At 33.1% G+C, this 69,849-nt stretch overlaps 11 protein-coding genes across 16 annotated transcripts in view; 4 read left to right on the top strand and 7 right to left on the bottom strand.

Annotated features, from left to right (window-relative positions):
• Nucleotides 1–3,342, top strand: part of LOC124841440 (phosphatidylinositol 3,4,5-trisphosphate 3-phosphatase and protein-tyrosine-phosphatase PTEN2A-like) — a 10,087-nt gene extending 6,745 nt beyond the window's left edge. For all 3 annotated transcript variants that reach the window (XM_088100784.1, XM_047317713.2, XM_047317712.2), the window contains 8 exons: nt 575–751; nt 848–934; nt 1,035–1,099; nt 1,167–1,243; nt 1,927–1,973; nt 2,057–2,187; nt 2,454–2,523; nt 2,658–3,342. In XM_088100784.1, coding sequence (XP_087956910.1) covers nt 575–751; nt 848–934; nt 1,035–1,099; nt 1,167–1,243; nt 1,927–1,973; nt 2,057–2,187; nt 2,454–2,523; nt 2,658–3,167 — 1,164 coding nt within the window. In that variant the 3' untranslated portion in view covers nt 3,168–3,342. The remainder of the gene's footprint in view (nt 1–574; nt 752–847; nt 935–1,034; nt 1,100–1,166; nt 1,244–1,926; nt 1,974–2,056; nt 2,188–2,453; nt 2,524–2,657) is intronic.
• Nucleotides 3,343–4,604: 1,262 nt separating this feature from the next.
• Nucleotides 4,605–6,364, bottom strand: SKIP2 (SKP1/ASK1-interacting protein 2). Its single transcript, XM_047317711.2, has one exon. It carries the CDS (start codon nt 6,347–6,349, stop codon nt 4,793–4,795), a length of 1,557 nt encoding a protein of 518 aa, XP_047173667.2. The 5' UTR covers nt 6,350–6,364; the 3' UTR covers nt 4,605–4,792.
• A 2,851-nt stretch (nt 6,365–9,215) lies between these two features.
• On the top strand, nt 9,216–10,928 carry LOC124841445 (cyclin-D3-3). The gene is made up of 4 exons (XM_047317720.2): nt 9,216–9,761; nt 9,853–10,054; nt 10,167–10,297; nt 10,379–10,928. The coding sequence occupies exons 1-4, from the start codon at nt 9,351–9,353 to the stop codon at nt 10,652–10,654; spliced, it is 1,020 nt and encodes a 339-aa protein (XP_047173676.1). The 5' UTR covers nt 9,216–9,350; the 3' UTR covers nt 10,655–10,928.
• Nucleotides 10,929–13,406: 2,478 nt separating this feature from the next.
• LOC124841443 (ADP-ribosylation factor 2-like) lies at nt 13,407–15,165 on the bottom strand. Of its 2 annotated transcripts, none has more exons than XM_047317716.2 (6): nt 15,043–15,165; nt 14,738–14,927; nt 14,420–14,490; nt 14,120–14,239; nt 13,862–13,980; nt 13,407–13,705 (listed from the first exon to the last, which is right to left on the bottom strand). In XM_047317716.2, the coding sequence occupies exons 2-6, from the start codon at nt 14,883–14,885 to the stop codon at nt 13,615–13,617; spliced, it is 549 nt and encodes a 182-aa protein (XP_047173672.1). In that variant the 5' UTR covers nt 14,886–14,927; nt 15,043–15,165; the 3' UTR covers nt 13,407–13,614. The 2 variants fall into 2 exon arrangements, with proteins under 2 accessions (XP_047173672.1, XP_087956752.1); XM_088100626.1 differs by having other exon boundaries at nt 14,738–14,893; nt 14,986–15,094.
• Nucleotides 15,166–15,477: 312 nt separating this feature from the next.
• On the bottom strand, nt 15,478–16,219 carry LOC124841450 (uncharacterized). The gene is made up of 2 exons (XM_047317729.2): nt 15,962–16,219; nt 15,478–15,872 (listed from the first exon to the last, which is right to left on the bottom strand). Exons 1-2 carry the CDS (start codon nt 15,977–15,979, stop codon nt 15,660–15,662), a joined length of 231 nt encoding a protein of 76 aa, XP_047173685.1. The 5' UTR covers nt 15,980–16,219; the 3' UTR covers nt 15,478–15,659.
• A 137-nt stretch (nt 16,220–16,356) lies between these two features.
• On the bottom strand, nt 16,357–18,311 carry EB1C (end binding protein 1C). The gene is made up of 6 exons (XM_047317728.2): nt 18,089–18,311; nt 17,845–18,000; nt 17,637–17,740; nt 17,168–17,384; nt 16,975–17,088; nt 16,357–16,884 (listed from the first exon to the last, which is right to left on the bottom strand). Exons 1-6 carry the CDS (start codon nt 18,194–18,196, stop codon nt 16,606–16,608), a joined length of 978 nt encoding a protein of 325 aa, XP_047173684.1. The 5' UTR covers nt 18,197–18,311; the 3' UTR covers nt 16,357–16,605.
• A 19,271-nt stretch (nt 18,312–37,582) lies between these two features.
• Nucleotides 37,583–39,098, top strand: LOC124841438 (transcription factor MYB44). Its single transcript, XM_047317710.2, has one exon. It carries the CDS (start codon nt 37,858–37,860, stop codon nt 38,788–38,790), a length of 933 nt encoding a protein of 310 aa, XP_047173666.1. The 5' UTR covers nt 37,583–37,857; the 3' UTR covers nt 38,791–39,098.
• Nucleotides 39,099–48,693: 9,595 nt separating this feature from the next.
• MEE59 (maternal effect embryo arrest 59) lies at nt 48,694–49,833 on the top strand. 2 transcript variants are annotated; one of them, XM_047317709.2, is made up of 4 exons: nt 48,694–49,031; nt 49,119–49,217; nt 49,355–49,519; nt 49,623–49,833. In XM_047317709.2, the coding sequence occupies exons 1-4, from the start codon at nt 48,792–48,794 to the stop codon at nt 49,626–49,628; spliced, it is 510 nt and encodes a 169-aa protein (XP_047173665.1). In that variant the 5' UTR covers nt 48,694–48,791; the 3' UTR covers nt 49,629–49,833. The 2 variants fall into 2 exon arrangements, with proteins under 2 accessions (XP_047173665.1, XP_047173664.1); XM_047317708.2 differs by having other exon boundaries at nt 48,695–49,031; nt 49,632–49,833.
• A 130-nt stretch (nt 49,834–49,963) lies between these two features.
• LOC124841436 (cytochrome P450 81E8) lies at nt 49,964–51,688 on the bottom strand. 2 transcript variants are annotated; one of them, XM_088100566.1, is made up of 2 exons: nt 50,740–51,688; nt 49,964–50,675 (listed from the first exon to the last, which is right to left on the bottom strand). In XM_088100566.1, the coding sequence occupies exons 1-2, from the start codon at nt 51,676–51,678 to the stop codon at nt 50,070–50,072; spliced, it is 1,545 nt and encodes a 514-aa protein (XP_087956692.1). In that variant the 5' UTR covers nt 51,679–51,688; the 3' UTR covers nt 49,964–50,069. The 2 variants fall into 2 exon arrangements, with proteins under 2 accessions (XP_087956692.1, XP_047173663.1); XM_047317707.2 differs by having other exon boundaries at nt 50,734–51,679.
• Nucleotides 51,689–61,567: 9,879 nt separating this feature from the next.
• LOC124819860 (cytochrome P450 81E8-like) lies at nt 61,568–63,443 on the bottom strand. Its single transcript, XM_047291452.2, has 2 exons — nt 62,477–63,443; nt 61,568–62,391 (listed from the first exon to the last, which is right to left on the bottom strand). The coding sequence occupies exons 1-2, from the start codon at nt 63,362–63,364 to the stop codon at nt 61,765–61,767; spliced, it is 1,515 nt and encodes a 504-aa protein (XP_047147408.1). The 5' UTR covers nt 63,365–63,443; the 3' UTR covers nt 61,568–61,764.
• Nucleotides 63,444–63,743: 300 nt separating this feature from the next.
• On the bottom strand, nt 63,744–65,826 carry LOC124819859 (cytochrome P450 81E8-like). Its single transcript, XM_047291451.2, has 2 exons — nt 64,611–65,826; nt 63,744–64,523 (listed from the first exon to the last, which is right to left on the bottom strand). Exons 1-2 carry the CDS (start codon nt 65,487–65,489, stop codon nt 63,918–63,920), a joined length of 1,485 nt encoding a protein of 494 aa, XP_047147407.2. The 5' UTR covers nt 65,490–65,826; the 3' UTR covers nt 63,744–63,917.
• Between the last annotated feature and the right edge of the window lie 4,023 nt (nt 65,827–69,849).

The raw sequence follows: 69,849 nt of genomic DNA, 5'->3' as shown, positions 1-69,849 counted from the left end.
ACTTAACAAATCAGTAAAATACTTTTAAAGGAACTTTATGAAATGATTAAAAAGACAACAAAACCACGAGGGCATGTTAGTCGTCCCTCTTGTTGGACCCCCCCTCCTCTCCTTTACCTCAAACTATATGTTATGACACATTACGAACAGCCACACTTGGAATAATGGATTAATGTAAAACAAAACACGAATGAAAAAGAAAAAAATCTGCTTGTTTCTTTGTTGTCTAACTTTGGTGGTTGATATTGGGTATAGTTTGACAGTACCTTGCATATCCTCGACAGAAATATTTAGAAGATCCTATTGACAAAGCTTTCTTACACTCAAATGCAGCCAATTGGCATGCCATTCCCCGAAGAGCTCTAACAACATTTTGGAGTGTCTGAAAACATCACATAGGAACATTAAAAAATTGGATATAACCATGGAGAAAATAATTATTTGACTTTTTTGTTGCTGTTTGGTTTTGCAGATGTCAGAAAAAGAATTAAAGAATGGACCACAATTTCTTATATCAAATTGAATTGGCGTAATATTTTTGTTTGTCCTGTTAACGTACTGGGATTGTTTTCAGGTTGCAACTTTCCCATTTAGTGATCATAATTGCCCCCCTATTCAACTTATAGCATCATTCTGTCAAAGTGCATATTCATGGTTGAAGGAGGATATTCAAAATGTGGTGGTTGTTCATTGTAAAGCTGGTATGGGGAGGACTGGACTGATGATATGTTGTCTTCTTTTGTCTCTTAAGGCAAGTCATGATAATCAACTCCAAAGACTTTGGAATTTTAGTTGTGCTCTTCTATCTGAATTTTTCAATCTTTTGACTGTCAATATTATTTTGCAGTTCTTCCCAACTGCAGAGGAAGCTATTGATTACTTTAACCATAAAAGATGTGTAGATGGAAAGGCTCTAGTCCTCCCTAGTCAAATAGTCAGTCAATAATTTTGGTTTATTGTTTTATTAAATATGGGATATATTCTGCCATTCTGGACATATTCTTCTAAAATCATTTATTTCTGTAATTTTTTAGAGATATGTAAAATACTTTGAACGGACTTTAACACAATTCAATGGAGAAGTCCAGCCTGGTCGAAGGTAAGATGTAATTTTGTCACATTGTCCCAGAATCGAAGAAGGTTCCTCTTAATTTGGACTTTGACAGGTGCTTACTAAGAGGGTTCCGGCTTCACAAGTGCCCTTATTGGGTTAGACCATCTATTACAATTTCTGATCATAAGGGTAAGTAGCAAAGTTCACTGTTTTCTCTTCATGTCATTCCAATAATACTATAGTGTGAATTTCAACACATTTTTTAGCAAAGCTAAAATCTCATACATACTGTTTGGTTAAGAGGATGGGTGAAGATGGAAGTGATTGGTGGATTGGGTGGGAAAGAGAAGAGAAATAATTAAAAAAATAGTGGAATTCGTTGTACCATTACCTATTTATACTCATCTCTTTATCTCTCCCCTCATCTTATACCTATGCTATTCATCTATTTACATTTTAGCTACTTATTTCCATCTAACCTATTTGTCTCCATCTACCCAGCAAAGTATTAGATTCCAATTTTTGCATGAAGAGAAAAGGGAAAATGTAATGGTACGATTGTAAAAAAGACAAATTGTGTGGAGTCAACTAGTGCTGTACTTGCTTGGTAAAGGAGTAAATGCACGAATGGACATAAATGAGATGACAAATAAAAATAAGTTCTCAATATTATCTCATATTAGTATAGCTCAAGAAATTGAACCATTCATCTCGGGGTCTGGTTCCCAACTGAAAATAAACCAAAGTATTTGATACGCATTTCTACCTCTAGAAGGCTCTAGTTTCTGCGGTATTTTCTCATGCAAATAGTCAAGTTGTTCTTACGACTGACATTTTAATCTACAAAGCCTGATGTTTTAACTTATTCCCAGGAGTTTTGTTTGCCACAAGAAACCATCCCAAAACAAAAGATCTATTGGTACACTATTTTTTATCCCTTCTTTTGAGTTTTGATATTATATGGATTTGGATTTGATTACTGAATTTAATTTCTACACTCAGCCAGAAGATTTCTGGATCAGTCCACCGAAGAAAGGAATTGTGGTTTTTGCTCTACCAGGAGAACCTGGTCTAGCAGAGTTGGTAGGAGACTTCAAACTTCATTTTAATGATAGACAAGGAGATTTCTACTGGTTTGTTCAGAAACCTGTTTCTTTCGGGCCCCTTTTTCAGAACCATTATGATTATATTGTGACATTTAGAGTGATTTTAATACATAATTTTTTTATCAGGATCTTACATTTTTAACATGATGACGTAATATTGTATCATGATAATTATTTTCATTTATACTCCAATTTATATTATAGATTTGTTCTCTTAAAAGATGTATATAATATGAAACAAATTGTTTACACAAATTAACAGTTTTCTTGATGTAACAATTTCTTCCTGGCAGTTGGATGAATACAACAATGACAGAAAATCGAATAATTTTAGATGGTTCAGATTTTGATGGTTTCGACAAGGTAAATATTTACTTCTATTCAATTTTATTTTTTATGCAGGTTTAACCTGACTATCTTGCTGCAGTCCCTACTTAAGTTATTGGTTTATTCTCTGAACCTGACGATAATTTAAACCTTACCGTTGCACCCTTCAGAGGAAGATCCCCGCTCCAGGATTCCGGGTGGAAGTTGTCATGATAGACTATAATGGCACCCTACCTTCAAGGACAAAAGCAAATTCCGCCAGCAAAGGATCTGACCGAAACACAATCAATGCCCTACCTGGTCCAAAGCCTACTACATCTAATTCAACTGAGAGTAAACTCCCGAGAAATGAAGATGATGTATTCTCAGACAGTGATGAAGAGGAGGGCCGAGATACACAAAGCAAGAAAGCTGCAACTGAGTACAAATTTCATCAAGCTTCTGAGGAGACAACAGACCACGTAGGGATGTTGACACACTCAACTGATCGATTGTCACTAAAGCATGAGGCAGGCATGCAGAACAATACTTCTGAACAATCAACTGCAGATGAACATAATAAAATTCATACAGGCAATAGCAGCACAAACGTGGAATCTGTAGGGGCAAGTGACATCAAGGCAATTGCAGCAGATGCTTCAGTTTTTTCCTTTGGGGATGAAGACTTTGAAAGTGATTGAAAGGAGGTGGGATGAACTGCTGATCCATTTCATTCCTATTAAGGAAAGGCATTAGGCATTACAGGAATTCATTGGTTTCTCCCAATTTGTTGTGAAATGAACTTTCCTGTATTTGTTTATTTATACCTTGTATATTTTTAATTTACACATTTATGTGATTCTTTCAAGTTTTCTACGTTATGCGCTTCCCTGTCGTCTGGAGAATTCCACAAAAGGTAACAAATACAAATCATATTAGTGTATTGTGAGTTGAAATAAGAAAAAAGTAACAAAAACATACCAATATTTCTTTCCAAAATTGATAATATTGGGTAACAAATCTTAGTGCCTGCGTTTAATCTTAATTTAAAGGAATCATGGTCTTTTTCTTATTAATTGCCTGAAAATATTTGAAAGAAAAAGTTATTTTTCAACTCTAATCATTCGTCAAACTTGCAGTGTAATATTATTTTTCAGGTTCACATTCAATAATTTATGTAAATATTTTTTTTGTTAAGATCTTAAATGACATGTAATAAATAATATATAGCTTGGGAAAAGAAGTTGCAGTGTGCTAATATAAACGGACGAAATAGCACATTTCAATCTCTGGGTTGATGAAAGGAAGCTCTGTTTAAGTAACTGGTAGTGCATGTTGAAGTAATGACTTAAATATTCCCACGCTATCAGTTTTTCACCATCAAAGAATAGATGTAATTTTAATCAAAATTAGAGTTTCATCAGATCAACCAATGAAGCAAATACACTGACGTAGGACATAAAATACTGATATGGATATAACTGATATATTGCAGCCAATGTCCAAAATATAAGACATGAACACATCGATGATATATATAATCAACAAGACAAACTTTAACCTTAATTAAGAATTAATGTGTATGATTTACACTGTAAAAACAAATTTTCTAATAATTAGTTTTATCTTATAGCAACAAGCTTAAAAATGTTACTGATATTATATTACATTTTATATTTTTGTAATTGTAAGAAGATTGTCTGTGTCTGACGCTTCCCAGTTTCCAATCTTTTAAATCAAGTTAATATTAAGGGAGAGATGAAAGTCTAAACATTAATTAATGAATACCACTCCAAATACAGCACCTAAATTTTGTATCTATCTAAATTGTGGAATGTTAAGGGACTGAATATATATGGCTAGTTAATATGTTCATTCGGTAAAAACTCAAAAAAGTGATTGTCATTTCCAACCAACCATAAAATACGCTTTCTGAGTTCTCATCCTCAACCATATAATACACAGTCAGCAACGTAGCACCTAGCAAGTATATTAAGAGAAATGAGATTTATCATAATTTGTACAATTAATTTATGGTGAAATATGCAGATTTTTATCAAAACTAGACCGAGTTTTCAGTATTTAACTAGACCGAGTTTTCAGTATAGAGACAAACAGGGGAAATAATCTACAACAGATTGAAAAAAGAGACAATCAACGAGGGTAATTGACATATCTAGTTAACAATACAGATGCTGCTATCAGCTGTTCATAAGAAAACAAAAAATCACATAACCAACACCACAAAGACAGGCAATCAACATGAAAACTCATCTCACATATTGGGGGAAAGCCAACATGGGAAGAAGCTACTTTCTTACTAACATCATAAAAAGCTGCTACTGGACACATTATCAATGTTAGACAGCCTTCTGAAGGCACATGATAATATATTTCTACCAGCCAAAAGGCCCAACCTTGTTCGCAACATTGTCAATCGGGTGTTGTTATTAGTTGAAGGAGCCTCAGCCTCCGCCTCAGCGTCTGCCTCAGCCTCTGCCACACCATCCTGAGCTCCTCCAACACCATCACTTCCACTCCCATCCAAAGCTTCAACTTCACTATCATCATAATTAAACGCCAAAGAAACCCTCTTTTCTCGCACCCACTCTACCCCTCTACCAGTAATCTTTCTGCACTTCTTCACCTTAACCTTAACCAAATTGGGACACCCCGAAGCTAGAGCTCCGATCCCAGCATTGGATACAGGACACCCTTTAATGCATAGCTTCTTGAGTGCAACACACTTATCGGCAATACACTCAATCTCTGCATCACCAACCGTTCCAATCCCACAAAGAGCCAACCTCTCCAAATTCCTGCAATTGCAAGCAATCGCCGCCAAGCTCGAAAAAGTAGGGTAAACGCCAATCAACACAAGCTCCTGCAAATCAGGACAGTGTTTCGCAATCGCAGCCAAACCATCATCACCAATCCTATTAGTCCTCCATCCATCTATGTGAACCTTCCTCAACAACCTACACCTCTCAGCAACCATCGCAAGCCCTACATTGGAGCACTCCGCGGTTTTCACAACGTGCAGAGTCTCCAACCTCAAACACCTGGCCACCCCCACAAGTCCCACATCGCTAACTTGAACTTTCTCCAAGTGAATCTCAACCAAACCACCGTTTAAACACCCAATCCTAACCAGACTATCATCCCAATCCCCCGTACACCCAATCACCTTCAAAGTTCGAAGCTTCTTCGAACCAATCACAAGCGGCGCAAAGCTTTGACCGTTCACGAGCTCCTTTATGCATATAGATTTCAACGAAGCCGCGGCACCAACCTCCACCTCGGTGATTTGGGGGACCCCGCGGAGCCGCTTCAGCGTTAGATCTTCTAACGTGACGCATCGATCGAGCAGCGCTGCGATTCCCTTCGTGCCGAACATGCACGACGCGCACGATAGCTTCTTCAAGGCCTTGCAATTATCCCCTACGCCGGCCATTCCAATTTCCGTTACGTCACGGCACCCGCGCAACTTCAGACGCGTGAGGTTCCTGCACCGCTTCGAGATCATAATCAAAGCATCGTCGTTTAAGCTCGCGTACTTACGGTCGATTCGTAAAGTGAGTTTTGTGACCGATTCGAAGCGGTCAAACAGGGGAGAAACGAGCTCTTGCAATTCAGGCCGAGCGACAAGCGAGAGGCGGTGCCGTCTCTCGCCGTCCACGCGGCGCCATCGCCGGCAGACCTCAGAGCACTCTTTCCTGTCGGCGTTGCTGAGAAAATGGAAAATCACGGCCAAGCAATCGTCGGAAAGACGGATTGTGTGGTCGGCATCGAAATCGGGATCGCTGCTTGAATGTAACTGAGAAATTTGTTGGCGATTGATATCCGGCACAGGCGGCGCGGCGGTGGACGGTGACTGTCCCATGGAAATGTGTGCGGGAAGCGGCGGAGAGGTATTGAAGGATTTATTACAAAGAGAAGGCATTGAACTTAAGGGAGGAGGCGCGTGGGGCACTCGCGCAACCACCTGGAAGTGGGCGAGATTTGCGTATGGGTTCATGCATCAGAGTCAGCCCAGGTACGCTATAGTGGGCTTGCGTGTCTCTGTCATCTTGGACCTGGCCTTTCACCTTTCTTTTTCATCTTTAAACTTTTTTTTTTTATTACCTTCTTTTATTTATCTATTTTATACTCTACATTTAAAACTAAAATAGAAAATATATATATATTATATATATAACATAAAAGGAGTTCGTTTGCTAAAAAAGTAAGAGCATACATACCTTCTATTAATTATTTTCTACTACCATTATTTTTCTTATATTTTTAGACATTATTAAAATGATTGTAAACATAGGAAAAGAAAGGAAAATTAAAAAGTAGTATCTAGTACAGGTAAATTTCAGTTAAAGTTCGTTTCAACCCAATTGACTACTAGCAACACCTCTCTCTTTCCAGAAAACGCGCACATTACTTTACCTATTTTCTTTATTTGACTTAACATTTTCTCTAAAACTTTTCTTATTACCAATATTTGAACTTCTAAATATATGGAAAATTTTCAATTTATTAGTTATTTGAATGCTATAATTTAAAGAAATTTGAAAAGGTCATCTGAGCAGTCTTGAATATGAAGAATTTTTAAAGCCAATTACGCTATTAAATTGTGCGAAATTACCTTGAAATGCCGAAATGGTCGTCTTCATCGTCTCGTGTATTAGACCGAATCTAATGGGTTTTTTATTCATAAAAAAGTTTTATTTTCATATAAATTTTATAGATGCAAAATATTTTCAAATTAAAGAAAATTATTTATATAAAAATATCTCTTTAAGAACATTTTCTCCTTCACAAACCCCTAATTCAACACTAGTTGATGGTTGTGACTAGTCTGTATTAAAACTACAAAACCACTCATTTATTACCAGTTTTTTTACATCTTTTCTTTCATCTTTTTTCTTTCCGGTCATCGTCTTCATCTCTGAAATACCCGATTTCCATCGAGGACCCAATCTTCAGTCCACCATCAGAATTTCAGTTTCCAACATCTAATAATTTTACGTAAAAATAAAATATGAAAAGTATGTTTAATTTAAATATGTTATTATAATTCCTTAAAAGTATAATTAAGTTGTACACGTGTCTGTGTCATCCTTGCACTTGTGCGTTTCCCTTGAGTCAAAGTTATAATTGAAGATCAGAATTGATGATTACTTGGTTGGATGGGAAAAGCAAGCATTATTACTGGCAGGGATTGTTTTTCAAGTTCTTTTTACTGTTATATACTGCAACATCATCTTCAAGTAGCTATGGCGCAGTGGAACGAAAATAATGTTCACTTATTATTCTCTCATTTGCATCCAACACAACACGACAACCTTTTAAGCTCTTTTGGTCACTCTTGTCGTATATAGCAAAACCATCCACTTCACACCATCATTTACACTTTCCCAATTCTAATTAACATCGTCTCAAAACCCTAAACGTGTCGTGCTTCAATAATACAGGTTCCTTTTTAAGTGTGGATTATAATATACTATCAAATGATTCTGAGGGAAATCCCTTTAGAACAACCTCTTTTTTCAAAAGAAAAACCAGCAACACTACTTTACTTCGCATGACAAGAGACTCGTGACTGTGTTATTTTCTTCATATCTTATCAGCGAAGAACTTCTATTATCAGTAATATTATAAAAAGTGTTTCTTTTAATTAAGCGATGTAAGATTGAATCTTAGTAACGTGTCTTACTTTAGATATGAAATAAATTATGTCGAAGAGGAAGTACTTGTGCATTCATGATCCCTCATAATACCAACAACATATGTTTACAAGAAAATTGTGATCTGATGATACAAACATATGGTTTTTCCATGAAAACAATTAGATTATTAAAGGTACTGAAGCAACCCAGTTTAATGGTTTGTCATTAATGTAAGCCCATAGTTACTAGTGATTACTTAACATTTATATTACCCTTAGTAAGAAGAACATTACCACTACCACTAAATAACACCAATCACATTGTCATTTCGTCAGTGAATAAATATTGTCACTGTCAATGTTACAGTTTTATTATTATTATTATTATTATTATTATTATTATTATTATTAGTAAGAGAAAAATAGTTACATATATAATTATTATTTATGGTACAGAAGTAATCCGTTTTAGTGGTTTGTCATTGATGTTAGCAAATCCTTTCTATAACTGAGAATTTTATTAATTACCGCAACCGTGATTATTTAACTTTCATATTACCATTATATGTTATATTACCGTTAGTAGAAAAATTATCACTGCCACCAAATAAAACCAATCACGTTTGTTGTTATTGTCAGTAAATATTGTCACTTCCAATATTCACGTCTCTCCTCGTTACCAGAACAATAGTAATCACATATATAATTATAATGGTATTTTCATTTTTTTTTCTTCCATTTCACAAAAATCACTAAATTGTTGGTTATCAACATTTCCATTATTTAAATAATCATTTAAATTCAAACACTTGAACTTTTTTATACAAAAACAAGTTTAAAAATAATTATTTAAATACAGGATGTGCCCATATTATTGTTTTTAAAATGTAAGAGCTAAATTTATTTATTTTCTTGCATCCATTTTTTTTTTGGAAGTATTTTAGGAATGTGGGAACAGTTTGGCAGACAGCAAAAGGAAGAGGCGGGGAATAAAAAAAGACAAAGCTATCATAAAATAAATTTTTATTTATTTTAATTTATTTTATTAGTTTTGTTTTATGCAAACGTAACTGAGCTGAGTCCTAGTTCGAACTCTGACTATTATCTGCGTCAGTAACGTTATGAAATGAAAATATTAAATGGCTTCTTCTTCCTCTTCCTCACACCATAGCCAAACAAATTTCTATCTTCTTATTCGTATTCTTCGTCTTCTTCGTCCAACACCATGGCTCAGCCACCCTCACCCTCCTTCCTCCTCTGTCATGAACAATACTCCTCTTTCCAACAACATTCTCCAACTCTCATAACCACCCCATCTTCACCTTCCATTTTTTCCGACGACCACCTCTTCTCCCAACACGACCACCTTCTCTCTCTACTATCCAAAGAGACCGCAACGCATTTCACTCCCTCCCCTTCCCACCACGTCGTACGCTGGATTTCTACACTTTCCCATTTCCACGGTTTCGCTCCTCTCACCACCGTTCTCGCCGTTAACTACTTCAACAGGTTCGTTAACCGAAGGAGCTTTCAGACCGAAGATAAACCGTGGAAGACTCAACTGGCAGCCGTTGCTTGCGTCTCTCTCGCAGCAAAAGTGGAGGAAACACGGGTGCCGCTTCTTTTGGAGTTGCAAGTACGTTTTCCAACATCGCTGTTTGTTCGCTAAAGTTCCGAGTTTCCTTGTTTTTCCAATGTTAAACGTGGAAAGTTTTCGATTTGTTTAGGTGGAGGAATCGGAATTTGTGTTTGAAGCGAAGACCATACATACGATGGAGCTCCTCGTGTTGTCCACTCTCGAATGGAAAATGAACCCCGTCACTCCAATCTGTTTCTTTCAACACTTTCTCACAAGGCTTGATTTAAAGCGTCACTTGCACTGGGAATTTATGTGTGGGTGCCAACATGTTCTTCTTTCAGTCATTGCCGGTAAGATGTAATAACGTTGATAAATATGTAATAATGTCATTGCCGGTACATTCATATTAATCTGTGACTAACTCGGTGTTTATTGTAAAATTTATAATTATTTGTTTTTCAGATTCAAGGGTTATGAGTTATCTTCCTTCTACATTGTCTGCTGCTATAATGATACACGTTATTGAAGAGATTGAACCATTGAATGCTGCGGAGTACCGAAGTCAACTTCTTGGTTTACTCAAAAGTAACGAGGTGTGTCACTTTATCTTTAATTGCTAAAATCTGCTACATTTTTGAGTGATTGATTGTAAAATTTTGGTGGGTATGTTGCAGGAGCAAGTGAATGAGTGCTACAAACTGATGCTGGGACTATTGGTTTGCTGTAAAGGGATTCACAATCCTGGTCAGAGGCGCAAACGTGTCTCTGAGCCAAGTAGCCCTGATGGGGTCATTGATGCATCTTTCTGCTGTGAAAGCTCAAATGATTCGTGGTCAGTGGCATCACTTTCTGTGGAGCCAGAGTTAAAGAGGAGAAAAGATGAGGACCAGCAGATTCGTTTGCCCCCAGTGAATCGAGTGTCTATTGATGTTCTAAATATTCCTCGTTAATAACTTAGAATCATGGTAGTTTTATTAGAAAACGCAAGAAAATATCTGGCAGTTATGTTATGGAGGAGTACTTTTGCTGTCAGTTTCTACATTGATGGCTGAACACTTGACAATGAACGAGGCAGAGAGAAACTCTATTCCTTCACTGTTATACAAGAGGATCTGATACTGAGTAGCAACGTTACATGAAATGTAGTATTACATGTGCATGTTCAATTACGCGTGATGTTTCCCAATGAGCAACATTCAAGGGGTTTCCTTTGTTTCTTTGTTATCTTCCCATCTCTCCCTGTTAGTACAGAACAGGAACTCCACATTAAGGTTAACATGTAAACAAAGATGGCTAGAATGTCTTCTGCAATGCATTAGATGAACTAATGAAATTATAATACGAGGTCAAACAAGACCCGGAAACAAGTCAGTTAACAAAGACATACCAACTCTACATTTATGCTTTCACTTATCTCAATATGTTAATATTATGTTTATATGGAACCAATATGTTAATAAATGGATATGTATAATTTGGTTCCATTTGAGTCATCCTCATTTGTGGACATTTGGTCTCAAAGTTGTTGGTTACCAAACCCAGCTTTCAGTTCTAACTCCATTTCATGAATATATAATAACTCCTTTCTTGTCAGGTTTTGGAAGAAAATATAGCAATTAAAAGTGCATGATGTATTTTTCAATTCAATGGTCGTATAGTCTGATCAAACTTTTTTTTCCTGTTTGACAATAAGTATGAACATGGGACTTTAAGCAATTCAGTGTCTGTGGTTGCAAATTTAATGCAGCATTTGCTGTCACTAACTACCATATTATAATTGAAAATGCAAGTTCATATTATGAACACTATGGCTAATAATTGAAGATGCAACTCCATATGGGTTTTGAGCACTTGGAACATCTCTGACAGAAGCAACTTATTGAAGTTGCTTCATATATTAAAAGTGTAGTTTGTAATTTCTATTATGTCATACTGCTGTTAAGAAAGTTGTTCCTAATGTTGTTCTGACGGAAGAACTTTTAAGAAGCTTTAAGCAATTTACAATTTTAGATAATAATATTTATTATTTTAATTGGCAAAGTAATTTTTTTTTTTTACTTTTAAGGTTGAGATGCTTAGGGAAATAATAAAAACACCTTTTAAGCATATTGTGAGTGTTTGCATAACACTTTTTCAATAGACAAGTTCCTTGAAGCAACCTAAGGCAACTTCTGAACATTTCTAATTGAAGCTACTCTTGTCATTATAAAGTAAAGATGCGAAAATAGAAAATGCATTTTGCACGATAGCTAAATAATGATAAAGATGGGCTCTAGCTGCTATGAACTTGAATTGGATGTAGGTGATGGGTGATCGACAAGTTTTTTGGAATGATGAATTCTCTCTGAACTTTTAGGAGTTTTGTCAGACTTTTATGTTTGGAAAGTGATAGAGCCATGCTCATAATATAGCTATTAATTACACAGAAGAAGAGAAAATAGGCACGCAAAAGAGGCAAAATGATCAAAGGGAAGACCAGTCATCATAGGACGAAATATTTGAAAAAGACAAACTTTTTGAAATTGGGTGCCTCTGTTACCTCTCTGTCCTGTTCCTTTCCCATTTTGAACTGAGTTATGGTCAGCTATGTGTTGCTGTTTTATCATGGCATAGTTATGATGAAAGATTTTCAATGTGCCCAACAATAATTCTGTGTGATATAATGATTCTCCTTCATATTGAACTTTTGCATGCTTTGTTTAGACTTAGGAGAAGCATTAGGCAAACCAAAAACTTAGGTTGTGTTGACCAATAGGTTACAACTTAAATTGTTTGGCAAAAACAAGTCTGCTTCAGATTTTCTATCATACCAGAAAGAAGAAGATTGTGATATGATTGAAGTCTATTTGGGAGGAGTAGGATAGTGTTATAATTTCGATAGCAAAGGGACCACGAGTATGACCGAGGGGTGTGTGCCAAATGAAAAGGGTTCTTCTGATGTACAACCAAGAGACAGAAAATGTGCATAATGTGATATCTATCTATAGACTAAAGTTGCTACCTAGAAATATAGCATCAAAAGCTAATAAGGAGCCAGCATTCTCCACATGCACGTAATATTAGGTGCGTTATGCTTTTGGTTAAAAGTGCCAAATTTATGTAAGCCAGTTTTGTTTCCGCATAATCTACCTCTTTTAGCTACCATGCAAATATTGGTGTAGATGTTTGGTCTAGCGGCTTAATTATGAGACCACATAAGTTAAATGGAAAGGACTACCACCAAAAACAAACACTTTTTTTCCACCAACCTAAACAATATTGCTTACTCTATTCTTTATATCAAACAAATTCTTCACTTTAACATTCAAAATTTCAAACCCAGTAATAATGTTTGAATAAATTATTTAAATTAACAAGCTTTTCACATCAGAGCTTATGTTGTAAGTTTCACTACTTGAAATAGGCTAAAAGAGTAATCATTCTCTAAAGCCTTTTTCAGGGACCACCAAAAGCCTAAGTTAAACGAACACAGACCATGAATGCTTTATTTCATCTTTAACATGCCCTATCACGCAAGAGCCCCTCTAGCTTTCAAGCATAAATAATGCACATGTCCTTCCATCATGCGCTGATATTAAAGTTTTTATTAAGATAATGACAGATACATTAGGTTAAATCACGTCAATGATTTCTTCTAATCTGGACATTGTCATCATTTTACACTTTTTCCTTCTAACAGGTGTAGTCTACAACAGCTGGGTGTGCGCATAATACTCCTCATAACTTATGTACTTAAATGCCTTGAACGGCTATGTCATACATATATCACAGTGATTGACATCATAAGTAGTTCGAAGTTCAACAAATAACAGATACAATAAAACTCATTTATGTCTATTATCAAACTATATATATAATAGAGTCTGAGCATTCATATCATTGAAGATCAGAAAAGCAGTCAAATCCTGGTTCATCTTGTCTTGTTAGATATGTGACTGGATAACCAATCCAACCCTTCGTAGAGTCCTAGCCCAGATGTGGCACAGGTTGGTTGGATGAACCTTCATAAATAAATAACAAAAAACAGCTAAAATTAGTTATTCATTGAACATTATTAATTCTCACGAAGTTGTTATGTGTGATTGCTAAATGATTAGAGTTTTAAACCTATGCCTTGGTTTCTGATATTGAATCATTGTAATTAAAATGTGACATACCAGCGACGCAGGCGAAGTGAATGTAAACCAAGTTTGTCTGTAATTTCCGCAACACTTAAAGCATTAGGAAGGTCTTGCTTATTGGCAAACACCAGAACTGTAGCATCGCGAAGTTCATCCTGCAATGCTCATCATCAAACAAGATTATTGCCTCATTTAACTGTCCGAGAACAAAGCTTGCTGATTTTCATTTGGGGAATCTTCTGATAAAATTTAACCATGGTTCAAAGTCTTACTTGTTTAACTAAAATTACTGACCTCACTTAGCATTCTGTGCAATTCGTCTCTGGCTTCCAAAATTCTGTCTCTATCGTTACTGTCTACCACAAAGATAAGACCTTGTGTGTTCTGAAAATAGTGTCTCCACAATGGTCGAATCTACATATATAGGATTTGGCATAGAATCGGATTATAGTAGTTTTTGTAACATGTGCATGGATCGTTACCATATACTGATGATCCCATAAAAATTATATTTTGGTAGACAAATCTGTAACCGCAGGATTTCAAGGTTCGTTTCTTAATAAATTAAGATGTATCCAGAAAAACACAAAATACCTTGTCCTGCCCTCCAACATCCCAGACGGTGAAGCTGACATTTTTGTACTCAACAGTCTCCACATTGAAGCCTGATCCATCAAACACATATGCCCAATTTTAATCATTTCATTTGTCACCCATATTGTAAATATAATTATCTTTCGATTTTTATAATTTAAAAGTGTAACTTTTTCTTTTTGATTTCTCTCAATATGAAGTTCATGAGAGAAATAAGGTGGATCAATCACACGTCCTTGAGTACAGTATATATATAGTACGAATTCAGAATATTTGTCTAAGAACAGAGGGAAAAAAGGTACGGTGACTAGTATGAACCTATTGTGGGTATTGTAGTGACGATTTCTCCCAGTTTAAGTTTATAGAGTATTGTTGTTTTCCCAGCTGCATCAAGACCCACCATGAGGATCCTCATTTCTTTCTTCGCATAAAACAATCTCATTAGCCGTGACACCGTCAAACCCATTGTTGCCTCTGTTTCAATCAAAATTTTGGCTGAAAAACCCACCTAAAATGTAAACAGTGGAAAATTAAAAACAAAATTAACCATAGAATTCTTTTCATACCAAAAAGATGTACTTTTTTCTCTTCCAAACTTTGATGGAAGGAGAGGAAGGTACTACCTCAAAAAGATGTACTTTTTCGCAAGCAGAGGAAACTTAAAAATTACTCTGTTGCTCGTATATTTTATAACCATGTGACCAGAAAATAGCACCGGGAATCAATACTGCACTAGTAGAAAGAGGAATAGGATTCGAGTGTAGATAGCTGAACGAATAAAGTGGAATGATGGGCATGCCATTTGAAACCATGGGTAATAAAAGCGACTTATTATGATTGTCCCTCCATGCAAAAGCGATCTTCTGATATGAATTTTCTAGTCCCATCCAGAAGTGAGATTCGGATGACACACTACAGAAGTTACATCAGCGTCAAACCAAAGCGAGGGTTCACGCAAAAGCAACAAACCTCGATTTTCTAAAAAACATGTTTTTGTTAATGTGGATGTGAAAATACCGAAAAATGGTATAGCTGGTTTGGCTAATCAGCCTTGGAATAGAAAGTAAAAACAGGGATTTATAGGATTAATTCGGATACAATACTGAATACATCGCACTACTTTGTCCATGTCTTCGTGACTACCGGACAACATAGCAATAACAATAAAAGAATAAATTTACACATTGCCAAACCTATTTCCTTGGCTAAACAAATGGATCAAGGACACTCCATGGTTACATTACTTTTTGGCCACGGCATCTTTGGCGGACTGTAGAGTGGATGTAACAGCAGCAGCAGCACCGGCAAGTATTCCACCACTGGTGTTTTTCGTTGTATGGACCTGGTGAATTACATCAACCTTCCTCATTTCTTGACCTTGCCCTGCTGAAGATCGATAATCCACACTTTCCACCTTTTTCTCCTCGCAATTCTGTGCATTCGCAGTCTCATTCTGACAGAAGGATTCATACAGATTCATTCATTTATCATTAGAACTGCAAAATACATAAACAGAAAAAGGTTCTGGAGTTACATACTAACCTTCGATTGTTCATTCATGTTAACCAATTAAATTAAAAATTATAGATCACTTCCTCCCGGGTTATTTGTAATGGAATTTGGGCTTTTAAGAGTGGAGGAAGGCAAATCAAGACTATCTATGAATACGGAGAACAAATGCGGAGTAAAAGGACCTAAATAACTACGCACCCCACATGTCACCGCTTGGCATGTCCTCACATTCGGTAATTGAATTGATGATATTTTTGGAAGGGAGCCTAAAATTAAAAACATTATTTTGTTTAACCAGGTGATTATTGATTGATAGCGTATCTACAATTCAGGAATTGATTACAAATGTAATTTGACCCGATTTGACAATGGTATTCGATCGTCACAAAATAATGAAAAAGAAAAGCTGAAAATGGAATTGGAGATAAACAAGCCAGAAATTGCTTGACTAGGATCAGAAACAACAATTTGTTGATGACAATAGAAAAATCTACAAGGCAAAATATATCTGGCTATATTTTTCTAGGCTGATATATGTTATAACTTGATAACACAACTATCCTAGAACACCTAATCAATATAATATCCCGTCAATTTCACACATGAAACATAACCAAAACAGTTGAACAGGTTGCTAATTGAGATTAACAACTAAAGGACGCCTCCCTCCTTCCTTAACAAGTCATAAGAGGTGACCCACTACAGTGAATATCCGAAATATCAGAAAGCCTCTGTCTGGGAGACAACGTTGCGATGCCAGCAGCATCAAAATCAATATTGGCAATATTCTTTCTCTTGTGAGTTTCTGAACTGCTTTTCTCTTCCGAAACCTCAGCGATTGGGCTCAACCCCTCTATTTCCTTGTGACCAACAGAAAGCATAGCTTGAGCTTCAGCCACAGCCGTCCCATCATCATCTGCAGCATATAATATCTTCTGAATCGCCCCAACGATCTGAATCATCATAAACAACAATCACAGCACACATGATCATTACCTAATAGCAACACCAGTCAATAACTAAAAACAACGAAAACACAGTACCGGAGAGTGTTCTATCTCAGGAGTCTGGCACAGTATCTCAATATCTCTCAGTTTTGCAAAGTAGAAGTCCCGTTCTTTCTCCAGACTATCGATGGACAACTTCAACTCCGTTATCTGCATCAACTTGAATATTAGAGAAATGTATTTTCATCATTCGTTTGATAATTCTCGTTTACGTGAAAACAGAAAAAACCTTTTCCTCATAGGCAGGGCCACCTGCACTAGGTGCTCTCGCGACCTTAACAGCCTGATTTGTAGGATTTGCATTGGAAACCTCGGTTCTTCGAGAATTATGGGAAGACTGAGGTCTCTGCGAAGAAGAACCCTTGGTAGAGGCTTGGGAGTTTGCAGATTTCTTACTCGTTTCTCTTCCTCCTCTGCAAACCTCTCTCCTCTCCAAAGCATTATACCTACAAACACTCAGCATATTGTATTTTAATTTTAAATTTAAATAATTTATATCCCCAATACCTAAAACATTGCACTACAGAATCCAAAGTTCACAAGATTCTCCCCGCCTGGTTAGGTTTGAATTTCAATCCTAAACCCTAATTATCAATTCAAAACAACTAGCCAATGATAGCAAGTTAATTTCAGCGAATTAAAATAGGAATCTGCAAGGATAAATATATAGGAAGAGAATCAAATTAAGATTGTATTACATGTTCTGTCCTGAATTGACAGAATCACAGTATCTTTTCATCCACTGCATGAACTCGAGGTTATCCAGTGGCCTTCCTTTCACGAGCTTGCTGACTTCGATGTGCTGTCAGACACAATGAGCAATTCAGTAACCCAATTAAAGATCGTCCAAAATTAAAGCAAAAACAGAGACCATATTGAAAGAGGAGGAAGGGAGAATGTTGTTACCTTGGTGATTTTGAGTTTGTTGAAGACATCTTGAAGAACCTTGTAGTTCTGAATCATCTCATACTCGTTCTTGGCATCGAAATTGACTTTGTGCATCGGCACGATCCCTGGATGAGCCGCATCGAGAAGCTGGCAGTGAACTGCGCCAGAACATGCCTGGAAATTTTTCGATCAAACGAAATTAACAGAGTAAGAAACTGTGAAAGAAAACTTAAACAAAGTATAAAAAGAACTGGATCAGGACCTCTTCGACTTTGGAGAGACTGAGTTGCAGAGTCGAGTTGATCCAAGAAAGAATCTCAGATCTGCCGACGAAGTAAGCCGCATCCATAATTCCAATGTTGGTCGCCATTTCTCTCTCTCTCTCTCTCCCTATGCTCTTTTGTGTTCTCTTTCTACTAACGGCTCTTTCGCAAAGAAACAGAGGTGGTATATATATGGAGAGTGGAGCGGGAGTTTTCAAATTCAAAATCTCCTGATAGGTGATAAACGTCTCAAAGCTGTCTTAATAAGGAATCCACGCAACGTTCGTCTAAGCTGAATGTGGTGTGGACCGAACATTTTGGGTTGGGCTTTAATTTCAGTACTTGGGCTTATAGCAATTTCTTGCATAGTGGGCTTTAACAAAAACACTCTAAATCGGCTTTCATATCATACATCTCAAAACTTGCGACCTTAAATAATTACTACTATTTGACCATTAGTCGGTGCAAGACTATAGTCAACAAATAAACAAACCTAATTTTAATGACAAAAAATATACAAGTAATAAAATATAACAATTAAAGGAAAAAAAATATTTTTGATAATGTTTTTTTACAAATAAAAATGTTTTATTGTTATTCATTAGTATCTAGCCTTCTGGTGACGTGATAAAAAGTATCAGAATAAGTGATCTTCCTTCTAGCCTTTTTTATTCTTCCAAGTCTTCGTGATTATTTATAAGCTCCCTTTCAAATCAAATCTACTAATTATTTTTACCAAATATTATAACTTAATTTATAGCTTTTCAGCCAATAAATAATAAATATTCCATGTTAACAATATATATCATTTTTCTGTCTCTTAATATAAAAGGTGACTGGCCAGCCACATGTAATTGATTACTCAGTCGAAAAGTTGTATGTTGAAAATGATTAGATAATAAGTCATAATAATTTTAAAAAAAATTACTAACTTTTCACATATTTGTTGATAACTAAATTATTTTTAATTCTCGTGGATTAATCAAAATGTCTTTTGTACACAAAAATGAAGATTAACATACAAATTAAATTCATAAGAAAAATTATAATTCTGGCAATTATTTTTCTTTTGCCTCTTAACGAATTTGTTTAATTGCTTATTACATGACTAGGTTTGATTTGGAAAAAACGTATACGTTGGAAGAAATAAAGGAGACAGACTGTCTCGGACGGTTTGTCTTTAAGAAATTTGGATGCAGCATCATTTTAATACTGAAATTTAAGAATAAAATAACAATATACAATTATCTCGGTATTTATATATAAAAAGAATTTAAAATATTAACATAGTGATAAGAACAACCAATATTAGAAAAGTGTATCATTGTCAATTTTAAACTTTCAGAAAATATTATGGTAAAGTGATTACAAATATAGTTCTTATGGCATTTTCAATAATTTTGTTGCTTTTATTTTGGATCCCACCGAGAAAAACCAGTCATGTTATTACTGTAAATAACTAATCGTTTGGATTGGGCTTTCCCTTCTTAATTACTTGGGCTTATAACAATTTGTATCCTAGTGGCGTTTAGAATCTCCTTTAGAGAGATACTCCCTCTATCACCACACACGGCTTTCTACACCTTCCCATTTTTTTTTAATTACAAACATATCATATTTTCTTTTATCCTTTACCTTTTTTAACTTTGTTTTTAAAACCCTAATTTTTTACTTTTTTATTCACTCAGTCGCACTCACTCTCACACTCTTACTTTCTCTCTTCCTCTCTTATTCTCATTTTTCTCTTTTCCCAATTTCTCATCTTTCTCTTTTCTCAATTTCCCATTTTTGTCAAGATTCTTTGTGAACATGTATTGTCTATGTGTTGGATGCTACTATGTGCCTCTGTTTTGTGTTAAATGAAGAAGAGAAATGCGAAAGACGGCAACGAATATGAGGTACCCATAGAACACTTAAACGGATCTCGAAATCCCTTCACGGATATCGACATCCATTTACCCTTCAATGGATGTCGATATTCGTCGACAAATTTTGAGATCCGTTTAAGTGTTCTATGTATACTCCATATCCGTTTAAGGGTACTGAATTTTGTATTCACATCTGGGAACCTTCTGCTTGGCACCACCACTTGACCACCTTCGACCACCATAATAGCACAATTAGAGGAAAGAATAAGCAAGATAAATTTGATTTTCGTGGAAGTGCTTGAGTGTGGGACTGCATTGATACAATGGGTGGATGTTGGTGAAGGTAAATATATTTTAACTATCACGAATTAAATATTTTACAAGGGCAAAAGAGGAATAGGAAGTGTAAGAAGTAATGTGTGGTAGTGAAGGAAATAACATTCATCACCTTATATCTTGCATTGTATCCTAGTGGGCTTTAGGACATTCAACGAGACATAATTAGTATTATTTTATCACTGGTTTGTGCAATACCCTAGTTAACAAATAAACAAACATTAATTTATTAGGAGAAAACATATGTAAAAGGATAAAAAAATATTACAATTTGAGGGAAAAATATTATACTTTTAATAGTGCCTATTTATAAATAAAAATATTTTAATATTATTGGTTAGTATTTACCATTTAGGTGACCGTGAGTAAAATTATTAGAATAGGTGGCTTTCTTTCTATCCATTTTAACTTATTTTCAGACTTTATGACTATTCATAAGGTACAATCAAAATAAATGTATTAATGAATTTTACCAAATAGTATTAGCTAATTAATTATTCTTAGGAAGAAGGTTAGAGGCAGAAAAAGGTTAGAGGCAGAGGAAGGTGAAGGAAGAAAAAGAAATCTTGAAGACTACTAATATAAATATGACGAGTTAATGTTAATTTGACAAAAATAATCAAATTAATTTTTCTTAATAAATATTAAGATTTAATTTAGTAAAAAAGATACATAGGAATTAAAGTGAATCATACCAAATTACTAGGTAAGCTTAAAATTTGTATTAAAATTTTATCTAAACAACCAAATGAAAATTATTCTAACCATAAGATGAATTATAATTTGTTATTTTTTTTCTTATACTCATATCTATATTCATATATACCATACATGGACATAGTGATATTAGTACAAAATAGAATTATAACATCTTATATTCAGTATTAGCACAAAAATAACCAACCTAAAAGATTATTAGTGGTTTTTTTTGTAAATAAAATGAAGAGTTTGAAACCATACATTAATGATGGCCAATGTCATGTCACATTTAAATGTTTGTTTGCAAAGGCGACATCATATGATTTTTAAACATTTAAATAAGTCGGTTAAAAGGCATGTTCTCAAGAAATATAACATCTGATAATGAAAGAGCCAACGTCATATATCTTTTAAACATCTATTTAGAGAGGGGTTAACATCTAATGATGTTTTAAACATGGTAAGCACCATTGACAACTAATATTCATCATACCAAGAGAATGCAAAGTTGAATAAATTTATTCCATGCACAAAAAGAGATAACCTAAGTTGAAATCCATGTTACAAACGCGAGCGTCGCTTTTTTTCATATCATCTACATAATTGTTTTAATATTAACCTATGTTTTAAATGTTTCCAATTTAATTAGAGTTGTGAGTAAGCTCAAATTACAACAAATTCAACTAGTGTATCCAAAGTTTCAAACTCATTCATATTAAAGTTATTAATATTTGCATGTCAATTTATGACCTTGAAATTGAATATTTTATGTCATGTTTAGCGAAACAAGCAATCATATTTATGGGCATTTGATTATTACGTCATCTCTTAGATAAAAGTCATTATTCAAGTAGGTACCAGACATGATTGGTTTGAGTTAATAATATTTATCTTTCACTTATTACAAATCACATCAAAATCTAAACATTAACATGCATACATAATAAAGTTATGTTATTTTTGCAGCACTTCAAGAATCAATCACCTATAACGAATGACATAATAAAAAAGATAAGACAAAAGTGTACAAGATATCTAGTAGAACGGTGGAATTACGATTCACAATAACAATTGTGCTTTCCTTGAAAGCTATCTAGGACAAGTTTTTTATTATTTGTTTTGTTCTAATAGTCTTAGTTTTGATAGTTTTTGTATTAGTTGTCTCATTTTGTTTGTTTTAATGGTTTAAGTTTTGAAATATAATGTGTGTTTGGGAATTTTTCAAAATGTTCTAAAACGTTTTCTGTTTTTCAGTTTGGGTAAATTGTAAATATTAAAATAATTGAAAAAAGACACTATTTGGTGTTGCCCCTTTAAGGTCAGAAGTGGCACCAATTGCCTGTCCATCTATTGTGATGTCTATCATTAAGGAAATCATACTTTCTTACCACCAACATTTTTTTGACCTAAAACTGACATTAATTTGATATTTTTGACTAAAATGTTGAAGTTTCTTCTAACATTAAATATCAAAACTAACAAACATATTTCAAAAGTCTTTTTTGTAGTAGAGTAAAAAAAATGTAAATATGTATATTTTTTATTGTAAATTTTATCAATGAGATTAGTATAGATAAATTGTATGTCCATTTGTATCTCGTAAGTGATAAAAATATTAATGTAATTTTGAAATAATATTTTAATTTTACTCATAATAATCGTACTTTTATTAATTATTGATTTTATTATAGGTAAATGTTGTTTAAAGGTGAACTTTTTCAATAAGATTTATTACTACTTACTTATATTTACTTTTTTTAACTACATATATAACATATACACAACAATAAAATACTCAACAACTCTAATAAGTGTTTTTTTTTTATATTTTCTTTCATATTATTTTTTTCTTAAACAATTTTATTAAACGGGTTCAAAGATCATTTACTTAATTTGGTTCATCTGATGAATTGTTTTATATAGGAAAAGGAACACATTATTTTTGTCTTATGGATCGCAATGCATGTGTTTTATTTTTAACGATAGTGTCATGCGTGCTTTAATCTAAACTCTTTTTAATCTCTTATTGTATTGATATTGTTTTTTTTTATATAATAATTGTTTGACTTTATCAATCACATTTATTTTTTATGTGTTTTCTCTAACCTTCTTAGATAGAAGATCTATTTATTAAACCTTTTAATGCAAAATTAAAAAGAAATCTTATATAAGTGAAGTCACTCAATCAACTCTAAAAAATTTTACGGATGAAATTGTTTTTACTCACAAAGCAAAGAAGTTTTTGGCTTACTGTGTCAGAACCCATTAAAACTTACTAAAAAACCAAGTAGTGGGAGCCAAGTGCCAAGGAGAGAGTCAGGTTTCAGATAGTGAAAAACATGTGGTTGCAAGAGAGTGGCTGTTCGGTTTTGGTGACAGCAGTATTTAAGGCCAAATTTCAAATGTCGTGCCACTTCTCTGGATGCTTTCCTTCTTCTCCAAACTACTGAAACCATTTCCTCCTCCTTCTCTCTAAATCTCCTTCATCTTCTCTCTAAGAAAATCTCATCTTCCTTCTTCCGATCACCTCTCAGGCACCGTTTGAACTCTCCCGGCGTCAAGGGCTTTCGTTTCAACCGATCGGGTTGTGGTTCTAAGCTGGTGAGTTACTTTCTCCTTAGCACGTTCGTTCTTTTCACATGCAAACCAAGATTTCTGGTTGCCTGAGCGAATCGTATTATTCTGAGTATTTCTGGTCTTCTGTTTGATTCAGTTTCTTAAAGCGTGACTGTCGAACGTTAAGGTCTTTGGTAGTGGTGAGCTCTATTCTGCATCTGTGAGCGTTCGGTTACGTTTAGAGGTAAGGGAAGCTTATATAATTTGATTAAGATTCTTGTTTTGAACGTTTGTATGTTTGTATGATACTTTGTTTGGTTATTTGATGAGTATGAAATATGTGTGTTACTGCATGGTTGAATGTGTAGATGGATGATTGATAAATGGTGTGAACTGAGTTGAGATAGCGTTTGATATTCAAACGGAAGTATTCTGAGTAAATGTTGTAGTATGGTCGAGCGTCATGAGTGATCTTTTTATTCTTCCTGGAAGTACATGGTCTTAATTGATTTCTCATGCTTTAGGGATAGTCATTCATTTTATAAGTTTACTAGTGCTCGGTCTTGGATCAAGCGTTCGGTCTCAGCGCTCGTTCAATAGTGTTCGGTTTCTATAGTGTTCGGTCTTAAATCAAGCACTGGGTCTCGTTTCAGTAATCTATTATTACCGTTTTTAGAATAAGAGTCTTAAGCCAAACTCAATAGCGTTTGTTACTTCATAGTTTCTAATCAGTTATTAGTATTGGGTGTTAAACAGTGTTGGTCTTTAAAAGGTGTTCGGCCTAGAGTCTTAGTACTCGGCCTAGGCTTTGTGGCGTCCGGTTTGAACTCTTAGGGGTCAGTTTATTGAAGTGGGTAAACTCGTAAATAGCGCTGGTCATGTTAGTTTCTAAGAAGTGTATTCCAGTCGGACTTGTGCTATGATGAGAAAGTGTGATCTTATTTCAATTGAATATATTAATGATGAAGTATAAGAGAATTTGAAATGTGATGCGAATGAAATAGTTTGGTTATGAAAGAGTATTCCAGGGCGGAATATCTCAGAAAGTGGTCATTGATTGGTAAAGTATGAATGTGGGCAAAGCTTAGCGGGCATTTATCCTGATATTCCATGATTACTCATTCTCACGTATAGAGGAGTAAATCATGTGTGGGAATTGCAGGAGGTCCTAGTGCATAAGGTTAACTTGGACGAAACGGATTAACCTCGGGTGGCAGCTGTTGAGGGTATCCCATTTACTACATCACCCGGGTGCACAAACGTCATAGCTACACAGGATTCATACAGTCCGGACAGTCAGAGTCAAGTGGTTGGTCTTTGTATGTCATGATGTATGAATTATGATTTGGTGGTTGTTTGATTTAATCACGAACATTGGATGTTTTTATTGAAGCAGTTAAATTACATAAGCTTACCATATTTATCATCTTGTTTGTGTCGTACGTTCGGTCGTTGTCCTGTTGCAATGATCATCTGTGTGGATATGAGCAGAAGGAGAAGAGTTGCTGGAAGAAGCACTAGAAGAGGTGGAAGTGAAGGCCGAACCTTAGGAACGTTCGATTAGTTGTTAGCCTCTTCTTTTGTAGGACCGTTCGATATAAGTTTATTTTGTAAACTGTTCGATGTAATTGTAGCCAGTGTGCGGTTTTTTTTACTCCCTGCTATTATGTAAGGTCGTTCGGCTGTAATAGTATCTCGTTATGTGTAGAACTGATCTGTAGTATTATTAATGTGATTATTCTATTATATAATTTTATACTGTATTTTTGGGATGTTACACACTGAAATATAATTTTTCTAATATGTAAATTGATTATTCTAGAATAATTAGAGATGGTTAAATAATTTTTACTCCTAAACATAATTTATGATAAAGAATTTTTTTTATTATCAATATATTTTAAATATTTCTTGTGATAAATTGTTTTAGCATGTTAAAATTGTTATTGAATTATGAAAAACATTGGAATTAAAAGGTAAATACGTTGAAAAAGATTTATTATTGAGAAATGAATGAATTTCAAGTAATTAATAATATATTTATTTTTTATCACTTTCATAGGTTTAAAAATATTATTTACAACTTGAAATTAAAAGGAATTGTTTTTTTCCACATCTTGATTGTGGTTTTTATGATTTCAAAGTTATCTCCATCACATATGATTGTGCTTGAAATTCAAAATATAAGCTCAAAATATCCACTTTTAATTGTAAACTAACCTATTAATGTTCTATTCTTAAGGCGGGGTGTGTGACAATAATAAGATTACAGTTTTACTTTGATATATTTGAAATGTTTCGAATGATAAAATAATAGAATATTATTTTTTATCAATGTAATTATTTCATTATATACTATTAATTTTTGCGAAGTTTTTATTTTTAGATTTTTTTTAAAGAAAATTGTTTAAATTTTCATCAATTTTAAATATTTCAACACCGAGAGTAAGGGTCAACGATAAAGAAAATTTTCATCAACTTTAGTATTTTTTAATTATTTACTATTGAGTTTTGTGATTTTTGCATTTCTAAAATTTATTATGAAAAGGTAATATAGAATAAATTTTCATTAATTTTATGTATTATTATTATAGACAAAATAATATGGAATTTGACATGATACTCCATTTAAACAACAGTTAAGAGAAAATAGAAAACATTGAAAGAGTGAATTTCTTAAAAAAATAACAATAAACAAAATTATGTAGAGATTGGTCATGGCAGGGCAGCAAAAAATCAACTAAAAAACCCACTTAAAATGTTCGTAGATACATAAGAGGCTAAATTTATCTTTCCTTTCACACTGTCCCACGCGACCAAACCAAAGTTGAAATTTTACACTGCTACAGCTCAGCTTTATTTGTTGGTTACCGAAGTAAGAAATAGAATTCACGATTAAAATAAAATAAACAATAGATAATAATACAATTTCATTAAAAATAAAAAAAAATTATGTATTTTTTAAATTCTAAAAGAAAAACCATAACCCGCCGGTTTATAAATAAGAAAACGAAGTGTTCCACTCGCATTAAATTGTTAATCAAAAGAGCGTTCAATCAACGACAATATATTATATTTACATTATATCGCATGATAATACAATAAGAGAGAAAAACATCAGTGTTGTTTGTTAATGTGACATTATATTTGCATTATCCAACGTCGAAGAACTTGTCGGCGCCCAATTGAATATTCTTTTAGCTGCTGAATGTGGATACGTTAGAAGACGATCAAACTGAAAAAAACAACCTGAAACGTAGGATGTGGAGTTGAACTGAGTTAGTACATAGTTCATTGATTGCATCTTTGAATGAACTAAATAGGTCGAAACTGAAGAAGATGGTCATATTTAAAAAGTGTATGGATATGGTTGGTTTCCAAAAGAACAGCCGTGGTAATCATAATATTCCAACTTACAAAATTGTCCTTCATACTCTTATCACTACTTTTTGTTAGTGTATGAGTGTGGGTAATGGTTATGTTAACAGTTCAAGATAAAACTGAATAATAATGAGCAACTAAGCTCCCAGAATTGAAAGGATGGTGACCCTTCACCAAACCACACCACCTAAGATAGGGGACACTGGGCTGGGCTCCACTCTTTGACAAAACACCCATATTATTGGAGGACCATCATCTCTCTACTTTTTCTGCATTCCAAATCTTTCTTTAACAGTTTTACCAAATTTAATTCTCAGATCTATTTTCATACATTTAACATATTCAATACATTTACTAAAAATTAGTGTTATGAAAACATGCCATTTCACATTGACTCATTTCGTTAGTCACCTTAATATGATTTAATTAATAGTAAGTCAAAAAATTTAAATCCAACTTGATTCATTATGGATGGATGATTAAAAGGATAAACTCATTAGGTTACTTAATTATATGTATTTTTTTTAATTTAAAAAATAACAAATTTTATCTAATTTAAATTTAAATAAATTTTAGTTCAAAAAATTCTAAAGACAATTCAAAATATAATATAATCTAAATTCATCTTAAACTTTAAATATAATAAAATATAAAACTTTAAGATACAATAAAAAAACAAAACAAATAAATACTTAACATTGATAATTTATTTTTCACTTGTCTATTTAATGTTGAACAGATAAATATATAATATTTCGTTATCTTGAACCATCTTTTCTTTTTATTTCCGACTATAATATAATAAAAATGAGTTATGATTAATAATATTAAAATATAAAATAATAATTAATTAAGTTGGTGAGTCAATTCAGCTCATTATAAATTTAATTCGAATAAGTCAAATTTAAAATTGATCAATATTAAAATTTTAATTTTTTAGTCTAATTTAACCAGAACGTGTGATAAAACAGATTGATTAACGAGTTTCAAATATATTTTTACACTAGTAAAGTTCTTATTGTATAAAATTATGATTAATATTTTCTTCCATTAAAATTTAGCTTTATTACATAAAAATATGATTAATATTTTTTTCCATTAAAATTTAGCTTTTTTTTTGTACACGGCAACGGAACCTTCCATTTTCACTTCACCCCGCATAGACTTTAGCCAGTGTCAATTTTATCAACTATATTAAGGATAACATTTAATGCACATTTTTACTGATATAACCCAAATTCAGGGGTTGTTCTTTATTTTTGTTTTCTTTGGCCATTCGTCTATAATTAGCTCCACACCCACTGACATGTATGACGTATCCAAAATTATATCTTCATTTTAATATCCACCGTTTTAGTTCGATGTGTCTATGATGGCCCCTCTTCTTTCAACAATCATTGCATTTTTAGGGTTTTCATCCCCTGCATCAGATTGCATGTACAAATTACTTCAATTTAGCATAAAAAAAACTCTTCCTATAACATAAAAGAAAAGAAAATTTAACTCTTTTTTTTCTAAAAAAAATGATCGATGAAAGAAAAATATAAAATGCTTGTAATTTGCAAAAGTAGCCACAGTCGATGTATTCTAGCAGTTTTTATATTTCTACATTCTGTCTTGTTTTTTCTTTTCATTTCTATTCTGTTTCTGCTTATTTTTATTCTTATTTTCATTATATTATTATATGGCATCTTAATAACCTATTCCTATCCTTTTTTCTTCCTCTCTTTATTTCACCTGTACACCCAAAAATGAAATTAGTATTGCTTTTTCCTGGAGTTTTAGTGTTTGTGGGGGAGTCAAAGGCTGTATTTGCATTTATGATAAAAATATGAAGTAAACATAACGATATTCTCCAAAAATATATAATGATACTATTTTAGAAATTTTTAAAAACTATGTAATTTAAATATTCAAAAATTTGATATATAAATAATAGTATTTCCGTATTAAATATTGTAAAAATCTTAAAATTAAGAATAAGGTACTACACAAGATCTTGAGATCAGTAAAATAAACATTTTAATAATTACTTTTTCAGGTGTTAAAATTTTGGAACACAAATGAAAAAAAGAGAAAATATATTTTCGATATCTTACTTTTAAGTTTTTTAAAATGTTTGTAATACTTAATTTTTTATTTATTTGATACTAGTCTTAACATCAAAGGTGATAGAGTAGCTAAATCTATATACTTTTAAAGTTAAAATATTAATTAACCAATATTTAAACATAAAAAAATTGCCAAAAATACAAAGAATATAAACTAATATATCATCTAATTAAAATTGTAAAATCTCATAAAACCTTGTTATTAAATAAAAATCTGTAGAAAAAACAACATAAATTAGTTAATTCCAGTGAATAAAAAGCTTATAGAAAATTGATAAGAATCTTGCATTATGTGGTTTAATGGAGCGGAGAAAGGTGGAAAAGGAAACGTGTTAGAGTAAAATATAAGAAGAAAAAGAAAAGGAGATTGCGGATATCGAGAATGAAGGCGATACGAGAACAAAACGATGCCGCATGGGGGAAGTAGGCTTTACGATAGATAGCGGGAATCGTGGGATATAAATACGAGGGTGTCAGTCTCACCTATCATCACACTATTCTACTCTGCAAATCCCAAGCATAACATTAAAGTATTAATATTTTTTAAAACATGTTATCTTTTTCCAGTTAAAAATAAACGTTAATTACGAAAGATATTATAATTTAAAGCAGATAAAAATACAAAAATATGTGGATTAAAAATAATTAAGAAATTTGTACATTATTATTAGAAAAATGGCAGCAGATGAAAACAAGTTATTGCAATGCGATATAGCTGGCAGTGTGGCCCATGACGTTGCCTCCGGAACGCTTAATATGATTGACGGTTCCAAACCGGACAGAAGAACAGTTTCCAGTTTCCACCAGACAAACCAAACCTCTCTCATACACAGACAACCTCAACAAATAATTGTAGACACACAAACCATAACCACTTCCTCAGATTGAGGCTACTAATCAATCACCTTGCCGGTGTGCTCACTTATAAAGTCAACTAAATATCTTCATGCATCTGCAAAATTAAATCACTCACTTTCCAATCAAAACCACCAGTATTCATCTGCTAAAGGAGGGAACATTTTATTTTATTTTTACAATTTCCTTTGCCATGCTGAAATTTTTTCATGAGCTTAAAAGGTCAGATCAACATATTCGGAAATTTTAAAATGAAACCGTAACAGAAGTATAGAATTCTAAAATAGAGACTACTTAAATATAAAATGTACAATATCTTAATAATCTTGAAATTGGAATACGATTATTTTGCTAAATAAAAAGTAGGATATGGTAAAATAACATGTATTCATTTTATAAAAGAGTAAATTTTCATATTTTAAAAAAAGTAATGTTAAATAAATATATAAAAATTGTGTGTCAAAATATAATTTTCATTGGTTATATGACTGATGTAGAAATGTAGAAAAAACTAAAACATTGTACGTCATTTTTTAACTTATCATAAGAAAAAAAAATGTAACAAACAATATAATATTTTTCTCATATAATAACATATTTTAATTTTTTTTTGAAAAAATTAATGTTAAATCTAATATGCCCTATAAAAATGTAATCGAAAGAATTATAAACTTCTAACTTCATCAAAGGATATAATTAAATTTAATCAAAGGATTTTAAATCTTATCACTGGCTAATTTTTAACCTCTGAATAATAAATTTAAAATAGTACTTAAATTTGTCATTACATAATTTATAAGTAAATTAAATAAATTGTGAGAAAATAACTTTCTGGAAAATTATAAAATATTGAAGCGCTTACTTTATTTTGTTTAATGCATATATTCGTGAGTGAAAATATCTTATACATAAGGTTCGATCCTTTACCGCTTGGTCAGTTGGACCACGTTCAATCTTATTAGATTCTAATGATTTCTCATTATAAAAAAAATATTGAATATTTTATTTAATAGATATTTTTGTGAGTAAAAATATCCTGCACCTTACAGCTTGGTCAGTTGGACCACCAACGTTCCACCCTATCAAGTTCTAATGGCTTTTCATTATACAAATAAAATATTGAATGTTTTATTTAACGCATATTTTTGTGAGTAAAAATATCTTATACACAGGAAGTTTCAATCCCTTACCGCTTAGTCAGTTAGACCACCAACGTTCAATCTTGTCAGGTTCCAATGACTCTTCATTATAAAAGAAGATTATAAAATATTAAATATTTTGTTTAACCCATATATTTTTGTGAGTAAAAATATCCTGCACAAGAAGGTTTAATCCTTTACCGCTAGGTCAATTGGACCACCAACGTTCAACCTTGCAAGGTTTCAATGACTTCTCATTATAAAAATAAAATATTGAATATTTTATTTAATGCATATTTTTGTGAGTAAAAACATCCCGCACAGAAAGGTTCGATCCCTTACCGCTTGGTCATTTGGACCACCAAAGTTCAACCTTGGGAGGTTCTAATGGCTTCTCAAATAGAAATAAAATATTGATTATTTTGTTTAACACATATTTTTATGAGTGAAATATCTTGCAGAGGAAAAAGTTCTAAAGAGGACTCCTAGCGTCTACTACTCAACACCGAAAAAAGTTCCAAAGTGAACTCCTAGCGTCCTCTGCTCAACATAGGAAAAAGTTATGAAAAAAGAACTCTTATCAGTTGCCGCTCGACCTAGAGAAAAAGTTCCAAAAAAAAACTTCTAGTGCCTCGACTCGACATAGGAAAGAGTTCTAGAAAAAGAACTTCTATCAATCATCGTTCGACCTAGAGAAAAAGTTCGAGAAAGAACTTCTAATGCCTTCGCTAAACATTGGAAAAAGTTATTAAAAAAAGAACTCTTATCAGTCACCGCTCGGCCTAGAGAAAAGTTCGAAAAAGGACTTCTAGTGTCTTCACTTAACATTGGAAAAAGTTCTAAAAAAAAAACTCCTATCAGTCGTTGCTCGACCTAGAGAAAAAGTTCGAAAAAGAACTTCTAGTGCCTTCGCTCAACATTGGAAAAAGTTATAAAAAAAGAACTCTTATCAATCGCCACTCGGCCTAGAGAAAAAGTTCGAAAAAGAAATTCTAGTGCCTTCGCTCAACATTGGAAAAGGTTTTAAAAAAAGAACTCCTATCAGTCACTGCTCGACCTAGAGAAAAAGTTCTAAAAATAACTTCTAGTTAGCTCAATATGAGAAAAAGTTCTAAAAAAGAAGAATTTCTATCGGTCCCTGCTTGGCCTAGAAAAAATGTTCATATAGAACTTCTAGTGCCTTCGCTCAATATTGGAAAAGGTTCTAAAAAAGAACTCATATCAGTCGCTACTCAGCATATATATAAAACCCCTTCGCATCTGTACTCAGTTGCTTGGGGCTTGGGGAACTTATGTACTATACAGTATGTACCAGATAACGCATGGGAAGTTTATGATTCGTTATGAACAACCGACCGACTCATGATGGAAGCAATCAGTCGATCGGTTATGCGACAACACAATTAGCAGGTAAGGTAGAAAGCATTAATGGTTAATTAATGGTCATATTAAGTACGAATATACGATATTAATGAGTAATTAACAAGTTATGTCACAAAAAAAATATACTATGTTAATGGTTAATCAATGTGTTTGGCTGCCACAAGCTCTATAACTATATGATATATGTTCAGGTAAAATAACCTTGATCTATCCTAATAAGATAAACATTTATTTGAAAAAGATATCTGACTTGAGCGTCAAAGTATCTTTTGGAGGTCAACAACCCATTAGAGTAGATTACATTCTTGGAGATGATTGAACGATCTAAAGATAGCATAATAAGGAAGGACAACCGACCCTCTAACCAATTCAATCAAAACAACTTTTAACATTATCTTGTATACTGTGTTTCTTATTTTCAAGATATGGTGTTATTGTTTTGTTCTTCAAATTAGAGAGAAATATATGTAGTTTTTTTTTTCTCTTAGTAAAACTATATTATTATTTGTTGTCTGTTTTGTTTCTCAGTCACAATAAATTGTCTAGTTCAACAATAAATCTAAAACTATAAAAAACAATGAAAAGCTTAAATACATAGTACGATAGTATTGTCTTCCGAATCCTTTCCATTGATGTTTGAAGTGCATTTGAAAAACAACATCAATATTTTGGACAATGACTAGAACAATATAACTATCCAACCAATAATAAAATAAGCATGCACACAAAGATTAAAATTATGATTATGTTAATTATTAGAAATTTAAACAACTTTGACTCCGTTTTGGTTAGGTTTAAATTTTGTTCATATTATATTTAGATATGTAAACTTTCAAAACTTATATTGTATTTCAATTTAATTTGCAATTTGGACGGTGTTTTAGTTTGATTGGACTTTGACACGTGTTATTTTCATTTTTATTTTTGATTATGTTTGGTTTGGGTAGTTTTTTAAATTAATTTTAAATTGTGTGTTATGATTGAATAATGTTGTATTTAATGATGTTTTAATCTTAAAATGATTGTGGCTCTTAATGTAGTATAATGATAACAATTAATACATTAATTTTTTTACCAAAATGAATATTGATTAATCGTGAATTCAATGATTTTCTAGGGATACTCATGGATTGAAATTAGTGTGTAATTTTATCAATGAAAATTTAGTGATAGGAAAATACCCAAAGTAATTTCTTCTACAGAGTTTTCTGGTGAAAAAGTATGGATGAATGGTAGTTTGTATGAATTACTCACTGCTGATGATCATCTATATTACCTACAAATTTATGTTTTCTACAGAACAAAAATTCATAAAAAATTTATCTACATTAAGATTACCTATAGAACTTGTGTCGTCAATAATTCACGAGTAATTATTTATTACTTATGGAAATTTGTCACAAATAAATGCATTTTTTTAAAAGTACATAATTTTCTTCGAGTTTTCAATACGATTTTAAGGATATTTATGCATAATGAATTTGTTAAAATCTAACACAGATTCATGATGAAAAATTTATCATAAAAAGGTAAAATGTCTCTAAATAAAGTATATTTACCCTTGTTTTCATACGACAATAAAATCATATCTGTTTTTGTTGAAGAAAAATAGATTAAAACTAAAGTGTTAAGTTAAAAAATGATCTCAAAAATTGATATTGTGTCTTGAATTTTGTACTGTGGCTATCACTTTTTAATTAAAATTGTTTTTTTTTCAAATTTATTTTAGTGGAAGACTATTTATCTTCAATAAATTATATATTATAATAATTTTAATTTAAAAAATTTTATATTTATTTTCATAAAATAGTTTTATTAGATTACGCACTTTATCATATAAAAATATTTATTAAGTCGTTTTGTCATTCTCTCAACCATGTTACATGAATTTTCTAAAATATATTACATTCACTCGTTTTAAATGAAACTATAATTGAATTGGTACATTTCAAACATTAGAATTACTGTGAAAAAATTATTCAAATATAAAAACCAAAATTTTTATTTAATTTATATCTTTTCATCCTAGTATAAACTACATAAGTTAAGGTAAGTAAACTAATATTGATATTTGCTACAAATGATAAGTTAAGATGTGTTTTTCAAGTTATTACTCACCATGAATGATACAAAACCAATTACACTTTTAAATTAATTAACAAAGTCTTCGTAAACAACACAACACAAACAAAACAATCCAATCAAAACATGGCATCCTCTCGCCTCAACTTTCAAACTTCATTTTTTTAACAAGAGTTGTGTATTTTGTCTCAATAAAAAAAAAAACTAACATCATAAAACAACATACAATGAAAATAATCCACCAAGAAAAAAAATGACAAAAAAAAGCCAAATGCATTATAATATTAGGAAAATAAAAGCGAAACAAAAATTACAATTAGAAGTTTGATAAATTATATTTGAAATTAATAAAAAGGAAAAGAAAAATCAGTCTCAATAAAACGTCTAAATCTCAAAGAATATATTTCAAATAAAGTAGTTGTTGATAATATTGATGATAACTTTAAGATATGAACCTATAGAAAATGTTGACCATACTCTATATGTCTTTAACAACAAATATGTAAAATGATATATAAAAAATCTAACATAAAATAATAAACGTGCGAACTTAGACATTGATTTGTATTAATATGGAACTAGTTAAAAGAAATACTTTCTATGTCATATTTTGTTTTGATGATATACCATATAAGTTGAATTCGTGTTGACAAACCTGATGAATATTGTAAATAACTTGTGGCGAAGTCTTCTTCATTAATTAAGTAATATTACCATATGTTAATTTTGAAAGAGTTACACAATAATGATTTTAGTTAAATTTAGCATTAAAAGTATCATATTAGAAATGTGATTAAATTACAACATATAAATAAATTAGTGTTGTTAAAACAGGTCACCCGGTCTGACTTAGTCCGACTTAGTATGAATTTGTCATTTAATGAGTTAACCCAATTCGGCTCATTTATTATCGACTTAGGAAAATTTGAACTTGACTCGACCCATCACGAGTTAATGGATTAAACAAATTGACTCACTAGCTCACTTAATTACAGTTTTTTCAATAAACAAATTAAAAACTTTTATTGTAATTGAAATCTAAATAAATTTCACTGCCAAAATGATGTTAAACCCAAAGACAATTTAAAATTAAAAAAAAGCACAATACAATCCACATATAATGAGTGAGATAATATTTTATAGAGTTTCATGAGATAATAAATTAATAAAATAAATTTTGATGAGTTGGTGAGTCAATCCAACTCATAACATATTTAACATGAATGAACCGAATTCAAAATTGACTTACATAAAAAAATATTTATAAATTATTATGAAATCAGAAAAGATGTATTTCTATATTTTACCAACTTTGTTAAAATATATAGTTTACCAAGTTTTTTTGTTCACTCTTCTATTATAGTTTTCTTGTTGTACTCCACCTATTATGATACATGTCTGTAGTAATATCAAGTGACAAACAAACCTTGTATAATAAAGAATATTTATATTTAGATGAACCTTACAAAAAAGGGTGAAATATTTTAAATGGATTAGACATTTCTTACCATTTGAATGTTAGATAAAAAAAATTATATTTATTTTTACACTAAATAACATGGTAAATGATTTTGAACAATGAAAGTATATTTCAAACATGTGCAACGTGTATATGTTTATTTTTTTTTATAACAAAGAATGAAGTTATAATTATAAAAATTATGTTTACAAAAATTTTTACTTATTTTGCAGATATTTTTTTGTTATAAATAGTTATTATAGTTTAAAAAAATATTAAACGGAATAAAAATTTAAATATTAGTTAAAGAATAAAAGTAGTTAATTGTTATTTTAATTTTAAAAGAATTCTTGTTAACGAATAAAATTACCAAACAAATGTATAAAAAAGTTTGAATCCTTTTATATAATAATACTAAAAACACAAACACCACGTTCATATATGTTCAATTTTATCTCATGATAATAAAAGATAAAAATATAATTTTTATGTTAAATTTATTTGAAAATGTAAAAATAGAAAATAGTTATAAAATAAATAATGAATTGTAAAAAAAATATAAAAATAAAAATAAGTGTGAAATAACTATTTTTTATAATTTTATTATAAGTAGGTAATTTTTTATAAAGTGGTTATTGAATTAAAAGAGATAAAATAATAAAATCATTTAAATTAATAAAGATAAATTTAATAGTAAAATGCATCCATGATTATAAATAGTTATAGAAAAATATTTTTTAGAATAACAGTTATAAATGATACATAATATTGTTTAAGACGAGTATATTAGGGCAGAAAATGATTTTGAATTAATAGGAGTAGAGGGTGATTTTGAGTGTGGTGATTTTAATTTCTTTCTTGGGCATTCAAACAGAGATAAGGAAAAGTGAGAAATGGAGTATAAATTAAGATGAGAGAGAATTGTGATTTAAAAGATTTATAAAATATTTAAATTATTCCTCCAGAGAGAGAGAGAGAGGATAGTACATGGATATATACGGATGTGTTTGGGGTGATAATAATATATTTGGTTTGGGTTTGGAAAACCAAAACCTATCCGACAATCTTCTCCTTCGCCCTTTTCCCATGCCTTTCTATAATCACCCACTCCTACATTATAACTTAATTAATGTTTATTAGAAGGGAGGAAGATGAGGGGAAAGTGAGGGAGAGTGCAGATGTTGTTTAAAAGGAATGGAAATGTGAGTGAGTGAGAGTGAATGTGTAGGAAAATAGAATAGGCCGTTATAGGATGATATGGTGGTGGGGTGGCAGGTATAGAATACAGCCTGGACTGACACAAAAGCAGTAATGATTCGCCTTCTGATTCGGCTATCAATCTTGTCGTTTTTTCCACCTCACCCAACTCACTGTTTTCCCCCCACAACAGGACGAAACTTCAAAATCCCACACCAAATGCTCTACAGCCTGGACTGCTCAGTCAAACTCCCAAACCATTCATTATTAACTCCTAAAACCCTTTTTTCAAAAATTTAATTCACAAAAATATAATTATATTATTAATAATAATCTCTTCTCCCCACGAGGCAGAGGGGTGGAGGCTATAATTAAGTGGAGCGTTGAGTCTGTTTATGTTTTCATTCTTATTTCATGAGAGGAAAAAATAGGTCACTTAGTTGTGTAAATGGGAGCAGCTCAGAAGCAGACGCGTGTCCCATGACAGCTGTATCCCAAATCCCAAGCCAACCGCTTCCCTGGAAGAAGCGGTACCGATTGCCCATAACGCTCGCTGACAACTCCAAAACCTAACTTGCCAAACCGGTGTCCTTTCACCCTCTCCCTCTCACATATAAGGAATTGGAGGAGGCAAATACTCCACGCCACAGGAGCCTCTCCTTCGTCTCTCTCCTTCTTGTTCCTCACGACCAAAACATATTTATGAACCCAGGCGTTGTTGTGTCCAGAAAGGACATGGACCGGATCAAAGGCCCGTGGAGCCCCGAGGAGGACGATGCTCTGCAGAACCTGGTGGAGAAGCACGGGCCCAGGAACTGGTCCCTCATCAGTAAGTCCATCCCTGGCCGCTCCGGCAAGTCCTGCAGGCTTCGCTGGTGCAATCAGCTCTCCCCTCAGGTCGAGCACCGGGCCTTCACGCCCGAAGAAGACGACACCATAGTCAGGGCCCATGCTCGCTTCGGGAACAAATGGGCCACCATAGCCCGCTTGCTCCAGGGCAGAACCGACAACGCAATCAAGAACCACTGGAACTCCACCCTGAAGCGCAAGTGCACCTCATCCTTCGTGGACGACCACCTTCCACCGCTTAAGAGGTCCGTCAGTGCCGGTGCGGCCATCCCGGCCATCCCCGTCTCCACGGGACTCTACATCAACCCTCCCACACCCGGTAGCCCCTCCGGATCCGATGTGAGCGAGTCCAGCGTGCCGGTTGCATCCCCCTCACATGTCTTCCGTCCTGTGCCTAGGACTGCTGCGGTTTTACCGCCAGTAGAAACCACCTCCTCCTCCAATGACCCTCCCACTTCCCTTTCCCTGTCCCTTCCCGGTGTTGACTCTTCTGAGGTCTCAAATCGGGTAACCGAGTCAGCCCACCCTGTACCACCGCCACAGCCGTCGACCACCATCCCTTTGCTGCCAATGATGACTGCTGTTGTGCCCCAGTTGAAGCCACCGGGATTGGGGGCTTTCAATCTAAGTGCAGAGTTTTTAGGGGTGATGCAGGAAATGATAAGGAATGAGGTGAGGAGTTATATGGAGCGGCAGAATCCGAATGGGATGTGTTTTCAGGCAGCCGATGATGGGTTTAGGAATGCTTCCGTCAAGCGAATTGGGATTAGCAGGGTGGACTCGTAAATATGATCAGAGCATAGTTGGGATGAGAGAAAATGCTGGTTTGCTCCTCTCCAAATGGGAAAAAAAGAAGCAGCTTTTAATTTTTTATCCTGTCTTTTTTTATCATCAAAGTTTCTAGGAAATAATTTTGGTCAATGTACAGTAAGAGAACTCGATCCATAAGCGGAAGCAGCGAAGATGCGGAGATACATAGATTCTAAACGAGTCTGAGAAATTTCTGTAACTGTTTTTATCTTCTCTTGGTCCTGTTCTCCAGTGAAACAAAAACAAAAAAACAATCTTAGAATAAACAAAATCCTTCAAATCTATTTCCTTGCTTGTGGAACATAAATTTCAATCTGGGTTGGTTTTGGATTAAAACAAGTTAGGCATAAGGGAGTTTTGGAAAACTTGAGTTGCCGAACTTTGAAGTAGTTAAATTAGTTTAGCGAGGGGAATATTACTGAATCGATGCTGGTTTCGGTCTTAGTGTAGTTTCTGTGTCGGGACCTAAAATAGACAGATAAAATTTTATGGTTTTTATGTATGCATGAGTTGGGGCTTTATTGGTTGAATTGAAAGAGCAAATTTGAACAAATATATAAAACTGGGAGAAGACAAGAATAGTGAGAAATCCATTGGCATGCTGATTAAGTTAAAAAGTGATGATCTCAAAGGAACAGTTTAGTAGAGCGTGGCCCCCATGTGTTCTGAGAGATAAGAACGAGTAGCTGGTACAGTACATACATAGAACAGAAGAAGCTGAGAAGAAATGTTGAATCGTTCAACTCCGCCATGAAATTGATTATTGCTTTGAAATGTAATGCATTAGTTGAAAGAGGGGTTATAGAATTGCAGAAAAAGATAATTTAATAAGCGATGATGCGTTAATGCATTTCGTTATAACGGTTTCAAAGAATGTAAAAGCTGAACCGGTATATCCACACTATATTCCTGGTATAAACAATTCCTCACCTGATTCTAAGCCACTACTTTCTTTCATTTCTATTATTATATTTTCGTATCAATGACATCGATAGCCAATTTAAGCCATCATATATTTTTCTCCTCTATGGCACGACTCTAATAATTCAATATGACTTTATTTTCCATTTTTCTATTATTATACAAGTAATAAATGATAAAGTATATAAAAATAAAAGTATTAATAATAATAAAAAAATTCCTGAAGAACAATTCTTGTATCTCATGCTTCTTTTGCTTTTTTTTTTTCTTTTGAGCATTAGTTTAAAATGGGTATATTCAATTTTATTGTTCACCCGTCAAAATTGATCTTGATAAAGGAGAAGATTGACGTTGACTCTACCAACGGTGAGCAAAGAATAATGTGCCTGATATAACCATTGGTAGTTTAGCTGGCAACTAACGGATTAACAGATAAAATATCTGATTTTCAACGTTGTTGCGGTGGCAGTTAATTAACCACTAAGCTAAAGTTTTGCTTTCCATGATGACAGAAAAATAGCAGAATTCTTATTTAAAGTAAAAAATTTAATATAAAAATGTGATTTATAAAAATGAAATATTTTAAATTAGGTTATAAATATGGCCTGTGAAAACTGCTTTGATTATTATGTGGAGGTAGGTCCATGCTCTGATTACGTTTACAGCAGGCAATTAATGAAGCCAAAATATAGCAGTGGAGACATTATATTACAGGTCTGTAGAACGATTACTTTGAAACGGAAGAAAACTGAATTAGGAATTGGTTTATAGATTTTCGTAATAATTAGGTAAGTGTCCTAGATTCGTCGATGATGTTGGCAATAGTCCAAAATGCTGGCCAGTTGATAAAGAGGTAGACCAACATCTAAACCATGGTTTGTGTGAAAAGATAAAAAATAAAAAATAAAACTAATTATGCGTAGCGTTATGTAACGAACCACTTTCGGTAAGTAGTGGAATTTTGCTCATCATTTACAGTACAATAATAATATCTAAAGCCTATCAAAATTCAATGGATCAGAGACACTGCATAGGAACTTATCATCGCCGTTTTCAAATGTCTCTCTAATGCAATTTTATATCCAATAATAAAATTTCGATTTTTCACGTCAGGAAATGATTAACTTGGATGCAAATGATTAAATATTTCTTCGTTGATGTTCACCTGCCGAAATCATGGACAGGAGATTTCTTTTTTTTTAGTTGGATTAAGACACAAGCCAAGAAGAATTAGTTATATGTTTAGTTTAGATCTGAAATAAACCAAATTAATAAAATCTCCTCTCCTCTCTCTTTTTGTTGTTGTTGAAGTGTTAGTATTGCGATATGGTATATGATTATTCAAATTAATTGATAACATTTTGGCAAGTATACCAAATCGTTCCAAGTAATATAGAGTAAGTTCAAAGTATCGTTCTCCCAAGGGACTTGTGCAACACAGAACAATTCTTCCTTTTATAACTCAATTAGACATCAAAGTGTACAAAAAAACACAATAAAATCTTTTTGGTATTTTTATCAAACAGTTGGTGTGCAAGGAATTATATTTAAAAGAAACTTCGTTGGAATTGGGTTTCATGAATAATATGAATATAAAACTATGTTCAATATTTCATTACTTCATTCAAACATTCACATCAAGGCATACTAGTCCTAATCCTTTAGCAACTAGTTCTAAATTAATATATTAAAATGTTAATCCCTTAGTCAATTTAATATACAATTTGCATTAAGTCCGATGTTAGGAATGATCAAGTTATTGAGTCTATTCCTAGATCCCAAATCACTTAAGTGCTCTATCTACGTCCATGTTCAAAGTTACTTTCCAGTAATCAGAAACATTCAAATAACATTATATTTCCATACAATGATAGTAAATTCAAGAAAGAGCATATGAACGAAGAACAATATATTGAACAGGAAAATTACATCAGAGTAAGTTCATTACATCCAATTCCAACGAAAGAAAAACTACTCCTAGTCATCTAAACGTACACATTTGAAGCAATCCCTTGCAAAAAATGGTGTCTTGATGCCTTGAAGTAGTCTCCGGAAGTTCCTGAGATGTTTTCGTTTCTTCCTTTTGTCTGGAACTTCTTTTTTGAAGAACCTGTTTCTGTCGCTCTGTCACGTCTTTTAAAGGCACTTAAATTCATTAATTCGCTTAGCGCACATGTATTGGTGCGCTATGCGAATTTTGTGTAACCGCTGCCTCTCAACTGATGTTATTCGCACAGCGCACAAGTAATGGTGCGCTATGCGAATTTCCATTTCCTGGCAGTGCGAATTTTGGCTTTCGCTTTGCGAAAATTGGCGGAAAGAATCTAAATAATACATCATTCCCTGTACAATATTTTACATAACAATCTACTACCTATTACAACTTTTCAATGAGGAACAACATGAATAATTACAAGATTGAGTTCATTTATAAGTATAAAAACAACTCTTTTTCACACTTATCATTAATCAATATCGTTTCTCTTTCTGTATTTTCTTTCGTGTTACTTCTACAATATTGTGTTGTGTTACTTCAGTTAAAAATAATTAATGTTTTTAATCAATTGACTATAATATCGTACGAGTTTATTATTTTTTAGATATTAAATGTATTAACTAGTGGAATAAATGGTTTCGATGGCAACTGGTATATTTTTCGAATAAAGATAAAAGAGAAAGTATACACATTATTTGCTCAGGTAAATGAACGCTATTATTGCAATTATGATACATAGAGAATAAAAAATAGATATGGCGAAAATAATATCAATGGTTTATAAGCTTAAACTCCCCAATTTTTTTTTCTATACCTTATATTAAATGGAGAATTTATGTTCATAGAGTGTAATTGTATATGAGTCTGGTAATTTTAATAACAAACTCGTCATGTTAGTTTTGATAGTTTTGAGATAAAATTATCACATTGATTTAATAAAATAATTAGCGGGACAACTAAAGTCACCTCAACTGGTATATCCCGTGTGATTAAGAATATTTGCAAGAATTAGCATCCATTAATCTGATAATTACGATTAAGAGATGATTGTGGCATAATTAGGTCGATAATAAGTAAAACTCCGTTATAGTTTAAATAAATAAGGGAACTATGTGTGGTGTTACAATCATTAATTGTTACATTTAATACCAGTGTGACTAGACCCTATCTGACATAAGAATCAAAGTACATTTTGCAAGTTTATTCGAGCGGTTGTAGATCGAGTGAAGATTGCATCAAATCAAACGAAATAGAGGAAGTTAATAACTATATCAATTCAAAGTTAATAGTACTATATCAATCCATTAGAAAAAAATTTGGTACCATCGTAAGATCAAATGAGCACTTATAAACTCATTCAGTGACTACAAAAAATATGACAAGCAACGTTGTGGTAGAAGAAGCTTTGAATGACTAACTGGACCCAAGGGAAATGATAAGGAACCTACATAAGTGAATGAATGAAATACAAAGCAAATATAAGCATGAGTTAAAGTCTTTGCATGCAAAAAACACAACCATGTGATAGAGTCAGCATATTAAAATTCTTGTGCCCTTTACCCAGACACAATCCAAACCGACGAAGCAACTGTATGATGAACCTAACCGCATGAAAGTAGCAAAAGCCACCAAGGATCATAACCCATCAAGATTGTGATGGTCAAACGCGGTAAAAGAACTCTCTTTCAAAGGCGTGGTCACCTAGAAGTTGTTCACTTGTAAAGGAAAGTGAAGATTCAGTCGACGTAGGGAATAAGTCTACTAACGAAGTCATAATAAAAGTAGAAGCAAAACCCTTGTCATAAACAATGTAAACACTAAAAAATCTTTTGGAATTAGTGACACAATTTTATTTTGCTCATAACATTTTGGAAAACTTTTGTATACAACCAAAGATACATTTTTTTTTTTGCAAAACTCTCTATGACAACTATGAAATATTGACATCATGTTTGACAAGTTAGCTGCAAAATGATTATTATTATTTCTCTTAAGTTCTTTATATGCCTTTAACATTTCATGAAAAGATCGTAGGGCTTGTGTACTGTATATGGTTGAGTACTCCACGACCACATTAGTGTTGGTCTTGTCCTAACGATAAGACACATAACACAACCGAATATGTTCTAAATGCTTACACTTAAACATGTCCAATTTGCATGATAACTACCAATAAGCGATCCGATTGATTACTTGCCCCTCAACTATAACTAATGGTGTCTTGACTATAGTGTGATTTAGCATAATATGATCAAATATTGACTCAGACAAGATAATTGGGCCACTAAACCTAAGCCTTGACCCATCTAGGTAAGAGTCCACAAACGTAAAAGATTATATTATAAATAACAAAAGCAGGAGATATTTTATTTACATTCTCATTAATTGCACACTTTGTGCTTTGTTAATATTTGAGTCTCATTTGAATGTGAGTGTATCTTCTATAAATACAATTATTCTATTTCTTGCTGAAAAGAGTATAGAGAAGGAGGAAGAAGAACACTTTTGAGTTCCAAGTTTGTAGAATTAAAATATTTGCATGATAAATCTTTAACTCTGTAAAAACATTTTAAAATCTTTCTTTCAAATTATATTTTATGTATTAAAAAAAATCGTTTCGAAAAGTTCGTTCTGGAATGTATTATTTATGTTGAGTTTGTTTTTAAAATTCTGTTCTATTATTTTTATTTCGGAAATCATTTTTCAAAAATTTCTCTTGTTTTGGCACATTGCGGGAGTGCTGTTCTAAACTATGGGGTGCAGAAAGATAGATCTGTTTCGGTTTGTTTCTTTTGAGCAGTGCTTGCCTGTATTGTAAGAGAAGACCTATATGGGAACAATATAAATATAAAAAACCCTATTTGAGGCCCAACGTTATTTTACAAAACAGGCTAACGTATGTTGTTTCTTGATTATACACATTTACAAAAATCTGAGACACATCTTAACTATTTTTTTCAAATATTATTCACATCGTTGTTGATGTGAACGGATGAAACGACATGAGAAAATTTGAGATTTTCTAAAATAATTACTTACGTAACATATTTTTCAAATGTTTTAAGAAAATGCATTCATATAGTCTGTGCATCTCAGATTATAAACATCATTAGTTTTTGTTCTTTATGTAGGGTCAAGCAATTTCCATCAATACACTTTCACAGTTTCCTCCTATGTGGTTTGAGTAAGCATATCTTTGTCATACGTCTTAATCCTTGTCCTAAATTGATTTAGAGTACCTGTCAAAAGTATTTCGATGTTTAAGTGAGTAAATAGTCCGTATGAAGTCAGAACAAAGTCTTAAATTCACAATAAATGCGATGACTTACCTCTTATCTTTGACCTTTATTTATAGTTTTTGAGATGAGTCAAATATTAGTAGAATGTTAATTGATACTTACTCTTAGTTGTGATTCTTGATGTTCCTTAAAAAGTGTTTTACGGCTAAGATTGGTTGTTCGGTTGTCACACATGCTAAACCGGATAACCTTTTTATTATCTTTGCTCGGGATTGGGTGACATAAAGGGTCGTCCACTATTGTTTTGGTCAAGACCGTTCGACCAGAGAGACATACGGTATAATTTTATAATTATTTTTGTGGTATTCTTATATGAATAATTTAATAATAATAATAATAATAAAAATAAAATAAACCGTATTCGAGCTCTTTAGTTGAAGCAAGTTGTTCAGGAAAAATAAATGTAACTTTCGGTGAAGAAAAGGCAGATTCGTAAAGGCTAGGCCCTTTCCTTTAATTTGTGAAATACGATTGAGACCACGAATGAGGATTCTGCTTGTCCCGAAATTGGATACACCATTTTGTCGTCCATCAATTGTCGCAAAAGAAATTCAATAAATAACCACACAAACTATTAATTGAAAACAATTTAAATTAATTTGTCTAATTCGACTAACAACATCAAAAAACAACTGAGATATTTTTATAATTTAATTCGCTTGATGGATTTAATTTTACTAGATAAATGAACTATGTCTCAAAAATAATATCTTTAGTCTAGTTGTTTGAATTAAAAGGGATTAAAATGTTTGCCTAAATGTACACAGGTAAATAAAGTATTTACAAATATTACTTGATTAATTATATGTATATAATGCGTTTAATTGGTAAGTTATAAATAACTGAGTTTAATGACAAATATGTGACCTGTTTTTAATAATATGTTGTGAATGAGAATGTGTAATATTAGTTTAATGTTCACGAATGTCAATAATTACTAAAAAGTTACAATTAAAATGTAGTAGATATCCAATACAAATATTCTAAAGTGTAGAATTGGCTAGTTGCACTATTCTATTTGATGTAATTGATAATCCTTTAATCATGTTGACAAAAGATCTATATAAATATAAATATATGTATCTAGACTTTTGTGTGTGTATATATATTTAACTAACTATTTGTCTCAATGTTGTCAGAACTTTACTTTTTTTTTTTTAATTATGAAACGATTTTATTTATACCCATATAGCAGTAATTAGGAAATATTGTATTAAAAGGACGAACTCATTTATCGTAAGTGGATGAAATATCTCAATTGATTTTTAACACGCGCATCACAAAACAGATTATTCTGTTTCATTAATCTTACGGTTTCTGAAAAATGCAGTAAATTAACGTTTGGATCTGTATCAGAAGAAGATTAAAAAAATTGTAATAAAAAAATAAAAAAATAGATTTTAAGTTTAATTTAATTTCACAAAATTAATTTATAAAATAAAATTTGTATCAATTTATATATTATAAATTAATCTTATTATGTTGAAAAGAAAATATAAATAAAAAATTTAAAGAATTGATAATGATTAAATATTAAAAGGCAGGAGAACCAGTGAAATATGATCTTAAAACTTGGCATCCACGTGAGAAAAATAATAGAGAATCTTGTAATCTTTTTGATTGTTAGGGGAATGTGAACCCAAGTACAAATACTCAGTTTACTAGTCGCTAATGACCCTTCCACATTGATTCCACCGTTACTTTTGCATCTGCTACTCACTTTTCCACCCTTAACATATTCAAACATTTGCACTCAAATCTTGGAACCAAAGATCCTCTTTGTTTCCCAACCAAATAGAAATATTCTCTACTCACATTTTACACTGTCAAAGGTTTAAGTCTCCTCACCTTAAATAAAAAAATACATCATTAAACTTCTTTAACATCTTTTAATATTATATAAAGTATATTGACTTACACAACATCAATTTTATTTTATTCAATAAAAATATTTTACAGTGATTGTTTCTCTTATTTAATGAGTGCTTGTTGATATTTGAAATAGTGAAATATTCAGCCGAGACTCTATATTTTATTTTTCTTCTTTTCCCATATCTTTAGGAATGTCCATGAATAGTGATTCATTTTGTATTCAGAAACTCTTCATCCACCCAAACATCCCTTAACGGGTCCCACCCGAACAAAGCCCTCCACCGCTCATTAACTTCAAAAGCAAACACCATTGGTTTGGCTCGGTCGTTCAAGATGCCAAAGGTAATATTTTGTGTCCCCCCACGTCTCTTTATTTGGGTATAAACACTCATGCCACTTACAAAGAGTTTTGAAGCCAACGATTCAGCCAAACACAAGAACAATAATGATGAGACTCTCTATTTCACTTATGGTAGTTCTCACAGTGTTGGTCGTCACAATGCCAACCCTTGTAAATTGTAGAGTCCTTCCATCACAACAAAACCTCACTCATCATCATAAACCTATCAAGGATCAACCACAGTTTACGCTTTCACTCACCAAAGACAAACCCAACACTCACGATAATATAAGAACCCGTCTTTTGATTGAGACTCAAGTCAACACCATGTCTTCAGGGCCAAGCACGAGAGGTTCGGGTCATTAATCATGATCGTCGGCGTCAATTAATTTCTCTACCCGGTTATGTAATAGATATCAGTTGTATATATTTGAAAATTTGTGTAAACTTTGTTAATATCATATTTAGATGTTCGTGTATATTTTCTCAACAAAAATACGAAATTTCATGTTAAGAAGTAGATTTTTAAAGTATAACTTAATTTCATAAAACTTGTTTGTAAAACGAGGATCTTCGCCAGACATCTTTCTGTTGCTTCTGAGCATCGCGTCCTTCTTCTTCTATCTCCAGCCAACCCTGCAGAAGACACTGACGCTCAAATCAGAAATTTTCTATTTATAATTTAATAGTGAGTAAAACGTGAGTTTATCTCGAATCATAAACCCTTATTTATAGAGTTTAAAGGAATCTGATTAATTAATTTACCTGTTGATGGTCATTAATGCAAACATTAACTGTTTAACAGTAATTGTTAGTTGTTATGACATTTATTTGTGCATTAACTCTGCTCAACGGTTGTACGACCAAGATTTGCACGTTGACCTTTTGGTTTTTTAGGATCGAATGTCATCTTAACTTATGAATAGTGTTTGAGTACAAAGTAATGTAGAGACTCTCTTACACCTTTACAGTTCGGTCGATAATGAGTCTATAATAACACATTTATTTATATATTAACGAGAAACTAAGATGTAAATTTATCAAGTGATTTGTACGTGCCTCGTACCAAAATGCATGTAAGTATGCAATTTATGTGAATGATAATTTTTAGTTTAATTAATCATTTTGAAATATTTTACATACACAACCAGTATACAAATTTTCAGTAAATACGAAAATATCGTACTAGTATTCCAGTGCATATATTTATGTTAATCTGATTAAGTATATATACTATACTTGACTAATTCAATAAAATTAGAGTTATCATTACTATTATAGTATAAATTAATAGGACAAGACTTAGGTGTCCTCCATTGGGAGTCGCTTTTGTGAAGCCCATTCAAAGCATGCCTACGAAAACGGTGGTTTGATGTTTGAAGGCCCATGGTTTCATCTTCGAGCTGTCGATATCATATAATATTGTTGTGTCACTATCTATCTACATTCACTATTTTCATTGTCCTTTCTACCCTTACACTCTCTGTTAACACGTATATAGCATTCACCACCCGATTCTGTGTTCGGTTTGGTAGAGAAAAATAGCGGAATGACGACGATGGCGGAATTGACGACGACGAAGCCCAGCCGGAGCGACGAGATTTTGGATACGGAAGAGCAATTGAGGATCGCTTACGAGATCAAAGCCCATTTCGATGCCTTGCAACCCGACCGACCCGTCAAACCCAACAGAAGCGAACCCGGATCGCCACGCGCCGTTAACCACTCCCTCTCTAAGAACGATATTCCGGAGCTTCATAAATTTCAATCTCTTCAATCTAGCTCTCATGTATCTAACCTCTCTCTCTCTCAACCAATTATCAGAGAATAAGAAGAGTTTTTGGTGTGTTTTTCTGATAACTGCTAAAATTGACAGGATACAATTTCAACAGAGGGGGTGGTGAACGCACAGGACGAGTTTGTGGAGACGCAGTACTATAATGAATTGGCGTCCATTGACAAACAGCATCACACGGTTCGTGAACAATCCCTTTCTGGATCCACAATTAATTAAATCAAACTGCTGAAGCATCTGAGTTTTATTTTTGTGACCTTTTTGAAAAATTTCATGCGATTCAGTTTCTTGAATTTTTTCTTTTCGTTGTTGAACAGACGGGGAGTGGATTCATAAATGTTGTAACAGAAGGAGAGGAAAGTGGGTATAAGATTGAATTGCCCGATGGCCATGTTAATGCAGTTGAAACAGAAATCCAACCCAGAGGATATAAAAGCAACCCTGCCACCAACGACTGGGTTCCTAGCAGTGATGATTATCAGGTAGAGAGAAATAGTGTTTATTATATACACACGTAATATGTATTATGTATGTATGATGTTGAATTGAATAAATAACCTCCTGATGTTCTTTTCATATTGTAAGTTGTGACAGGTTTTCGTGTCCTCAAAGCCAAGTAGAAGCGAGTGCTCCTGATCTGCCATTGCTAGGTGAAAATGGTGTATTTTCTACCGGCTTTTTCTTATTATATATGTCTATTTCTTTATAAGAGATGAGGTGTGGTGGTACAACTGTTGCTGTATGAGAGAAATATCACTCATGATTAAAGATTATGAAAATAATTGAAGTAGTTCAAGTGCACTCTAAGTCTACTTGCTAGTTCAAGTAGACAATCAGTCTAATTGCATCCATGACATTTGTTCTTATACTTGAATACGCATTTAAATTTTACTCTCAAGTTCCTTTTATGGAAAGTACACACATACTAATTATACTCGCATTCTGGATATTTTTCGAAATGAGTAAATACACACCAATGCGTAATTCAACGCGATAATGTGATTGTACATTAATGAACAATCAAGGGAAAAATCAGAATATCTTGCTAATGATTGGACGCGTTTTGCATTTGGCCTCCAATGGAATGGCCTTGGGCACCAGAGTTCCCCGTCCTTCGGTCATGTCAACTTCCTCTTCTCCGATCCTTTCCCATTCAAAGCATTGAATCAACGAACCCAAAATCAAGTTCAAAGTTTTTTGTGCCATGGCTGCACCGGGACACGCTCTCCTCCCCAACCCAAAAGGCATTAGCTTGTTTGCGTCTATGGGACCATCCTCAAACCTCTCCGGCTTGAAGCTTGTTGGGTCAACCCACAGCTCCGGATCCCTATGTATGGTCCATGCATTCACCATTAACATGGTCTTACCTGGTACATCATACCCTCCCACCGTGCAATCTTCGTAGGAGAAATGAGGCAATAGCATTGGCGCTGGAGGATGCAATCGCAGAGTCTCAGTGATTATATTCTGAAGGTACTGCAATTTGCTTACATCCTCTTCCTTCATCAAACACTCTTCTCCAATCAGGGTGTCCAATTCAATCCTTGCTTTTTCCAACACTTCCGGATTGTTCAACAAATTCGACATGGCCCACTCTAATGCTATAGCGGAAGTCTCTGTTCCAGCCACAATCAACACCTGCAAAAAAGACTCTATAAACTACGAATTCTGCAAAAATTAAGAGTTAGGAAAGTACCATTACAAGGCCTTTGATAATTTGGTCGGTGTAATACTCAGGCTGTGACTCTTGTAAATGCAGCATACGTCCTATCATGGTGTTTGAGTCTTGATCTTTGTTCCGATGTTCGTCAACGAGTCCTTGAAACAGGGCGTCCATCTTCTCTCCAACTTTTCGTAACTTCGTGTGGCTACGGTTAAAATCGAACCATCTGAAGACAGGCACAAAATCTCCGAGGTGCGATCCCAACCCGAACTGAGCCATCTCATTCATGAGGTCTCTGAACTTCTTAGCCTCCTCGGCGTTGGTCCCCTCGTATTCGGAGCCGTAGTAGCGTTTTCCACACACCATTCTCATGATTGTGTTGAATGTGAGATCCGCGAACATGGACCTTAACTCCACTCTCGTGAACACTTCTTTGTTGGAGGCTCGAGCCAGATTTTGGAGCAGCTTCAGAGTCTCGTCGATTCGGATTCCCGAAAAGGAATTAAGACGTTGAGATGAGAGGATCTCGAGGGAGCTGATACGTCGCAGGTTCCGCCAGTGGTCGCCGTAGGATGCTGCTAAAAGAATGGTGTTGTCGTAGCCGAGGAACTTGGTCTTGATGGAAGGGAAACGATTCGCGAATATGATGTCGTTTGTGGTGAAACATTCTTCGGCGGCGGATGCAGATGAAACGACGAGGACCGGCTGTGAGCCGAACCGGAAAGAGAAAATAGGTCCGTATTTTTGTGATAGGACGTGGAAGGTGCGGTGTACCGGCTGTTTCAGCTGGTGAAGGTTGCCTATTACCGGAAGAGAAGGTGGACTTGGTGGTGGGTTTTTTTGTCTTTTTCTGGAGAATAGTAATTTTATGCTTAAGAAGAAGATAAAAAGGAAGGAAATAATCTTGATAAGGTGCTCTTCCATGACCCCCGGCTTCTTTAGCAGAGTCTCTATCAGTATCTGTGTGTATATATGCATATATAATTATATCCTTTATTTAATTATTTTAATAATAAAGAAAATGAAAGGTCGGGAAGATATAAATGGAAGGAAAATGGTATGAGGACAACCATTTTTTGCCAACAATTTGACAACTCGAGGTGGTGTTTTTGCATTGGCCAAATTTAATAAAAAGAAAATGGAAAATGTTATTTGGACAACAAAAGTTTGACACAATTTTGACAATGGCGACGTGGCAGCTGTGCATTGGCTCAGTGAATTGAAAACAAACCAGAAAAAACCCAAAATACCCCTCACCCCGGTTCACTGAGCCAATGCACAGCTGCCACGTCGCCGTTGTCAAAATTGTGTCAAACTTTTGTTGTCCAAATAACATTTTCCAAAGAAAATAGAGAGAAGTTATCATACTAAGGGTAAAATTGGAAGAAAAGTTTACAAGTTTAACATTTTTGGTTTCGCGGTTTTCGTTTTCATTTTTTCGCTCTCACCTCTACACTTCTTTCATCCCTTTTATCTTCTCTCTCGATCTAACCTCTATCTTATCTGTCGTTCTAACCCTATTCTTGTATCTTTTTTCTGATTCGAAGTCTGGTGGCGGTGTGGGTGTCATGAATTTAATTCTTTTTACGTTGTGTGTGTTATAATGAATAAAGGTGTTATATTGAAAAAAGAACGCAGAATATTAATAAGTATTTAAAATGACAATGGTTTCAGAAATGAATATAAGTTGTGGAATTTGTTGACCAAAAAACCATACAAGTGAATTTAAGGGTCATTAATGGTTGGGAGGTTATGTTTGGTGACCCCAAGAAGTGGGGAAGAAGCCATTCTTACTGAGGGGACCAAGTTGGACAAGTGCAGAGCTAATCTGTAGAAAAAACATTGTCGTAATCGTTTACAGTGGCCTCGTAAACGATTACACGAGAGAAATCATTGTTTTGTACAGAAAGTTGAGCTGAAGTAGTCAGTCGTGGTGTCCTGGGTGATCATTGGCAAAAACTGTTAATTTAAAGCATAAGTCCACTTGTATTTACTTGGTGTTGGTGTTTGACTGGTGGTAGAGGGTGGTAGGTGATGGGAGGTGACCCCAAGAAGTGGGGAAGAAGTCATTCTTACTGAAGGGACCAGTTGGAGAAGTGCATGGCTAATCTACAGAAAAAACACTGTGGCAATAGTTTATAGTGGTCTGGTAAACGATTACACGAGAGAAATCACTGTTTTGTACAGAAAGTTGAACTGAAGTAGTCAGCTGTGGTGTCATGGGTGATCATTGGCAAAAATTGTTACTTTCAGGCACAAGTCCACTTGTATTGACTTGGTATTGGTGTTTCAGTGGTGGTAGAGAGTGGTAAGTGATGGGAGGTGACCCCAAGAAGTGGAGAAGAAGCCATTCTTGTTACTAATAAGGAGTATTGGTAAATCTTGAAGAAATTTGTTTTGATGATGCTACAAGAAGTTTTAGTTGAAGAAGATATTAGAATTAGTTAAAAGCAAGTTGTAGAAATTAAATGTAGTAGGAAATTCTTGTAAACCTTGTAAAACTTGCATTTTTAACCTGCAATAATCGATTATGATTAAGCAATAATCGATTATCACAAGTCATACTTGAATAATCGATTATCACTTCATATAATCGATTATCACATCTTTGAAAACCTGTAACGGACTTGAATAATCGATTATCACTTACAATAATCGATTATTCATGGCAGTTGGGAGCTGTCCTTTGGCATTCAGTGTACTTGGCTATATATTTTGATTTGGAGAAATCAGAAGGTAACGTTGTTGAACAGAAGCTCTTGCAGAATACTGTTTGTCAGAGGAAGTTCTCAGAAGCTATAGTTCAAGTTCCCTTGCTTGGTCTCGTGAACAAGAGAGGCTCGCGTGTCGTGTGTCGATAGTCGGAGCAAGCTCTCTTCGAGTTAGCAAGGTGCTCTGCCTGGTCTCGTGAATAGGAGAAGCTCGTGTTTCGTTTGTCGATAGTCGGAGCGGTTCTCTTCGAGTTGGCAGAGTGTTCTTCTTCCGGTTCGTTCGTCGAAGGAAGGTTTATTTATCTGCTTTATTCACTATTTCTTGTAATCTGTTAAATAACTTTTTAGTGAAAAAGGTTAATCACTATTTATAGTGATTAACGACTGGACGTAGATTCTTTTGAATCGAACCAGGATAAAAATTGCTTGTGTGATTTTCTATTCCCTACACTCTTTATCTTTTACGCATATCAACTGTTTGATAAATTTTCTCTAAGAAAATTGTTTTTCTAAAACGGACCATTAAACTTGATTTGTGACCGTAACACACTTTCCGAATATTTTATTCCGCTGCGCGACTCTATAACGGTACCGATTGTTCCAACAATTGGTATCAGAGCTTGCTTTGATAGTTTTTCAAAATTTGTGAAAATGGCTGGTCACAATCAAAACCATGTATATGCTGAGGGTGCTTCCATTAACAGACCTCCATTGTTTACTGGTGATAACTATGCTTTTTGGAAAGTCAGAATGGAAATTTTTATGGGGTCTGTTGACAGAGGCATCTGGGAAGCTGTACTAAATGGTCCCTATATTCCAAAAAGAACTATTGATGGTGTAGAAGTAGAAAAACCATACTTTAACTGGACTGTTGAGGAAAATAGAAGAGCCCAATTTGATATTAAGGCTCAGAATATAATTTTTTCTGCACTAACCATTGATGATTTTTTCAAAGTTTCTGTTTATGAAAGTGCTCAGGAAATGTGGGAATTTTTAAAAGTCACTCATGATGAAGTATCGAATGTGGCTAAGTTGACTTGTTCGAATTCATGCTCTACATCAAACTCCTCAAGCTCAAGCGATTCTAATGAGCAAGAAAATCTATGCTTGATGGCCAATGATAAATTATCTGAAAGCAAAATCTTGAAGGAAAAGAAGGACTATCAAGGTTCCTCTTCAAGTTTCAAATGTTATGGATGTGGTGAAAGAGGCCATGTGAAAGCTTATTGTTCAAGCAACAAAAGAAGTAAAGAAAGAAAAGAAAAGAAAATTCACAAGAAGAAAAAGGTTCACATTGCGTCGGAGGATAATGCATCAACCACCTCTAGTTCAAGTGATTCAGTTGAAGAAGTAAACTTATGTTTGACAGCTAATGTTGATGACACTGCAAGCCAAGTAAGTTGTTCTAATTCTGAATCTAGTGAATTTGATTTGCAAAAAGCTTTTCTTGAATTGCTTGATGAATCTGAAAAATTGAATGTTGCTCATAAAAATTTGAAAAAGGAATTTAAAGAATTGCGAATTAAATATGAGAAGGCATTAGATGAGGAAGTAAGTTTGAGAAATAAAATTTGCAACTTGGAAATGAAAGAGTCTTCAAATGTTGAACATCCTGTTGAATGTCTTTCATGTAAGAATCATATGCTTGATATTGATATTCTTGAAAATCTTCTTGAAGTTCCAACTGGAAATAATAATGTTGAAATGCCTATAACTGTTAGAAAGGTTTATAAAAACAAAAGTGTTTTTAAAAGTAAGAACCAAATTAAAAGAATCCATAGGGTATGGGTTGAAAAAGGAACTGTGTCTTATATAAATCCAAATGTTGTCACATGCTTTTATTGTATGAAAAAGGGACACACTTCTAACAAATGTAGAATTAAACATTTTGATGTTCCAAATGGAAAATATGCTTGGATTCCTGTTATAAAGTAAATTGTCTCTAACCTCAAAGGACCCAAATGAGATTATGGGGACCAAAACTCTATTGTTTTGCTTTGCAGGTTAATTTTTCAAAACGAAAAGAAGACTCTATGGTATCCTGGTATTTTTTAAGAGCTTTGAAATAATTTGTGAATGTTAGATGTGTCTTAAGTTGAAAATTTGGCCCAAATTTGTGTTTTTCAGAAATTAACGTAAATAATCGATTATCAAGGGTAATAATCGATTATCTCGTCCTCAAAAATTTGGATTTTGACAATTTGGCTCGCACATAATCGATTATTTAAAGTAATAATCGATTATCTTAAGTCACAGCGTAAAAAAAAAAAAAAAAAAACTTTTTTTATATTTTTTTTATTTTTTTTGGAGTCTGTTTCTAAAAGGAAATTATTACATTCAGGGGAAGATATATGAGGTATTATGCTCTTTCATGTTATGAAATTTCAATTTTATTTATGTTTTGAAATGCATCTTTTGATTAATTGAGGGGGAGATCATATTTAGGGGGAGCCTTTAACATCCGATCTTTTTGCTTCTGATCAAAAAGGGGGAGAAGAATAATACAAGGGGAGAAGTATAAATTATTAGAGGTATTGCTAACCTTATTGTTGTTTGTTAGCTTGTATGTTTCGCAGGTAAGCCAAACTTGCTTTTAAAATTTGAATTTTTTATCATCATCAAAAAGGGGGAGATTGTTACCAATAAGGAGTATTGGTAAATCTTGAAGAAATTTGTTTTGATGATGCTACAAGAAGTTTTAGTTGAAGAAGATATTAGAATTAGTTAAAAGCAAGTTGTAGAAATTAAATGTAGTAGGAAATTCTTGTAAACCTTGTAAAACTTGCATTTTTAACCTGCAATAATCGATTATGATTAAGCAATAATCGATTATCACAAGTCATACTTGAATAATCGATTATCACTTCATATAATCGATTATCACATCTTTGAAAACCTGTAACGGACTTGAATAATCGATTATCACTTACAATAATCGATTATTCATGGCAGTTGGGAGCTGTCCTTTGGCATTCAGTGTACTTGGCTATATATTTTGATTTGGAGAAATCAGAAGGTAACGTTGTTGAACAGAAGCTCTTGCAGAATACTGTTTGTCAGAGGAAGTTCTCAGAAGCTATAGTTCAAGTTCCCTTGCTTGGTCTCGTGAACAAGAGAGGCTCGCGTGTCGTGTGTCGATAGTCGGAGCAAGCTCTCTTCGAGTTAGCAAGGTGCTCTGCCTGGTCTCGTGAATAGGAGAAGCTCGTGTTTCGTTTGTCGATAGTCGGAGCGGTTCTCTTCGAGTTGGCAGAGTGTTCTTCTTCCGGTTCGTTCGTCGAAGGAAGGTTTATTTATCTGCTTTATTCACTATTTCTTGTAATCTGTTAAATAACTTTTTAGTGAAAAAGGTTAATCACTATTTATAGTGATTAACGACTGGACGTAGATTCTTTTGAATCGAACCAGGATAAAAATTGCTTGTGTGATTTTCTATTCCCTACACTCTTTATCTTTTACGCATATCAACTGTTTGATAAATTTTCTCTAAGAAAATTGTTTTTCTAAAACGGACCATTAAACTTGATTTGTGACCGTAACACGCTTTCCGAATATTTTATTCCGCTGCGCGACTCTATAACGGTACCGATTGTTCCAACAATTCTTACTTAGGGGACCAAGTTCGACAAGTGCAGAGCTAATCTGCAGAAAAAACACTGTGGTAATCGTTTACAGGATCCTTGTAATCGATTACAATGGCAAAAAAGAACTAAACTTGATTACCATGACATAATTTGAAAGGTCTTTGAGTATAGATTCCAACAAAACAAGAATCAACTCATTTGGAGTTCGGTGGAGAAAGTTATGAGCAAAAGAACAAGCAAAAGTCAGAGTTGGCAAGAACATATGAAACGCTAACTTGAAAGAATAAACTGTACCAACTCAGATGTCCAAAAATTACAAATTAGTAGTCATTGGAAAGCTTTTTGAGTCTAGTTTCTAATAAAAAAAGAATCACATCATTTGGAGGTCGGTGAGAAAAGTTATCATTAAAATAGCCAGCAAAGGTCAAAGTTGACAGCATGTTATCTAACTCAAATTGCCTTTGGCTACTTATGTGCGCACAGGTGGCTCCTGCAGCACAAGTTTTTGTACAAAACTAGACTTTTGTTCGTGTAACCGTTTACAAGGCTCTTGTAATCGATTACAAGACACAAAATGGCCTGCACTTGTTTCAGCACTTGAACCAACTTGGTCTTGACACCAACATTGGGTCTTTCCTTCACCATGGACTGCCCAAACCCTAGTTTCCTCCCTCTACTCACACTTAAACACTAAAAATAACTCTCATCAACTGAAGAAATATGGAAAAATAACGTAAAATGTCTTTGGCTACATGTGTGCCCACAACTAGCTCCTACAGCACAAGTTTTTGTACAAAACCAGATTTTTTTTCGTGTAATCGTTTACAGTGTCCTTGTAATCGATTACAGTGTCAAAAAAGGTGTAAACTTGATTTCCAAGGCATAATTTGAAAGGTCTTTGAGTCTAGATTCCAACAAAATAAGAATCAACTCATTTGGAGTTCGGTGAAGAAAGTTATGAGCAAAAGAACAAACAAAGGTCAGAGTTGGCAAGAATATATGAAACGCTAACTTGAAAGAATAAACTGTACCAACTCAGATGTCCAACAATTACAAATTAGTAGTCATTGGAAAGATTTTTGAGTCTAGTTTCTCATAAAAAAAAGAATCACATCATTTGGAGGTCGGTGGGAAAAGTTATCACTAAAATAGCTAGCAAAGGTCAAAGTTGACAGCATGATATCTCACCCAAGTTGCTCATCTCATAAACATTGTTTCTTTCCTCATCATGGGGTGCCAAAACATGACATTTGAACAAAAAAATCGACTATAAAACATTATTACTTTTGTGAATACTGGGTGCCCAAACATGACTTTCGAACCTATACTCACACTCGAACACTAAAATCAAGTGAAAACCAGTTGATTTATGCCAAAAAATTAAAAATTTTGACTATGGTCACCTAGGTTACCACAACTAACTCCTCCAGTACAAGTTTCTGTACAAATCCTGGATTTTGTTCGTGTAATCGTTTACCAAGCATCTGTAAACGATTACAAGTGTATTTTTTGGTGCAGAAGTTTCAAGACTTCATCTAAGTTGTTCATCTCATAAACATTGTTCATTTCCTCAATCATGGGGTGCCCAAACATGACTTTCCAGCCTATAATCACACTCGAACACTAAAATCAAGTGAAAACCAGTTGATTTATGCCAAAAAATTAAAAATTTTGACTATGGTCACCTACGTTACCACAACTGACTCCTCTAGTACAAGTTTCTGTACAAATCCTAGATTTTGTTCGTTTAATCGTTTACCAAGCATCTGTAAACGATTACAAGTGTGTTTTTTGGTGCAGAAGTTTCAAGACTTCATCTAAGTTGTTCATCTCATAAACATTGTTCATTTCCTCAATCATAGGGTGTCCAAACATGACTTTCCAGCCTATACTCACACTCAAACACTAAAATCAAGTGAACACCAGTTGATTTATGCCAAAAAATTAAAAATTTTGACTATGGTCACCTACGTTACCACAACTGACTCCTCCAGTACAAGTTTCTGTACAAATCCTGGATTTTGTTCGTGTAATCGTTTACCAAGCATCTGTAAACGATTACAAGTGTATTTTTTGGTGCAGAAGTTTCAAGACTTCATTTAAGTTGTTCATCTCATAAACATTGTTCATTTCCTCAATCATGGGGTGCCCAAATATGACTTTCCAGCCTATACTCACACTCAAACACTAAAATCAAGTGAAAACCAATTGATTTATGGCAAAAAATTAAAAATTTTGACTATGGTCACCTACGTTACCACAACTAACTCCTCCAGTACAAGTTTCTGTACAAATCCTGGATTTTGTTCGTGTAATCGTTTACCAAGCATCTGTAAACGATTACAAGTGTATTTTTTGGTGCAGAAGTTTCAAGACTTTATCTAAGTTGTTCATCTCATAAATATCGTTCATTTCCTCAATCATGGGGTGCCCAAACATGACTTTCCAGCCTATACTCACACTCAAACACTAAAATCAAGTGAAAACAAGTTGATTGATGCCAAAAAATTAAAAATTTTGACTATGGTCACCTACGTTACCACAACTGACTCCTCCAGTACAAGTTTCTGTACAAATCCTGGAATTTGTTCGTGTAATCGTTTACCAATGAGTTGTAATCGATTACAACTGTGTTTTTTGGTGCAAAAGTTCCAGGACTTCACCTAACTTCATCATGTCACAAGCATTGTTTCATTCCTCCATCAAATATATCAGTACTAATCAAAGTGACCACTTTATTCATTAACAATTCAAACAAAACCATATTTCACAATGACAATAACAAAGGAAATTCAATTAACATTAATAATATGTACAATTTTGTATTACTTTCTCTTAACATTGAACAAAATATATTCCAAATTACAAACATTTGTTCATCTATGTACAATTTTGTATTACTTTCTCTTAAGAAATCTATACAAATATCAATCATATTTTATTCTAAGAAATCGAGTGTAAGGAATCCTAAGCACTCTACTTTTGTAACGCCTTCGTGACCCTATCCTCACGTAAGTCTTCATTGGAGGTGGATTGGTGGACATGCCTCCCGGGGAAAAAAAATCCAATGTTCATGGACGGTTCTTCACATAAAACACTTTGTCCACCATCTCCGGAATCAGTGACCGGTGCTCCTCTATCAAATGCTCATTCAAAGTAGAAATATACTTTGTTAAAAAGGAGTGACTAACCCTCAACTGCATCAACAACAAACAAAATAACCAAAACATAAAAGCCGTAAAACAAAAACAACAAAAAATTTAACAAGGAAAACCCAAAATCCAAACCGAAAACGCAATGTACAAAATGAAGGAAGAATGCATTTACCTTGCTCGTCGAAGGACCATGGTTACCGGAACTTGCCATTTTGCACAATATACTCAACAAAGAGGACGACATTGACCAAAACGAAGAGATGTACCAAAAACGTAGAACGAGAACGACAAGGAAGAGCGACAACCACAAGGAAGAGGGAGAACGAAAACCAAAAGAGAGAGCTAGAACGAAGATGATGAACGAGAAGGAAGAAAGAGAACGGTGATTTCTAGTGAAATAGGGCAAGGGGTATCTTTGGAATTCCAAATTTTCTGAAGCTCTCATCAATTTCGATGTCACAATTTCAGAAATAAAAGAAAAAAAATTGGATCAATACACTACTGACACCTGGCGTTGTTAAAAATGTGTTAAAATTTTGTTGTTGGAATATCACGATCCTTAATGGAAAGGTAAGCAAGATATAAATGGCAATCACCCACGGTCATGAAAATAAAATTCGCTGAATTACGTCCAACTATTTTTAAAGCTATCCGCGATTTTAAATTAAATTATTAAAATATATATTCAGATAATAAACAATTTTAAAATAAAACTAAAATAAAATTATACATTAAAATAATAATAATGATAATTTCATCTATTAAATAAATTTACATATATCAAATATAAATTTAAAAATTTAATTTTAAAAAATAAATTTAATTTCATATATTTAAATAAAAATATAAATATATAAAATCAAATGTTAAACAATTTTTCAATGATTAATATTTTATATAAAAAATGTATTATTTATCATTAAATTTTATTAAAAATACTAAAATAAAATTTACTAACGACTATTAACAAGTAATATCAAGTTAAATACTATATAACATTACCCACTCTATGAACAAGTGAATAATTAAAAACTGTATTCCATTACCTTTAGATATCTTTAAATATATTTATTTATTATTCCTTACAAATTGAATTCATAAATATAAGTGTCTATTTTTTCTTCCCTAAGTATAAAATGTAAGCATCAATATATGGAGGGGTTGTTGGTCGACAACCATTTTGATGTTTCAAGTACATTGGTAAGTTATTTTAATCATAATTAATTATATTGTTTCAAGGAGTCATAAATACTAACATGTTAAAAACTATATAATGAGAAATAATACGGAGAATTGTTATCCTCTTATGCTACAACAGATTCATATAATTTTTTGGAAAAATATTTACCTAATACGTATATATATATATTTTAATCTTTAAAGAAGATTATATATATTTTTAAGATAATTATAGATAAGATTACGTAAACGATCACATGTCAATATATTTCATTATATCTTCAATACCATATTTCGTACCCAGCCAAATCTTATCTTCCTCCTCCCTTAATTTACTTTTTCTTTATACATTTCTCATAGTAGCAATACAAAAGAGTTTTTTATTTATACACTAATATAAAAAATAAAGACGAGATAACTGATCAGGTTTAAAGTAATTTAAAGGGATTTAAGTGAAAATAAGAAATTGTTTGTGAGGATTTGACGAGGCTTGCATTGCAGCTCCAAAGGAATGGCCTTCCGCACTATATTTCCTTCTCCTTCACTCAGCTCAACTTCTTCTTCGCCAATTCTCTTCCATTCAAAGCATTGAATCAATGAGCTTAAAGTTAAGCCCAAAGTTTTTTGGGCCATGGCTGCGCCAGGACACGCCCTTCTTCCCATCCCAAACGGGATCAGCTTGTGACCATTCACTGGCCCATTTTCAAACCTCTCGGGCTTAAAACTCGTTGGGTCAGCCCACAACTCCGGGTCTCTGTGTATGGCCCACGCATTCACCATTAACACGGTATTACGTGGCACGTCATAACCTCCCACGGTGCAGTCTTCCGAGGATAAATGAGGTATTAACATAGGGACCGGTGGATTCAACCGCAGAGTTTCTGATACTATATTCTGAAGGTAATGTAATTTGGGAATATCCGTTTCCTCCACCAAACGCGCTTCTCCAACGTGCTTTTCCAATTCAGTCCTTGCTTTTTCCAACACCTCTGGATGGTTTGCCAAACGGGACATTGCCCACTCCAATGCTGCAGCAGAAGTCTCTGTTCCAGCCACAATTAACGCCTGCAAAACCCATAAAATATGCAGAAATGAGTCGTGAACTGTGTTAAAATGAAGTATACGTGAGATGTGGAAATCAACGACTCACCATAATAAGACCCTTGATGATTTGATCAGTGTAATACTCAGGCTGTGACTGCTGCGAGGAGAGTAGATGGTCTAGCATGGTGTCCGAACTTTCTTTCTTCTTCCGATGCTCATCTATCAGACCTTGAAAAAGCGCGTCTAGCTTCTCCCCGAACTTTCGTAACTTTTTGTCACCGCTAAAATTGAACAATCTGAAAAAAGGCACAAAATCGCCGAGGTTGGATCCCAATCCGAACTGCGTCAATTCATCCATAACCTCTCTGAATTTCCTAGCCTCTTCGGCTTTGGTCTCATCGTGTTCTTCCACGCCGTAATAACGTTTTCCACACACCATTCTCATCACGGTGTTGAACGTTAGGTCTGCAAACAGTGGTCTTAGTTCCACTTTCGTGAAATCGTCTTTATTAGAAGCATCAGCAAGTTTTTGTAGCAGCCTGATGGTCTCGTCCTTTCGAATTCCCAGAAAGGAATTAAGGCGGTGATTGGAGAGGATCTCCAAGGTGCTGATGCGGCGTAGGTTGCGCCAGTGATCGCCGTAAGACGAGACTGTGATGAGGGTGTTGTTAAAGGCGAGATATTTGGTCTTTGTAGAGTTGAAACGATTTGCAAAGATGATATCATTTTTGGTGAAACATTCTTCCGCTGCAGATGCGGATGAAACTACAAGAACGGGTTGATACCCAAAGCGAAGAGCGAAGATAGGACCGTATTTTTGTGAGAGGGTGTGGAAGGTGCGATGAATTGGGTGTTTGACCATGTGGAGGTTACCTATCAGAGGAAGACAAGGTGGAGATGGTGCTGAGTTTTTCAACCCTTTTCTGAAGAACAACAGTTTCAAAGAGATGACAAAAATGAAAAAGAAAAACATGTTGACAAGATTGTCTTCCATGTTTAGCAAAGTTCGACGGAAGAGTGAATTCGATACAGATGTTATCGTTATCCCTATTCTTTATACACTCTTTTCGGTGCACTTTTCAAGCTATCAATACCTCACAATAGTCTTATTCAAATTTGCATGGTTGAATAATATTCTAACTCAGAAAAGTAAACAAACAGGGCCATCAGAATAAGAAAAAAAATCCAGAAAAATATTTTTTTATACACCCAAATCACTTTTAGAAGTAATTTCGTTATTAAATACATTGGATCTTTTCACAGGTTTCTAGAAATACTTGTCCTTAAGGTAATGTTTTGTGAAAAGTCGCAATAATATTATAGCTCCTTTCAATATTTCAACACTTTTTATAACTATGAAGGGAAAAGGAATGTGGTGTCAAAGGTGCACTATATTAAAAGTGAAACTGCGATTAATCAAAACACCAGAAATCTTATTACAGGGTGGACTACCAAATGGTATTTAGAAAAGAAAAATATGTTAGAAGGCTACTAATTCAACATGGTAGATAATTTGAACATCCACAACAACTTAAATTTAGACAAATTTAGAAAATCTTCCTAACTATTGGACGTGCTTTGCATCGAGCCTCCAATGGAATTGCCTTGGCCACAATAGTTCCTCGTCCTTCGGTGAGGTCAATTTCTTCCTCACCAACTCTTTTCCACTCAAAGCATTGAATCAATAGGCCCAAAGTCAAGCCCATAGTTCTTTGGGCCATGCCAACACCAGGACATGCCCTCCTTCCCAACCCAAAAGGCATTAATTTGTGTGCAGCCACTGGGTCATTCTGAAACCTTTCGGGCTTGAAGCTTGTCGGGTCAGTCCAAAGCTTCGGGTCCCTATGTATGGCCCACGCATTCACCATTAACATAGTGTTACGTGGTACGTCATAACCTCCCACATTGCAATCTTCAGAGGATAGATGGGGCAAAAACATGGGCAGTGGTGGATGTAATCGTAGAGTCTCAGATATAACATTCTGAAGGTATGGTAATTTAGTAACGTCTGCTTCCTCCATAAAACGCTCTCCTCCAACTTCCATGTCGATTTCAATTCTTAATTTCTCCAATATCTCTGGGTTGTTCAACAGATTAGACATTGCCCACTCTAATGCTACAGCGGAAGTCTCTGTTCCAGCCACATAAAATGCCTACCAAATTAAAAAACAACATTACTACAATCATGTTCCAGAAAAATGAATCAACATAACATGGTACAAAGTAAATTAACAACTTACCATAATAAGTCCCTTGATGATCTGGTCAGTGTAATAGTCAGGTTGTGACTTCTGCGAAGAAAGCAAATGGTCGATCATGGTATTTGAACTTTCCTTCTTATTCCGATGTTCATCAATGAGTCCTTGGAAGAACGCATCTAGCTTCTCTCCAACCTTTCGTAACTTTTTGTTACTCCGAAAAATTCTGAAAAGTGGCACAAAATCTCCGAGGTTGGACCCCAACCCAAATTGCGATATCTCATCCATGAGCTCTCTGAACTTCTTAGCCTCCTCAGCGGTGGTGCCGTCGTGTTCCTCACCGTAGTAACGTTTTCCACACACCATTCTGATGACTATGTTGAACGTGAGTTCTGCAAACATGGGTCTCAGCTCTACTTTCGCTGATTCTTCTTTACCAGAGATTCTAACCATCTTTCGAAGCAACTTCATAGTCTCGTCCTTTCGTACTCCCAAAAACGAGTTAAGACGGTGATTAGAGAGGATTTCTAGAGAGCTGATACGACGCAAGTTGCGCCAGTGGTCGCCGTACGATGATGCCGTGATAATGGTGTTGTTGAAGCCAAGATACTTGGAAGTGGAAGAGTGAAAACGATTCGCGAAAACGATGTCGTTTTTTGTGAAACATTCTTCCGCCGCAGATGCTGATGAAACGACGAGGATGGGTTGAGATCCGAACCGGAGAGAGAGGATAGGACCGTATTTCTGTGAGAGGCCATGCAAGGCGCGGTGCACTGGCTGTTTTTTCAGCTGATATAGGTTGCCGATTATTGGAAGAGACGGTGGAGACGGTGGTGGGTTTTTCAACCTTCTGAAAAACAACAGTTTCAAAGTGATGACAAAAATGAAAAGGTAAAGGAGGTTGATAAGGTTGTATTCCATGTTGAACAAATTTCGAAGAATCGGTTAATTCGATACAAATCTTGCGGCCATTCCAAGTCTTTATACACTCTTTTCAGTATACTTTTCAAAATTTCAATCCCTCACGTCAGTCTTATCTCCATGGCTGCAATACTATTCCAACTCAGAAAGGTAAACAAATAGCATTCGGCAGAATAAAAGCACAATACCACTACTTTCAGTTTTCACACATTTGGAAGAAACTTTAAAGGCTTGAATGAAGTGTTTAAAGATTGGGAGTTGAAAGAAATTGAAAGAAATTGAAAAAAAAAGGAAAGACTTATTGTATCAAATGCTTCTAAAATTTTTCTGCTGGTTTATAAACGATGTAATCATCTCTTATTTATATTAATAGCACTTTCTTACCCTTAGAATCTTACCACCACAACATTCATTTATAATTTATTTTTTAGAATTTTCTAAAATAAATATTATAAATAAACATCTTTAGATATTTTTGTAGATTATTCTAGAATCTTTTTAGATAGGATTTCTCAGACATCTTTAGATATTTTTGTAGATTATTCTAGAATCTTTCTAGATAGGATTTCTTAGACATCTTTAGATACTTTTGTAGATTATTCTAGAATCCTTCTAGATAGGATTTTCTAAACATTTTTAGATATTTTTGTAGATTATTCTAGAATCCTTCTTGATAGGATTTTCTAAGCATCTTTAGATATTTTTGTAGATTATTCTAGAATTCTTTTAGATAAGATTTTCTAACTATCTTTAGATATTTTTGTAGATTATTCTAGAATCCTTTTAGATAGGATTTTCTAAGCATCTTTAGATATTTTTGTAGATTATTCTAGAATTCTCTAGGATTTTCTAGAATGCTATTTAGGCTAAAATGCACCTTTGCTGGATAGAATTTTCTAGAAAGGGTTCACCTGCACCTCCAAGTCCTTGGTCTTCCACCTCCAAATTTTTTCAAAATACCTAACTTACCCCGTAATTAAATAAAATGAATATTTAAAAAAATTAAAGTGGTCAAAGATTCCTTTTGTAGCCGTGCCTGAATAGAGTTATTTTCTCTCTCTCATTTCATTTCTGTGAGCATCATGTTAGAAGTTGGTTTTCTCTCTTGCAGCCACCCGCGTCGTTTGCAACCACCCACTCAGTTCTCCCTGCAGCCACTCGCGTTGGTGTGTTGAGACATTTTTTATAACACGATGAAAGATGATAGAAGAGTGGGTTTACAGTGTTGTGGATCGACTATGGAGAGCCGGGGCTAAATGGATGTCCATATTTGATTCAACCCTAATCGGAATTTGACATGCGATGTAGATAGGTGTTTTTTTTCATTTTATTGTTTTTAAATTTATTAATTATATTTGATGGTTTTAATTAATTAATTAATTATATTAATTAATTAATAATTTATTTTAAATTTTTGATTATCCTATTTCTGAATTTTATTTTAATTAAATTGTTATATTTTAATAATTTATTTATTTATAAAAATTTGAATTAAATTTATTTATTTTTAGTGAAATAATAAATTTTATAGAACGTATAGTTATTTATTTCAAATAATATATTAAGGAATTAGTTAAATTCATTAAATTTTTTTTTTCAATTGTTTTAAAGATTTTTATTTTTTTATATTTTGGTATTTTTTTTCTAAAATATTAAATTTTCTGTTTGAATGATTTGAAATATTCTGTTTTAATATTTGTTTCATATTTATTTCTTTTAAATTAAAAGAATAAAAACTAATTAAGCAAATTATTAAAAGAATAAAAATCAATTAAGAAAAAAAATATATGTTTATATAAATCTTTTAAAAACCGTAAAAAGATTTTTTTATAAAGATTAAGTTAACTGATTCTATTAAATTTTTGTATAAATAATCATAAAAATTATACATAAATTTAAATATAATTATAAAATAATAAAAATTTAAATATAATTATGAAATAATAAAAGATATATATAATCAGCATTTTATATCTAATTAAGATGAAATGAGCTGCAAAGTGCAGGGAATGTATAGTTTTTTTATAAAGATGAAATGAGGTGGCAGAGTGTAGAGGTGTAAGGACATGGAAGTGAAGAGATGTCAGGTACAGCTTAAATGCATGTTTGTTGATTAGAGGAAAACGAAGGTGGAGTTAATGTTGTGCACAGAAATCCACATAATAAAAAAATAAATTTTTAAATTATTTATTAATTAAGGATCTTTTAGAAAATTAAAAATTCAAAATGAAACACTTTTTTCTATAATATTATTTGAGTTTTATCTTTTTAGGCGCAACATACAAAATCAAATTATATTTCAATAGAATTAAGGTTTTCTTCCTTATCGAAAAAATTAGTTTGAGAAAGATTAAAAAAAACATTCATTTGAGACTACTTATAATGTTAAATTAAAAAATAATATAATTATAATTAAAATATTATTATTTCACGTATTAGTCATTTTCCTTGGGTCAAGTATCACTGCTCTTTAACTATATCACATAAGAATCAAAACATCTTATAAATATATATGGGTATATTGCAAGTCAAAAAAGTAATATTAAAATATGAGCGACACTTTTTTTGGCATATATGTTACTTGTTATTAATTTTATTTTTCAAATTTACAAAATCATGCTTATTCTATAAATTCAATATATATAAAGTATGTTAAAGAGTTGTTCACGAACTGAGTAAAATAGTAGTACTATATTTTAAATATAATTTAGTCTAAACATATATATTTTTAATTTTTGGAAAAATATTTGTAATCGTTTTAATTTCCCGTTTTTATTAATTTAAAATTGAGGATAAAAGATATTAATAAGTATAAGTAAGTTGATAAAATATTTCAAATATATATAATGATACTTTTACACATAGCTTAATTAAATAATATAATTATTATTTATTTGAAAAGTTATATATTATTTTTCTTCTTATCCCGTAATTTAATATTAATTTTTTATTTATTTAAAATAAATACATTTACTTACCTTTTATGATTTATTTTCTTCATATCAATCTTGATACTATAAGCTTATATTTTCTTTTCTATTAAACTTAAGCTATTTTTTTAAAGTAAAACAATTGCATCTTTAGTTTTATGAGGAGATGAATTTTTATAAAATACTTGTTTTTACAAGAACTTATACATTTAGTGACACATATTTATTTTTACTGTCTTTATTTTCTTAGTCTTCTCATCTTTTTAGTATAATTATAATTTTTTTATACTTTTGATTTTGTTAAACTGGTGTTAATAGTTAAAAAGGAACTTTAACATTTAAATCAGACTTATAATATGTATTAATATTATATAGTTGTATTAGTATAATCTGGTTTAGCTTATATGAGTTATATACTTTTTTTTATTTGATTTTGTAATATTTTCGAAGAAATTTATTCAAAAGGTATTAGAATAGTCGTGGTGCATCACATGATCTAAGATGCTGACATTTTGAAATTTCAACTCGAGAGAATTCAAGTCCTAAAAGGTGTGTAGGTTTATGAAATGTTGGTGAGAATGTAAGAATAATATCTAACGCTGGAGAGAGTGCATGCAATAGGCTTTTGCCACGTGGAAAATTGACAGAAAAATCGCAGTCAAATTGAATGGTTTTCCACGTTCTTCTGGAATGAAGCTTTCAATTTGATTTCAAAGTTTCTTGTAAAGAACAAAGACACTTCACAGAAAGGATGGATGAGATTACAAACTCTGCAGTTCAAATAAATTCAGCCGTGTGTTAGAAATTGGAGTATTTTTTCTGCACCACCCCATATTTTTTCCTGAATCATTTCACAATTTTATAATATATTTTCACATTTTAAAAAATAATATTTTTAAACAAATTTTAAAATTTATTAAAATTTTTGAAAATCTTTTTAACAAATTTTAAAATCGATTAAAAATAAAATTCAATAGATTTTAAAATTCATGAAAGAAAAAATATTTTATCGGATTTTAAAGTTCGTTAATTTTTTTTTCAAAAACTTCAATAAATTTTTAAATTATTAAAATATTTTTCAAAAGTTTTAATAAATTTTAAAATTTGTTGAAATTTGTTGAAATTTTTCTTTTAATAAATTTCGAAATTTACGAAGGAAAAGAAGTGTGTTGTAGAATTTTTTGAAATGCAATAGACAGTTTTAGGAATTAAAAAAAATATGAGAATAGAGAGAGAAATGTAAGAGGTACAAGAAGAAATAGTCTAAAAATTGTGATAGTATTGCGCCAAATCTATCTAGAGAGAGTGTTACTTCTTTCACCACTCCATCTTCTTCCTACTCTTCTTCAATTTTTTGTAAATTTCAATCTTACCCTTTTTACTTTTACTTTTATCTATTTTACTTGTACTTTTATTTATTTTACTTTTTA

This window comes from Vigna umbellata, chromosome 10 (genome assembly GCF_029865625.1).
Source record: "Vigna umbellata cultivar VRB3 chromosome 10, Vumbellata_1.0, whole genome shotgun sequence".
NCBI lineage: Eukaryota > Viridiplantae > Streptophyta > Magnoliopsida > Fabales > Fabaceae > Vigna > Vigna umbellata.
Note: the sequence above shows the minus strand (reverse complement) of the source record. Positions and strands in the feature narration are given on the sequence as shown.

Coding starts and splice junctions, on each gene's coding strand:
- SKIP2 (XM_047317711.2), bottom strand. CDS start 6,349: ATGGGACAGTCACCGTCCACCGCCGCGCCGCCTGTGCCGGATATCAAT.
- LOC124841445 (XM_047317720.2), top strand. CDS start 9,351: ATGGCTCAGCCACCCTCACCCTCCTTCCTCCTCTGTCATGAACAATAC. Junction 9,762..9,852: donor CGCTTCTTTTGGAGTTGCAA/GTACGTTTTCCA, acceptor CGATTTGTTTAG/GTGGAGGAATCGGAATTTGT. Junction 10,298..10,378: donor GTTTACTCAAAAGTAACGAG/GTGTGTCACTTT, acceptor GGTATGTTGCAG/GAGCAAGTGAATGAGTGCTA.
- LOC124841443 (XM_047317716.2), bottom strand. CDS start 14,885: ATGGGTTTGACGGTGTCACGGCTAATGAGATTGTTTTATGCGAAGAAA. Junction 14,240..14,419: donor ATGTTGGAGGGCAGGACAAG/GTATTTTGTGTT, acceptor CTATATATGTAG/ATTCGACCATTGTGGAGACA. Junction 13,706..13,861: donor TCACTTCGCCTGCGTCGCTG/GTATGTCACATT, acceptor TTATTTATGAAG/GTTCATCCAACCAACCTGTG.
- EB1C (XM_047317728.2), bottom strand. CDS start 18,196: ATGGCGACCAACATTGGAATTATGGATGCGGCTTACTTCGTCGGCAGA. Junction 17,741..17,844: donor ACAAACTCAAAATCACCAAG/GTAACAACATTC, acceptor TGTGTCTGACAG/CACATCGAAGTCAGCAAGCT. Junction 17,089..17,167: donor GCCCTGCCTATGAGGAAAAG/GTTTTTTCTGTT, acceptor AAGTTGATGCAG/ATAACGGAGTTGAAGTTGTC.
- LOC124841438 (XM_047317710.2), top strand. CDS start 37,858: ATGAACCCAGGCGTTGTTGTGTCCAGAAAGGACATGGACCGGATCAAA.
- MEE59 (XM_047317708.2), top strand. CDS start 48,792: ATGACGACGATGGCGGAATTGACGACGACGAAGCCCAGCCGGAGCGAC. Junction 49,032..49,118: donor CTCTTCAATCTAGCTCTCAT/GTATCTAACCTC, acceptor TAAAATTGACAG/GATACAATTTCAACAGAGGG. Junction 49,520..49,631: donor CTAGCAGTGATGATTATCAG/GTAGAGAGAAAT, acceptor AAGTTGTGACAG/GTTTTCGTGTCCTCAAAGCC.
- LOC124841436 (XM_047317707.2), bottom strand. CDS start 51,678: ATGCATATATACACACAGATACTGATAGAGACTCTGCTAAAGAAGCCG. Junction 50,676..50,733: donor TTATCAAAGGCCTTGTAATG/GTACTTTCCTAA, acceptor TCTTTTTTGCAG/GTGTTGATTGTGGCTGGAAC.
- LOC124819860 (XM_047291452.2), bottom strand. CDS start 63,364: ATGGAAGACAATCTTGTCAACATGTTTTTCTTTTTCATTTTTGTCATC. Junction 62,392..62,476: donor TCATCAAGGGTCTTATTATG/GTGAGTCGTTGA, acceptor TGGGTTTTGCAG/GCGTTAATTGTGGCTGGAAC.
- LOC124819859 (XM_047291451.2), bottom strand. CDS start 65,489: ATGGAATACAACCTTATCAACCTCCTTTACCTTTTCATTTTTGTCATC. Junction 64,524..64,610: donor TCATCAAGGGACTTATTATG/GTAAGTTGTTAA, acceptor TTAATTTGGTAG/GCATTTTATGTGGCTGGAAC.